General features: G+C 39.6%; 8 protein-coding genes and 1 pseudogene across 10 annotated transcripts in view; 6 read left to right on the top strand and 3 right to left on the bottom strand.

Annotated features, from left to right (window-relative positions):
- Window positions 1-4,545, top strand: part of LOC130181751 (1-phosphatidylinositol 4,5-bisphosphate phosphodiesterase beta-1) — a 26,719-nt gene extending 22,174 nt beyond the window's left edge. Inside the window, exons 28-32 of the mRNA XM_056396155.1 lie at window positions 1-68; window positions 1,035-1,124; window positions 1,306-1,363; window positions 1,559-1,645; window positions 2,070-4,545. The exon at window positions 1-68 is cut by the window's left edge and continues 9 nt beyond it. Coding sequence (XP_056252130.1) covers window positions 1-68; window positions 1,035-1,124; window positions 1,306-1,363; window positions 1,559-1,645; window positions 2,070-2,222 — 456 coding nt within the window. The 3' untranslated portion in view covers window positions 2,223-4,545. The remainder of the gene's footprint in view (window positions 69-1,034; window positions 1,125-1,305; window positions 1,364-1,558; window positions 1,646-2,069) is intronic.
- A 1,230-nt stretch (window positions 4,546-5,775) lies between these two features.
- On the top strand, window positions 5,776-13,679 carry napba (N-ethylmaleimide-sensitive factor attachment protein, beta a). Of its 2 annotated transcripts, XM_056394541.1 has the most exons (10): window positions 5,776-6,025; window positions 8,268-8,347; window positions 8,821-8,937; window positions 10,587-10,633; window positions 10,738-10,815; window positions 10,964-11,019; window positions 11,278-11,362; window positions 11,713-11,817; window positions 11,925-11,993; window positions 12,513-13,679. In XM_056394541.1, the coding sequence occupies exons 1-10, from the start codon at window positions 5,928-5,930 to the stop codon at window positions 12,663-12,665; spliced, it is 888 nt and encodes a 295-aa protein (XP_056250516.1). In that variant the 5' UTR covers window positions 5,776-5,927; the 3' UTR covers window positions 12,666-13,679. The 2 variants fall into 2 exon arrangements, with proteins under 2 accessions (XP_056250516.1, XP_056250517.1); XM_056394542.1 differs by lacking the exons at window positions 5,776-6,025; window positions 8,268-8,347; window positions 10,587-10,633 and having other exon boundaries at window positions 8,830-8,937.
- A 1,569-nt stretch (window positions 13,680-15,248) lies between these two features.
- Window positions 15,249-23,178, top strand: cdc5l (CDC5 cell division cycle 5-like (S. pombe)). Its single transcript, XM_056395912.1, has 19 exons — window positions 15,249-15,463; window positions 16,643-16,746; window positions 17,021-17,182; window positions 17,301-17,428; window positions 17,617-17,716; window positions 17,879-18,005; window positions 18,145-18,236; window positions 18,534-18,678; window positions 18,814-19,005; window positions 19,258-19,406; window positions 19,511-19,682; window positions 19,978-20,142; window positions 20,263-20,343; window positions 20,550-20,801; window positions 20,913-21,020; window positions 21,604-21,693; window positions 21,789-21,920; window positions 22,202-22,282; window positions 22,775-23,178. Exons 1-19 carry the CDS (start codon window positions 15,419-15,421, stop codon window positions 22,886-22,888), a joined length of 2,439 nt encoding a protein of 812 aa, XP_056251887.1. The 5' UTR covers window positions 15,249-15,418; the 3' UTR covers window positions 22,889-23,178.
- A 52-nt stretch (window positions 23,179-23,230) lies between these two features.
- supt3h (SPT3 homolog, SAGA and STAGA complex component) lies at window positions 23,231-30,455 on the bottom strand. 2 transcript variants are annotated; one of them, XM_056395913.1, is made up of 12 exons: window positions 30,329-30,455; window positions 28,857-28,961; window positions 26,785-26,869; window positions 26,149-26,235; window positions 25,940-26,036; window positions 25,678-25,847; window positions 25,507-25,582; window positions 24,771-24,883; window positions 24,580-24,684; window positions 24,257-24,385; window positions 23,754-23,843; window positions 23,231-23,369 (listed from the first exon to the last, which is right to left on the bottom strand). In XM_056395913.1, exons 1-12 carry the CDS (start codon window positions 30,376-30,378, stop codon window positions 23,328-23,330), a joined length of 1,149 nt encoding a protein of 382 aa, XP_056251888.1. In that variant the 5' UTR covers window positions 30,379-30,455; the 3' UTR covers window positions 23,231-23,327. The 2 variants fall into 2 exon arrangements, with proteins under 2 accessions (XP_056251888.1, XP_056251890.1); XM_056395915.1 differs by lacking the exon at window positions 30,329-30,455 and adding an exon at window positions 29,899-29,966.
- On the top strand, window positions 30,440-32,766 carry LOC130181598 (runt-related transcription factor 3-like). Its single transcript, XM_056395916.1, has 5 exons — window positions 30,440-30,539; window positions 30,675-30,834; window positions 31,074-31,178; window positions 31,279-31,344; window positions 31,477-32,766. The coding sequence occupies exons 2-5, from the start codon at window positions 30,723-30,725 to the stop codon at window positions 31,830-31,832; spliced, it is 639 nt and encodes a 212-aa protein (XP_056251891.1). The 5' UTR covers window positions 30,440-30,539; window positions 30,675-30,722; the 3' UTR covers window positions 31,833-32,766.
- Window positions 32,767-35,581: 2,815 nt separating this feature from the next.
- LOC130180897 (gap junction alpha-5 protein-like) lies at window positions 35,582-43,149 on the top strand (annotated as a pseudogene).
- An 8,621-nt stretch (window positions 43,150-51,770) lies between these two features.
- On the bottom strand, window positions 51,771-55,949 carry LOC130181752 (cytochrome c). Its single transcript, XM_056396156.1, has 3 exons — window positions 55,795-55,949; window positions 53,986-54,160; window positions 51,771-53,181 (listed from the first exon to the last, which is right to left on the bottom strand). The coding sequence occupies exons 2-3, from the start codon at window positions 54,152-54,154 to the stop codon at window positions 53,036-53,038; spliced, it is 315 nt and encodes a 104-aa protein (XP_056252131.1). The 5' UTR covers window positions 54,155-54,160; window positions 55,795-55,949; the 3' UTR covers window positions 51,771-53,035.
- A 2,720-nt stretch (window positions 55,950-58,669) lies between these two features.
- rbm45 (RNA binding motif protein 45) lies at window positions 58,670-66,249 on the top strand. Its single transcript, XM_056395421.1, has 11 exons — window positions 58,670-58,996; window positions 59,702-59,824; window positions 59,986-60,112; window positions 60,317-60,442; window positions 61,495-61,665; window positions 62,069-62,198; window positions 62,980-63,073; window positions 63,719-63,876; window positions 64,204-64,279; window positions 64,558-64,682; window positions 65,583-66,249. Exons 1-10 carry the CDS (start codon window positions 58,721-58,723, stop codon window positions 64,672-64,674), a joined length of 1,398 nt encoding a protein of 465 aa, XP_056251396.1. The 5' UTR covers window positions 58,670-58,720; the 3' UTR covers window positions 64,675-64,682; window positions 65,583-66,249.
- Window positions 66,250-67,448: 1,199 nt separating this feature from the next.
- zc3h15 (zinc finger CCCH-type containing 15) overlaps window positions 67,449-69,104 on the bottom strand; it is an 8,878-nt gene continuing 7,222 nt past the window's right edge. Inside the window, exons 10-11 of the mRNA XM_056395422.1 lie at window positions 69,089-69,104; window positions 67,449-68,587 (exon numbers count right to left, since the gene is read on the bottom strand). The exon at window positions 69,089-69,104 is cut by the window's right edge and continues 132 nt beyond it. Of these exons, the coding sequence (XP_056251397.1) occupies window positions 68,382-68,587; window positions 69,089-69,104 (222 nt within the window). The 3' untranslated portion in view covers window positions 67,449-68,381. The remainder of the gene's footprint in view (window positions 68,588-69,088) is intronic.

Below are 69,104 nucleotides of genomic sequence, written 5' to 3' on the forward strand. Positions count from 1 at the left end.
CGACTCAGCAGTCTGGCGGAGGAGAGTCACAACAGCCAGATGAAGAAGCTCAAAGACATCTGTGACAAGTAAGATAAAGATCTGTCTCCTGAGTGCGCACATTTTGCTTCAGCTTGTTTGATTTCTGTGAGGAATCACACAAGGAGTTGAGCTCCTTTCATAACTGCCAGAAGAAGAGCAGCTGTTCCAGCTGTTCCCGGCTGCAGCAGGTTGGTTTCTTGACATCAAACGTGAGAAGTAACATTTACTCAACTTCTGAACTGAAGTATAACTTTGAGGTATTTGTACTTTACTTGAGTATTTCCAGTTTAAGCTACTTTATACTTCTAATACAATGCAGATGGAAATACCACACTCCCATTAAAAAACATCATCTCAAGACCCCTCGGATTTATCTGCCCCCCGGACGAAGAACCACTAGACTGAACTTGTTGTAATACTTCTGTACTTTTACTTTTCATGTAGGACTTATATTAGGACTTAGTACTATATACTTTTACTTAAGTATCTCTTCCATCACTGCTCGCCATGCTTATAGTATGTCCAAGATGAAATTCATGCCATGAAACTTACACTTCAGATTTATAGAGCAGTTACCAAAAAAAATAAAGTTAAAAAGCTGCTTTTTAGTGGCTTAAGATTAAAAGAAGAGACAATAAAACATGTCGTCTTCCCTCAGATGATGTCAGGGAGATAAATCGGATAAATCCTGGAGTTGGATGATTTATCTGTTCACATCAAATTGTTGCAGAGGCTCCTTTATGGAGCTTGATGACGGTTTCTTCTAAAAAACCACCTGCTGTGACAGCAGCTATCTTCAGGTTTTAGCAATGTCACTTGAGGATTTCTAGTTGATGGTTGAATGTAAAGACTCCCTGGACCTGAACTCTTTGGGGGATATTTCTATTTCAGTGTGAGCCGAGACTTTTACCTGGTGCACTTCCAACGACTTTGTAATTTAGGAGAACTTAATACCAGGTTGTTCCTTCCTCCCCCCACTGTTAGCTCTAATGTTTTTCCTGCTGCTGCTGCAGGGAGAAAAAAGAGCTGAAGAGACAGATGGATCGAAGGAGGACAGAGAAGATCAACCAAGCGAAGACCAAAGAGAAGCATCTGGCTGAGGAGTACGATCCATAAACACACACACACACACACATACACACACGCCGATATTTATCCACTACCCCTCACCCTAGATACCCGCTGCAGCTCCTTCATCTCCTTCATGCACAGATTCCTCCAGCAAGTTTTGTCAGATTTAGTCAAACTCAACCGAGCTCAACCCATCTGTCTGTGTGTTCCCAGGGAGAAGATTGAGATCAATAAGTCCTACGTCAATGAAGTCGTCCAGAACATAAAACGGGTGAGCGGAGGATGATGAATCTGGGTTAGAGGAATTTTTCACGGGCTTTTCTATAGACTGAATCCTGCAGAGACGGTGATGAAAATTTTATGGCTTGAGCGCTGTCTCTCTGTGTAGCTGTTAGCTGTGTCTGTCTGCAGTCATGAAACGCTTCAAAAGTCTCTTTGACTGTCTGTCTGTCTTTTCTGTCTCCAGCTCGAGGAGACTCAGACAAAGCGCCACGATCAGCTGGTGGAGCAGCACAACGGGCTCCTGCAGGAGATTCAAGACCAGAAACCAAAGGTACAACACGAGTGGAAATCCTCTCTCCAGCTTCCCACCGTGGCCTGATTTATGAAGTTAATTTATTCGTTGTCCTGCCCTCGTGAAATGCACCACCTACCACTTTGAATATTTCACACTTGAATGTGCTACACAGCAAGAAATGTCTTATACACGAGGCTCCAACCTGCTGCTGCTGCTGCTCCACACCCACACAGTTTAGGATCAGTACTGACGTCAACACGGGCCGTTTGAGTGATGCAGTGCGCCCTCTGGCAGCCATATTGGAGCCGTTCAAACGTTTGGCAGTAATGGCTGACAACAGCTGGTTGAATTTCTCAACACAAGGCAAATAAACAAGCAAATTTCTGTGTTGTTTCTGACCGGGGAACTGAGTCATCACAGATATGTCTCACTGATTCACCGTTCTCTTGTCTCACTGCAGCTGCAGGGCACCATCGAGGCAGAGTTTCAGGAGAAGTTCCAGTGTTTGCCCGGAGAGATTCAAGACTTCCTGCAGGACAGGAAGACAGAGGTCAGAGGTCACAGCAAGTCCCGGCCATCAACCCCTCACGAAACTCTGTCAGAGGAGGACTGAAGAAGCATGAAGAGGAAGGATCGATGAAAATCAAGAAAGTGCAGGAAGAAAGAGGAAGGAAGAAAAAGGCAGTGAGGGAGTAAAGAAAAGAAGAGATATTAAGATTATAAAGACTGTTACTTTTCTTTTTAATGGACGAATGCTTTAACAGTTTTTTAAATTCCATTCTAGCATGCACTTTGCTGTTCTTCAGCATTTAATCAGAACACATTTAGTCTTAATTTCTGCTATTTTGACAGACAACTGAAACCCAACGGTTTGTACTGCATGACAACCCTATCTATCTATCTATCTATCTATCTATCTATCTATCTATCTATCTATCTATCTATCTATCTGACAGTTTGTGCAATGTATTTCTCTTGAACATACATCAGACTCGAGGCCCATCTCTATTTCATATACACACACGGAGACGTCAAACAGTCGCTACAAATCCAAACCACACGTTTATTTATCTTCTTATTAGCCCACTAGCTCAACGTGGTTGCCACAGCAACCTGGTCGACAGTGGTCAGAATCAAACACACGGCGATGCTAATACGCTTAGAAAGGAAACAGTATTACAATCTTATTGTTTTAAACTTTCGTATTGTTCTTTTTTTCTTTCACGCTCACACAGTTGCGCACATTCCCACTTGGAAGCTGCCCAGTACGACCACAGCCTGACGTGATCTGGCCTCTGAGCAGTTTAACTGGAGCAGATGGAGGTTAATGGTTTTAGCTCACAGGCTCCTCAGCTGTGGTGATGACGGGGGGGGGGGGCACATGCTGCTCTCCACCCACATTTATCCACCACATCTTCCTGCTGGTCTAAAACTGAGAAAATACGGTACAATGACATATATTATTGCACACTATCATAATATAACACATATACTATGTCATATGAATACTTATACTTTATTATGAATATTGTATACTTTTAATGATACTGGAAAACACACACACACACACACACACAATTCATTTTCAATAGGAGCTGAATTTTGTGATATTTATTTATCTATTTATTTTATTTTATTTTAGGCTCATGGTTTCATGCAATAAATCAATGCATCTAATGTCATGTAATATTTCAAGAGTATGTTACCGGCCCTTTCTTTTTTTTGTGTGTGTGTGTGTGTATTGTACCTTAGGGTGGTTGTTCATGTAGAAGCTTAACAATCATCCATATAACCGGTAAGACCTTCACGGGGGTGAAGGCCTCATTCAGAATATTTATGAGTGTGTTAACACACTTGTTGTAGAGCGATCATCGGCATGAGTTTAATGTGATGAGGGAGGATAAAGGGAGCAGACTCAGAAACGACCTGTCTGCACTTTGTGTTTTACAAGATTTATGCCAGAATACCCCTGGATCATTTATTTATTTATTTATTTATTTATTTATTTATTTATTCATTCATGAGGTTTGTGGGAAAATGTGTCAAGGGCAGATTCAGCTAAGAAACAGAAATTAATACAATAATATTATAGCATGACAGTTAACTTAAGACTTTTGTGGATTTATGGATCATCAGACTTTTACTCACATAATGTTTAAGGAAAGGGAGAGGATTGGCACAGAAAGATTAAAGGACTAAGAACATGTTTTATTTTGGGGGGGTGTTGGCGAATGAACCCATTTTTGATTTGTTTTCTGAAGTTTTCTGACCAGTAGCAGCAACATCCCCAGAGTTTTCTCGGACTGCTGCACAAACGGTCGGACAGCTGTCAGATGTGGAGCCAAAGACTCTGCTGCCGCTGCATGATTTATTTGTTTCGATGTGAAAGTTGTTTTAACATAGTTATCACCCTGATGAATGTTTCTTTATTTACAGTATTTATTGTTGATAATTCAGTAACAAGAGCGTCATTTATAAAACTGTTTCAGACTTCTTTTTGTAAAAAAAATGTAAAATGAATGGAGCTTGTGACTCTTTGTACAGTGATCCTCCAGAAGATTATTGGTTGGAACATTTTCCATGTTTTGTTTTTCCTCTAGACTTAAACAACTAAGGCTTAAGCTGCGTTCAACAACCTTTTCTCAGAGAATCTTGGCTTTAAATTGAAGCCACTGTTGAACGATCTTGTACCTGACCTACACTGCAATTGATTCAGATTCAGCTGCAAAATTAAAGTTCATAACTAAATTATCTGTTAAAACATGTTCATGTCCAGGTTCTCCAGCAAAACGCCTTGTTGAACGCACCCCAGCTTTAGTGATTAAACTGAGCATGCTTTACTGTCTTAGATTTCTCCACCTGTTTAATCGTTTCCTGGTTTTACTGAATGCTATTTTAAGACCGATTGAAAGACCATTAAAACATTTGATCTAAAATGATTTGTAATCAATTAATATTCCCGTGTCACAGTCCTAGAACGATGCTGTATTTGCTTTTCAGCGCTCAGTGTGTTGTGGGAAGATGCTTCATATGAAGTGTATGAAAGGAGGAAGTTTGGTTCCATCAGACCCAGAGTATAATAGGTTTAATTACTGTTGTCACCCACATCATGACGAATCCACCATGTCCGTGTTTCTTCACAAAACGTTGCTGTTGTAGTGACTTTGTGTACGAGCAGGATAATGTGGGTTTTCACAGAGAGGCGGTGAACTGTAGTTGTCATGGAGGAGGAAGATGGAGGAGGCTTTTCAAGCTGGGAGGCGGTCTGTCGTGTTTTCTTATTACAATGAAACACACTGGATTTATTGGAAGAACTTTCTGCCTGTAGATATAACAGTGTAGTATTTAGTAAACTAAGCAACATGACATAAGAATGTTTATGTTGAGGTCTTAATTTACCTGTCCGTACAATTTCATCTCTCTTCCACAATGTGTTTCTTGTGTGTTGTTTTGTTGTGTTATTACCTCACTGGCTAATACATTTGTTCTTTGTCAAGATTCGACAGTTTCCAAACCAAATATCTGAATTTCATTTCCAGAAAAATTTTCTTTTCTTTCTTTTTTTTATCTAATGCAACAGTGATCTTTGAGATTACAGCTGCATGAATCCATATTTATCCAACATTAATGGATCAACTGTTAGATTATTCACTCGTTAATAATTTGAGTCCCATCAGATAAAGGTTAAAACCCAAATAGAATAAACTGAAGATACTGAACTGTTAAAGTCATGAAAAACAAAATGCTAATTCTCAAACAGATGGCTCGGTCCTGCGCAGTCACAGCTCAATAATATCATTAAACGTTCTGCCTGACAACTCACAAATTTATTTTTTATAATAATATAATTTTATAAATGTATTAAATTTATTATTTGGAAGGAGACGCTGCTGAAAATTGTCAACGCCACAAATAAAATCCAACTCATCACATCTCTATTGTTGGTGTCAGAAATATGAGAGATGGATATCAAGGCACATAAAGTGAAAATGATCTGTAATTAGAAAATATGTTGAACCTACCCTTTATTTATTTATTTATTTATTTATTTATTTGTTTATTTGTTTATTTGTTGATTGATCGCACCGGTCAGTAGTCATTCCTATTCTTTCCAGCAGATGGCGGTAAGGAGCCGCGAATGATCTTTCTCTCTCGCCGTAGAAGAAGAGCCGCAGCCTCTCAGCATCAGCACCAGCAGAGACATCCCCCTCCTCTCCTCTCCTCTCTCCTCTCTGCTCTCCTCTGCTCCTCTCCGTCCACTGCGGAACATCGGCCTGTTTTCTTCCCATCCCTCCGCCAGCGGCAGACCCAGCTCGCCATGGACAACTCCGGCAAAGAGAAGGAGGCCATGCAGCTGATGGCTGAAGCCGACAAAAAGGTCAAAGCGTCCGGATCCTTCCTGGGAGGGATGTTCGGGTAAAAGGATGCTTTCATTCTCTTCCTTGTCTCTGTTTACCTCTCTCTCTCTCTCTCTCTCTCCCTCTCTCTCTCTCCCTCTCTCTCTCTTTGGTATGGGGGAGGGATTCGTGCACGCAGGGCCCATTAAACCTGTCATGTGTTTCTGCTTTTCTTCGCCACAATAATATTCCTAAAAAAATGTCCCCATAGCGTGTCTGTAATGCCCAGTACTGAGCTTCAGAGGCCTGATCAGATGCATTGATCAATTTTGTGATTTATCGTCTTAATATTCGTGTGATCTGTTCTTTACATTCCTGTAACTTTCACTGTGACATTGCGTCCTTCTGAAAGATTTATCCAAGGGTTCATATGGCGCCTTCAGCTCTGGGGTAAAAATCTGAGCAGTCATCGCAGATAATGTGGCCTGCGTGTCGTGGCCTGACACGCAAGAGAAATGTAAATGTGGTTCTACATCTGCTGCTGCTGCTGCTGCTGCTGCTGCTGCGGCTGCGGCGGCGGCGGCGGGAAGGATGTGAGCGTGAGGCCGTGCCAGGGATGCAGGGAGGCGGGGAGAGCAGCGCAGTCAGGACGGTGTGCGAAGAAAACAGTCGGTGGTGGTGGTGGTGGTGGTGATGCGGGGGCTGTGTGTGTGTGTGTGTGTGTGTGTGTGTGTGTGTGTGTGTGTGTGTGCGTGCGTGTGTGTGCGTGCGTGCGTGTGCGTGTGTGTCTGCGCAACCGGATGGATGGGAGTGGGCTGGTGGCCTTCATGTGTTTGGGAGGGGTTGATGTTTACAAGTAAAATGCAAACACATAGACAGATAGATACAAGAAACATAACATTTAATAAAATTAAACTCATGCAACATAAAAATGTATTTCACAAACATAAAAGAACAATGCAGTGACAATAAAGTAAAAACCACTCTTCCCAAGTCTTTCTCAACAATTTATATCTTTATCATATACAGTTCAGTTCTATAGATAAATAACATGATTGTATTTCCCTTAATCAGACAAAATCTATCCCAAAATCTGAGAAGTGAAATGGGTCACATCTGTTTCCCCCACATGGGCAACAGCATGATTCTTGTTTTTTGTTTTTAATGAGCCTCAGCCCCAAGATAAGAGATGAGCCAAATTCAGTTGGGGGTCATTTAGTGATGTCACCATTGTATTTCAGTAATAATAATAATTGTGTATGAATTCATTTGTAGAAACTATAGACTTTTCATACTGTCACTGTGAAGCCTGGTGCAGATACAGGCGTTCTTCCTGGACATTAGGCTGTTTGGAAATGCCCGCAGTCTCTGCAGTTTATTTCTGCACACTCATGCTGTAGAATGGGGCATTTTTTTTGTAGCTGGAAAAAGCCACTTAATGTCAATTAATGAAGAAAATATCGAGTCATCATTCTATTATATTGTATTTACGTATGGAAAGAATCTTTTCTTCTTCATTTTTGTGCAAACAGGTTGTTAATATCTTTGTTTCCACTCTAAGACGCTGACTGTCACATTTTCACCTGAAGTGAAAACAACTAAATGGAGGAAATCATCTTCAGTGTCTATGAATGCACAGACACATTCATCTATAACTAATGGCTAGTAATTGTTAGACTAGATATAATAGAGAAAGGCCTATTATGGTGGATAAAATGCACACACACACTTATTTATTTGTAAAGATCAGATCATGAGACGTTGCTTCAGTGTCCAGACACACAGCTGCAAAGTGGATGTTCTGTTCAATGGAGAATGATGCAAACACTGTGTGAACTAGTTCATGTTGCAGTCACATGGTCTCAGATCTAACATGTACAGTAGCAGGCTGGATGAGAATCGAATGCTCAAATTAACAATTTCAATTAGGAAAGAAAAGATTGCATTTGAGTTTTACAGGATCTTTGTTCATGCTGCAGAAAAATAGAAATAAAAAAACACATCAAATTATCCTCATGTGAGCAGATTATGAGAGAGCTTCAGCTGCAGGGCGTCTGTATCCTCACAATGATGTCCTTCAGCTGGACACGGCTGCATGCTAATTTAAAACACGCTTTCATTTCAAAGTCCGACTCGTTTCAACATTAAAGTGAATGCTTCGAAAAATGAAGCATTTTTTTTTATATTTGGAATGCGTCACAAATTCAAGAGGTCAAGAAGCTGGAAATGATTCATTTTTTCTCTCTCTCTCTGTCTGTCTGTGTGTGTGTGTGTGTGTGTGTGTGTGTGTGTGTGTGTGTGTGTGTGTGTGTGTGTCATAGGGGGAACCATAAGGTGGAAGATGCCTGTGAAATGTACGCCAGAGCAGCCAACATGTTTAAGATGGCAAAGAACTGGAGTGGTAGGTGTCACACACACACACACACACACACACACACACACACACTCACACACACAGACACATTTACAGTACACGTCACAGTCATACTGCATACTCAACAGAAAAAAAACACAAATCTGTGCACAAATAAACAAAGTCCCACACGAACACGAACACACACACACACACACACACACACACACACACACGTATATTAAATGCTTTCTTCCATCCACATTTTAACAGGATATAAATGATTGAACAGCCTGCAGGGAATATTATATTACCAGCTTTGAACGTACACATACAGTGGATTTATTTATGAACATTAATGACAAACATTCAGAGCTGCAGAGAAGCAGCGTGCGCTGTAGTGATGGCAGGTGTGCCAATAATAGCTCACGCTGAGCAGAATTTAGCTGTTTAGATGTGTGTTCTGATGATTCTGCTGTGTGTGTGTGTGTGTGTGTGTGTGTGTGTGTGTGTGTGTGAAGCTGCGGGGAATGCTTTCTGTCAGGCCGCCCGGCTCCACATGCAGCTTCAGAACAAACTGGACTCTGCCACCAGTTTCGTCGATGCCGGCAACGCCTACAAGAAGGCCGACCCACAGGGTGAGTGAGCACTTCTGTCCTCCACACACACACACACACACACACACACACACACACACACTTCCAGATCCATCATCTGATCGACTGCAGCTCGATTCCCCCCGACAAACATCATTACATGTGACTCTGACGTCACGGCTTACCTGACCACGATGGACTGAGAAAGATCCCGTCTGCAGGAGATACTGGGAGATAAACAACATAGTGTGTGTGTGTGTGTGTGTGTGTGTGTGTGTGTGTGTGTGTGTGTGTGGAAGGAATAATGATCAGCGAGAGAAACAGTAATATAAATCAAAGTGACCACAAGTTCACCGACCTCCAGCTCCTTCAGCATCGTCTCCAGCATTTCCCTTCAATTGCTTATTGATTAACGTCCATATCTGTTTATTGGTTCGGGCACAGCTGTGATCGTGCTCCACTCGTCTTTCATTGTTTTTGGTGGAAATCAGTCTCTGCGTGTTTGAATTTATCTAATGTACTTCATCATTGTCTGTTCCAGCCTCCCAATGTATCCTGTTTTCATAGTTATCATTCTGAGGGAATGTGAGAGGTTTGAAGTTTCTGCAGAAAAATGTGGAGTGAGTTTGGGGCCTGTACGCCAGAATCTATTAGAGATGCTGGAGGTGGTCGCCACTGCTGCTTCTTTATTTTTCACTTTATCTAACACTGCAGCAAATGTACTGAGACAGGGAGAGAGAGAGAGACAGACAGAGAGAGAGAGAGGCTGACGGTATGATGTAGAACTGCAGAGGTGGAAGGTGAGCTGCGGTTTATTGACAGTACTCAGCAGAAACAGTTGTGTTTGAGCGTCATTAAAAGCCACGTTATATGTCGCTCTGTGTGTCTTAAAGCAGAGTTCGCAGGCAGATCCAGGTGTGTTGCATGGAAACACGAGGTCGGATTAAGTCGCTTAGATCACTGCACAAGTCATTTATAAGAGGCCACTACAGATCAATGAAGCTGCTGCCGTTTCCTTTTTATTGTTTTATCCTGAAGAGCAGAACCTGAGTAAATGTACTTTGCTATTTTTCACCTCTGAACACAGAATAAACGGTGGAAGAAAATCTCTGACATTTGGTAAATTTAGTCGATATTGTCTCATCGACCCACTGATATATGGAAAGTATTGTTTTGCTAATCAACTTAAGTGCCTGCCTGTCGCCGTGGTGATTGCTGCTTCGTCATCCCTCCTCATCTGTGGGAGGTTTATCCATCAGGTTATTGATTTTTTGATCTGTTTTTATTTTGAGCCTCTGAGACGTCAACAAATCAATGCAGCCAATAAACATACAGTCAGTGAAACCACAAATGCTACGTCCGTGTCGTCCTTCACGATACGAGACTCTGGCGTGAGTCACGTGGTGAAAGGGGGGAAGCCTCGACAGAGCCAGGACCCAGAGGTGGCTTTGTTGGAAGATTAAAATGGGTCGTTCGGTTGCTCTAGGAAAATTGATATCTAGGTTATGTTGCAACAGCCCTCCTGCTTCGCTGTGGGGAGCTTAATAAAACACTGTGGGTTAGCGGGTTAGTACTCGCAGGGGGACGAAAAGTGGAAGTGAAGATTTTTAATTTGACTCGGAGGCTTTTTTATCTTCAGTTCCTTGTAATTGTAACATCCCTCCTTTACCTTCTTATCTGTCTGTTTCCAGAGGCCATCAACTGTCTAAATCAGGCCATTGACATCTACACTGACATGGTAAGCTCCGCCTCGGCCACCGACCTGACGGCCTCTGACTGTCACTCTTATCTTTGAGTAAAACCCTGTGTGTGTGTGTGTGTGTGTTTGTGTGTCGATCCCAGGGTCGTTTCACCATCGCAGCCAAACATCACATCACTATAGCAGAGATTTATGAAGCTGAGCTGGTCGATATTGAGAAGGTAAAGTGAGAGATTTATGTCATTTTATTTTTTTTTGCACTTAAAATTTGATTTTTGAAACGTTTATAGTTGGCATATACTTCATTACACTCTTCTGTGTGTGTGTGTGTGTGTGTGTGTGTGTGTGTGTGTGTGTGTGTGTTTTCAGGCCATTGCCCACTACGAGCAGGCAGCAGATTACTACAAGGGAGAAGAATCTAACAGGTAAATAAACTGAATATTTAACTGAGGCTAAACTAACACAATGTAAAACACACACATTCATAAATAGAGCTGGAACAATTAGTAGATAAATTAATCAGTTTATCGACATTAATCAGAAACTGTTTTGATTCGAAAAATGTCAAATACTTGATGGTTTCAGCTTCTCAAGTGTGTGAATTTTTCACGGCGGCGGTGAAGACAGAGATGGAAACAGTAGCTCTGCAAACATCAGCCTTTCTTTGTTTGTGTGTGTTTCAGCTCTGCCAACAAATGTCTCCTGAAGGTCGGACACTACAGCGCTCAGCTGGAGCAGTACCAGAAAGCTATCGAGATCTATGAACAGGTAACAGCTGAGCACATGCGACCAGCACAGTGCCCCCCCCCCCAGTAAACGTTTCTTTTGTCAATATAATATTCAGTTATTGTCGCAGCTGCTGATGTTGATGCAACTGTCTGGTCATTTTGGAGATTGTAGTTTGTGATGTGGATGCATTTGGTTCCAGTGTGTGAAGTTTATATTTATATATATATATATATAACAGCTAAAGGCACATGTGAAACAAACAGCTAAAACATGTACACGCACAATACTGTAATAAACCTCACGTGTAATTCATCACATATCACGTTTAAACCACTCATAGTGATCACATGAGGTTTACAGGTGTAATCAAGTGTGTGTGTGTGTTTCAGGTTGCTATGAACACCATGGACAACCCTTTGTTGAAGTACAATGCTAAAGAGTATTTCTTCAAGGCCTCACTGTGTCACTTCATAGTGGACGAACTGAACGCCAAGGTAACATACATGCATACTGACGCACACACATACATCCGTATACATCAGCGAGTGTGTGGAGTTTAGCTGTGACTGAATACTAACACTTGTACGCTCGTGTGTTTCAGTTGGCCATTGAGAAGTATGAGGAGATGTTTCCAGCCTTCTCAGACTCAAGAGAGCTCAAACTGTTAAAGGTAAATGTATTTTTAACCAGGCTCCAGGGATTTAGCTTTTAGCTCACAGCACTGCTACAGCCTCACAGAGCTGTTAGCGTGGCTGTGGACTTCATTTTTTCCCTAATATTTTGTAAAGATAAACACATTCAGATTTGCACCTCAGTGAATTCAGACAGGATTTAGATTTGCAAAAATATTTACAAAGCATTTTATCATGTCACAAAAAGATGATTCCATCTTTCTTTCTTTTTTTTTGCATAACTTCAGAGTGTGCATGAATATTGTGTGAAATATTGATTGCTGCAGTTTTAGAAATGTTTGTGTATATAAAACTAGAGGTTACAAAGTGATTTACAAGTGAAAAAGTATTCATAGTAAATGAAATTAAATGGGTCCTTAATGGGTTCTGAATAAGGTTATAGAAGCAGCTTAGAATAAATATTTTCTAGGTCATTTGCCTCTTCTAAGAATTTTGTCTCACATATTCACTCTTCTTCTCTTGGTAGTAAAGTCGTCTTTACGCTTTGTTTGCAACAGAAACTCCTAGAAGCCCACGAGGAGCAGAACAGTGAGGCGTTCACGGAGGCGGTGAAGGAGTTCGACTCAGTGTCCCGTCTGGACCAGTGGTTGACCACGATGCTGCTCCGCATCAAAAAGACCATCCAGGGAGACGCTGGGGACCTGAAATAGACACATTTGGATAGAGGGGAGAAAAGGGAGGGAGACAGGGGGATAGTGGGAAAAGAGGGTGGTAAAGAGAGATGAAAGATCAGGGTACAGGGGGGGTTTAATTAAATCGAAAGGAAAGAAGAATGATGGGGAGGGAAACGTGTTTTAGTGGGAAAGGAGAGTTTAAGACAAAGAGGCAGAAAAATAAAAGGGGGGGGTTTAAGGGAGGGAGGGTTGGACAGAGGCAGTTTACAGTTGTAGATATCAGTCTGCATGTGACCCCCAACAAGCTAAGCATCACCTTCAAACCACCTTTAGATGACCCCCGTGTCCCCCGTCCTACAGTATTGCTCTCGTAACACTGGACAGAAACGTACTGAAGAGTGGGAAGGAACAAAGAGTGTGTGTGTGTGTGTGTGTGTGTGTGTGTGTGTGTGTGTTGTGTGTGTGTGTGTGCGTGTGCGTGTGTGCGCGCACTGCAGTAAGGTGAATTATACAATTTGATGGGAGAGTGTGCAACTTATATGAGATTTAAGGATATATGTTATTGTAAAGGGATAATAATGTTATTTATGAGATTCTTGGTATTTATTGTCAATACTGAAAATATTATTTATTGTTTATTATGGTGCTCAGTGTTACGATTTGTCTTAATATCTTAGGTATTAGCCCCTCTGCTCTCCTCTTTTTTTCCCCCTTTACTTCTTCTCTTCATCTGTTCTTCCTCCTTCTCCTCTTCCTCTGTCTCCCCTCGTCCTCTCCCCACCCCCACGCCCCGTCAAGTCAGTGAAATCACCCATCGTGACTGGTTGGTTCTTTGTGTTCGGGGCCAGCGGCTGGTCGGTGCAGTTTGCCACCAGCGCTAACTTCCCCGTCACTGCCTTGTTTGTGCATGTCTGTTGTCATGTTGATGTAAGTGTTCTCCGTGTCGTGCTAATGTGTGAAGAACATACATGTAGCCTGGTATCATTTGTGTGGAATCAGTAAATATGTACCTCAGATACCGAGTTGAAATAAAAACACCATCGCTCCAGATATCTGACTGATCACTGGTGTTTTTGGGCGCAGAACGTGGATATACTCACGTTAAAAGGATGAAATCAGATAATAGGAGGCCATATTGTCATGCTTGCAGCAGTAAATGTGCATAAAATCAGTGTTTAGAAAAAAAATCAATCTAATTTAGCAGTACTGCCTTTCAGTGTATAATGTATATTTCATCATTTGCTAATTTAAAGAAGGCTCAGACGTCTGTTTAAAATATATATTTAAATATCCCCTAATGTAGCCCTACACATCAATATAAATTTAGAGTGTCTTAATTTCATACTTTAATTTTATTCACTTTAAAAGCTGAGGGTACAAGCTACTTAAATACAACTTAAATAAATTGATTAAACTCTCTTGATTAATCTTTTTTTTTGCAATGAAAGGCTAACGAGTGTAAACAACATTTAAAGCTATAGTCTTTTTTCTCAGAGGATCCCGCTCAGTTGTTTTATCCCTTTAAATGAATTAATCATGCACATTTAATATGCTGTCTGATGGTCTTTGGGTAATGTAAGTGGGGGCTGAGGGAGTCCTCTACTCTAGGGCCTGGTGGTGAACTTTTAACCTTGCTGCAGAGCAGAGCACAGCAACAACTACAGTGTAAAATCGTGGTTAAATAAAAACTGTGATTGCTCAGGTATGTTGTGCTCCTGAGCTCGTGACAGCACGTGAAGAGCTAACGTCCTGATGTGTTAGCTCTTCAAGTCATATAGCAGATTTATTAGCAAGTGCAAGTATATTCCACAACCACAAGAGGGTGCACTTTCATTAACAATGAGGTTGAACAATAGGTCCTGATGAGTGAATATTACATAATGCTGTAATTAAACAAACAGCACGAATAATGACCTTAGGCTATATATATATATATATATATATGTATATATATATATATATATATATAAATGATATGTATTCTGTATATTATTCCCAGTATACTAACATACGCATCAGACTATCAGTGGCAAGTGGCAATTAAATAACTTTATAATAAATTAAGTGATATGGCACCTGGTTGTAAAGGCTTGTCTTACAATCCCTAGCATATTACATTACTACACTATTACTTACTAATGTTGCATTATTTGTTTTGATTTTTATCTTCATTTGTGAATTGAATTTATTTGATTTTATTGATCTAGTCACTTCAAAATTGGGTGAATACCAAGCGACAGAGAATGTTGGAATATGTATCTTGTTTGGTAAATTTACAGTTGTAGCTTTCTGTATTTGTATTTTTTTTTTTTTAAACTGGAAAACAAAGCACTTATTAGGATTTTAATATGTGCTGGTGTTACGCAGAAGTTTGTTTACCCTTCAGATAATGTCTCTAGTACCGCTTCCTCCTGCGGTTGTGGTTACGACTTACATCAGGTTATGGTTAGACGTCGGAGCTAAATGGTTGTGTCAAGTTTAAAAACGACTGGTTGGAGACAGGGATGGGCTAAACTTAGTAATGAAAAACACTAATCGCACTGGGCGCATATTTCGTTGTAACACCTGTAACATAATACCCACAATACATTTCGGCAGCTCCGTCGTATTCTGCGACACAAGTTTCCGGCGTAGTGCACGTTCGTTACTCCGTCGCAGTGTCTGGCTGTCGTTGTCTCTTAGTTTTTGTTTGTATTGGGGAAACTATTTAACGCCACTTGTCTTCACAGGAGGTTGAGAATCAGTTATAACATTTCTACTGCAGGAAGAGAGCGCAACCAGCCGCCAAAATGCCGCGTATTATGATAAAAGGAGGCGTCTGGCGCAACACTGAGGTACGTGTTTACATGGCTAGCTGCGTTAGTTCGATGCTAACCAGCTATAGTAAACCTATGGGTCGTAGTTAGCATCAAGCTAGCTGCTAACTTAGCTCGCTTAGCAAGTTTGGTTCATTGGCTGTGCTGCAAACTGTGTCAAAACAGTTTGCTTACTGTTTCTGTGAAGTTGTGTACACCGTACCGGATACAGACACGGGGCTGATCCAGAAGTATCTGTAGTTAATCAGCTGTGTTTACAATGTTTGAGCCGAAGCTTGATTGCCAACCTGGCGAAGCGGGTAAATGCCCAGGGCCCCCAGATACCACAGGGTTACTGCACTGGGTCAATAGAATTTGATTGACTGCAAATGTATCGGAAATCGGAGCCTCTGAAATTCAATTTCAACTGTCGCATCCTTAAATGGACTCTGTCTCTGAATCTAATTTTAATATGGCAGCCGTTTTATATTTATATTGATTTAGATCATTTGTTGTAATTTCAAAATCGAAGCCTTTGATGTCATATGTAGAAATAAACAAGTTGTCAGTGCAATGCAATTCTTAGTTTACTGTCTCCACATCCTGATGCCATCACATCCACAAAAACACACACTCACACACAGGCATACATTCTGAGAAAAAGTTTGTGCAATATGTCAAAAAGAATATCTGTTGTGGGCATTGAGCAAGGAAAGTTGAGGTGTTGTTAACACAGAAAAAGTAAGGCGAGTTTGTATTGTTTCATCATATGAGAACTGTAAGGCTACAACCAATACTTATTTTCATTGTCAAAAGTGGATAAAATGTCAGAAAATAGTGAAAAATTTCCATCATTATTCCCTGAAGCCCCAGTTAACATATTCTAACTGCTTTTATTGGCTGGCCTGCTGTCAACAATATATAGATGTTGAGTTTGCTATCATAGAAAACTGGAAAACTAGCAAATATTAACATTTTAGAAGCTTGCAACAGTACATTTTTGGCACTTTTTCCTATAAACACCAATTAATTTTCTGTCACTCAACTAATCGGTGAACTAATAATTTGAGCTCTGGTGGATTTCTGGGTCCTGCAGAAATAATAAAAGTGACATGTATAGTGGGGGTAAGTCTGGACTTGGAAACAAATTTTGCTTGTAAAGATTATACTCATGGATTTTTTTTGTCTCTCTCTTTTCTAATCTGTCCATTTATCCAGGATGAGATCCTCAAGGCAGCGGTGATGAAATATGGGAAAAACCAGTGGTCTCGTATCGCCTCCCTGCTGCACCGCAAGTCTGCCAAACAGTGTAAAGCCAGATGGTGAGTCTGATACAGAAACATGAGATGGCAGTCACAGTAATTGTACCACAGACGTTTTCTAAACCCTACTTGTATTCAGTTTTCATGGTAGTAGAAGTCGTCTTTAGTAACAGTCCTACACTTGTGAACAGCAATTTTAATTCTGATGTCTGTGATTGTTCCTGATGTTGTTCATCTTCTCTCCGTATATAGTTCTGCTGCTGTGCGAAAGAGATCAATCAGATTATCTGGTTAATAAGGGGGGGATATACTTTGGATTTGTGTCTGCCCGCAGGTACGAGTGGTTGGACCCCAGCATCAAGAAGACAGAATGGTCCAGAGAAGAGGAGGAGAAGCTGCTTCACTTGGCCAAGCTGATGCCCACTCAGTGGAGGACCATCGCTCCTATCATAGGACGCACTGCTGCCCAGTGTCTGGAGCACTACGAATACCTGCTGTATGGCACTATATGACCTGACGCACATTTATACAGCAGCACTTTATAGTGTTCTGTTAAAACTGTTTGGAATTGTTATTGATTCACAATTAATATATGTTTGTGTGTGTGTGTTCAGAGACAAGGCAGCACAAAGAGACAATGAGGAGGAAGTGGGTGACGACCCCAGGAAGTTAAAACCAGGAGAGATCGACCCTAATCCTGAAACTAAACCTGCCAGACCCGACCCTGTGGATATGGACGAAGGTGCAGTAACATACCCAATACTGACAATGATGTAATGATGAGGTTGTCCAGAAACTTTTATTTGAATGTTCTGATTCAAGTGACAGAATTTTCTCCCCGATCCTTAGAATATTTACTTGTTAGTACTTATATTTACATTTATTCACTTATCGCCTTTTCTCCACTTCTGTCCATCACACTCTCTGTAGATGAGTTGGAGATGCTGTCAGAGGCCAGGGCTCGACTGGCCAACACCCAGGGCAAGAAAGCCAAGAGGAAGGCCAGAGAGAAACAGCTGGAGGAAGCCAGGTTAGACTGAGTTCATACGCACACAAACACACACTTTGACAGGATTTCTTTTTGTTTGTTTGTTCTAAGATACTTTCTGAGGTTTTTTTCTTGCTTATACAGCCGCTAACATTCTGTAAAAGTAGTTATAATTGACTGTCTGTAATTCACATCCCGCTGCAGACGGTTGGCTGCTCTGCAGAAGCGCAGGGAGCTGAGAGCAGCAGGAATCGATGTTCAGAAGAAGAGGAAGAAGAAGAGAGGAGTGGATTACAACGCTGAAATCCCCTTTGAGAAGAAACCTGCACAGGTAACTAGAGCTGGGAAATGGTTCAATATTATCGAATATTACTCATTGTGTTTGTTGTTTAATTGAACAGAATCCACAACATCAGCATCGACGTGACTGTTTTCAGCTACAGTATTAATTGTTGCCTTTTAATTGTAAGGGTTTCTATGACACCAGCATGGAGCAGTACAACGCTCTGGAGCCAAACTTCAAACGACTCAGACAGCAGCACCTGGACGGAGAGCTGCGCAAGTCAGTAACATTACTCACTGCGTCTTATACACACACACACACACACACATACACACACACACACACACACACACACACACACACACACACAGTTTGTTTGACATGGGAACACACACAGAAAGGCTTCATACAAAAGAACAGTAAATACACAGATACAACAGCCTCTACTCTGCAACTTCATATACACAAATATAATATTAAACATGAAACACAAACACTTATGGAACATGATTGACGCACAGTGTACGCTGTATAAATGTATGTTCCTCTTTCATAAACCGTGTTGTTCGTGTGTAGTGAGCGTGAGGAGAGGGACAGAAAGAAAGATAAACAGAAGATAAAGAAGAAGAAAGAGAGCGATCTGCCGTCTGCCATCCTCCAAACCAGCGGAGTGGCCGAGTTCACCAAGAAACGCTCCAAACTGGTTTTGCCTGCGCCACAGGTAACTGTGTATACTTTAATTTTAATGTTTGATAAATCTCTCAGACCGACGTAGATGGTTCAAACCTGTCCTGTTTTAATGCACTCAGTATTCTCTCTTACCAGATGCTGTATTTTTATTTCCGTTTTTTCACAGATCAGTGACGCTGAGTTGGAGGAAGTCGTCAAGTTGGGTGTCGCCAGTGAGGTCGCCCGTCAAGCCGCTGAGGAGAGCGAAAGCGGCAACTCGGCCTCGTCCACCCTCCTGTCAGAGTACAGCGTCACCAACACCATGACAACAGGACTACGTACCCCCCGCACCCCTGCTGCCCAGGACAGGATACTACAGGTAACAACACCTGGACACCATAAACACACACACACTCTGAATAAGGGATGCCCCGATCAGCAGATCTACATTAAAAATATGTGATCAGTAGAACAGAATTAATTCTAGTCACCAATCACCTTAAAACTGATCACCTGTGGTTAATACTCTGAGCACTTTCTGTTCATCATGCACCGTCGTCATCCACATCTCTGGATGGTATTCGCCTTTCTCTGTCACACGTTCACAATTCGTGTGTGTCTGTATTTTCAGGAAGCCCAGAACCTGATGGCTCTGACCAACATCGACACTCCCCTGAAGGGAGGCCTCAACACTCCGCTGCACGAGAGCGACTTCAGTGGAGTGACGCCTCAGCGCCAGCAGATACAGACACCCAACACTGTTCTCAGCACACCATTCAGGTCAACGACGCTTTCACCTGCTCTCATATAACACCATGCGTTTAAATGACAAACCCGGCCGTACTGAAAATGCTAACATTCATGGTCACGTCGTCTGTCAACAGAACTCCCGGACCAGGTCAGGGGTCAGAGAGCATGACCCCTCAAGCCGGAGGAGTGATGACACCGCGTGGGGCCGCGACCCCAGGTTTGACCCCTGGCCGTACACCCCTGAGAGACAAACTGAATATTAACAGTGAGGAGCAACTGACTGACCCTGCGTACGCCAAACACATGGTAAACACACACTCATCATACACATGTGAGACTGTCAATACAAAACATCAATATAAGTTTTCTGATGCCAGATAGTCAGAAGTAAATGTAACCAGCCAAAACCATGAAATCATATATTTAAACAAAAAATTAAATATTACAAAAGAAGGCACTGTCTAATACGGGTTTTGTGGTTTGTAATTATAGTTTATTCACTTTGAAATGTGCAAAATTAAGAGTAATTAATAAGGTAAGTAATGAACAGGTCTGTGAATTAACTGCAAACTTACTGTTGTCTTTTCTTCTCCACGCACAGCAAAGGGAAAGCCTGCAGCAGCTGAGGCAGGGACTGATGTCACTTCCTGTTCCTAAGAACGATTTTGAGATTGTTCTCCCAGAAAACGCAGAGAAAGAACTCGAGGAAACAGAAACGGACACCGGGTTCGTGGAGGACTCGGCCGACATAGAGGCGCGCAAGCAGGTGTGTACACAGATACGCAGATATATATATATACACAGAACACGTCGTATCACTTCAGAGTTTTGAAGACAAATTTACGCTCTTGTTTCGCTCTTGTTTTGTTGTCTTGTCTTGTGTCAGGCTGTACGGGAGGCAGAAAGAGAGAAGGAGCTGAAGCTGCGACACACTGCTGTTCAGAGGAGTCTCCCCAGACCTACTGAGGTAACACATTTTGTGACATTGTGAAGTTTATATTTCCCAGTGGAGCACATCCACTTGGTCTAATTAACTTTTGTTGTATAATTGTTTTTGTGTTGGAACAACGTGACTCTTTTCCTCCAGGTGGATGATGTATATATTCATGTTATTGCACATTAGAGCTTTCATTTGTTTCAGCAAATCAGTTTGTCGACATCCGTCCTCTGCAGGTAAACGAGTCCGTCCTCCGTCCCGCCTCCATAGAGCCGCTCCCTGACCTCCAGCTGGCCGAGGAGCTGATCAAACAGGAGATGATCACCATGCTGCACCACGACTGCCTGCACCACCCGTCGGCCAACGCCGCCAACCAGCTGCAGCGCGGCAAAAGCAGAGGCCCCACCTCCACATCTAACAACGCGTCGCACATATCTTACCTGGAAACACACCCCTACAAGCCGATCAGCACAGAGGAGATGGAGCAGGTAACGCACATACGAATCGACTGATGTTTTGCATGTGTGGCACTGTGACAGTGGAAGGTTTTTGATATCAGTATAACCAGTCGTGTACCTCTGCGGCTCGTTAATAAACAGGCTAAAGCAATGCTGGCAGCGGAAATGGAGGTGGTGAAGACAGGAATGGGCCACGGTGACCTCAGCATGGAGGCCTACAGCCAGGTGTGGGAGGAATGCTACGGACAGGTAAGCATCCCTCTGTCCCTCAGTAAAATGTCAAAGGCTGAATCCAAACGGTCAGATTTTATGGGCTCGTTCCAGGGAAGTGTGTGACTGCTCAGGTCTGTTCAAATCCGCAGTTTGAAGACATTTGTTTTTTGTTTTTCATTTATTGATGTCGTAAAGTTTCTTCTTGCACTTACAGAAAATGAACATGCTGAATGAGCTGGCTTTGTAATAATCTGTAGGTTGACATTATATTGTGTTTGGCAGCTCACGTAAAAGGATAATTTTACTGCACATTCCAGATCTGCTGTGAGAAGCAGCTGACCTGCACATGTTGCCAATATCAGTGCCATTAAGAACCATTCAGAAAAATACTTTTCCCTAGAGGGTCAGTGGTCCCTCGCAGACTTGACGGGATGATGTCACTGTACACACGACAGTCTGCACGTCCTGAAGGTGGACACTTGGATTCCGCCAGGGAGAATCTTTAACTCTTTAAAGATGGACTGCCTTTAACCACTTTCCTCTTCACATGAAACCAACCGTTGGTCCATAGCTGTTTATTCATCAGTCTCTCTCTCTCTCTCTCTCTCTCTTTCTGCAGGTGTTATATCTACCTGGTCAGAACAGATACACCCGAGCTAACCTGGCATCAAAGAAAGATCGTATCGAAAGCCTGGAGAAAAAACTAGACGTGAGAACCCACAGAGATGCGAAAACAGCTGTTCAAACTCATCCTGAAATCAATCACTGAACAGCTCTGAGGTCTGTGTACGTGTCTCCCTGCAGGTGAACCGTGGTCACATGACAGCGGAGGCCAGGAGAGCGGCCAAGCTGGAGAAGAAGCTCAAAATCCTGCTGGGAGGGTTTCAGTCCAGAGCGCTGGGGCTCCTGAAGCAGCACAATGAACTCTGGGAACAGGTGCTGAACACTGCAGGGACTCGCTTCCTTATTCATTCTTCAGTCTCAGTTTAAATTTAGTTCATATCCATATTTTTCTGTCAGAAGATGGTGAAGTTTGTCTCAGTTTCTTATTCCTGAAGAATTTGCTGAAAGATGCAGCAGTTTAATGTGGAAAAACCGATGATGGATGATCAGTGTTTGACTAGTTTGTAGCCAGTTCCCCTGCAGGCTGTGAATTATTGTGGCGACTGTTGCACTGTAACAACAACACTGATGTTATGTTTTGTGTTGTCCACCAGGTGGAGCAGGCAGCCACAGAGCTCCAGACCTTCACTCAGCTGAAGAAACAGGAAGATACGGCCATTCCCAGGAGACAAGAGGTAACACATTCAAGATACTCACACGTTACTGAACGAGCGAATCGTCACTTGGTGTCATTCCCAGCATCCTTCACTCTGATCACATTAATGTATTGACCAGGAAAGGTTTACAGTATTCTAGTGCTGAAGTCAGTTAATGATTAATCATTACACCTGTTGGTTCTAACTTTTCAAATGTGATATCTGCAGGTCTTAAAGTCTTAAATGTAATTTACAAAGGTGTTAAGTGTTTTCTCCAGCCTCTTATTGGTACTAATGTTTTTTTTTAATTATTATTATTAATAAACTGGCTGGAAAATCTCCAGTTACATTTCACATGTACTTTTTAAAGTTTCATTTTTAACAGGTTAATCCAGTCATCTATTTTCTGCTGCTATTGATCTGTAGCTTGGTAGAGTTACATGTGTGGAAGATCAAATATCGTTCAAACCGTCAGAAGATTAACACGTGTCTGATCTCATACACAATCTAATTATCGCCATCTCTGCTCAGGGTCTGCGGGAGGACGTGGAGAGGCAGATGGAGAGAGAGCGAGAGCTCCAGCAGAGATACGGAGAGTTGCTGATGGAGAGGGAGTCGCTGATCAACAGCGCTCAGAAATACTGAGCAACACACACGCTAATCACACACACACACACGCTACACACACTCAAATCCTCCTCATGGAGACACGGATATCAAGCGAACAGCAGCTCTGAGGAACACAAAGGTTTCCGAGTCGACGTACTAAACCCTTCTATCATTTTTCAATTATTCAATTATTGCGGCATTTCCAGAGATAAGCCCCGCCTCCATGTGCTCATGTTGCTATGATGTCACACGCTGAGTTTTGAGCATGCTCAGTAGTCCCTTGTGTTTCTGTATTAGTGACCAATAAAGTTTCTTTTCAACAATGACCTTGCAGTAAGTATTTCCGTGGAGTAAATGTTACACAAGTGCAATCTGGTATCCTTTAGCAAAGCTATGTATAAACTCTTTATTGCAGCAACAAAAAAAAATACATTTACAGATGTGTGAAAGAATGTGTTTGATAATGTCATAACGCTCAGCAGGCGAGGAAGGCCATCCCACTCCTCCGGTACGCACTCTGAGAGAAAGAGAGAAGGAATTCACACCGTCACATACGTCGTTTCATAAGAGTTTAGGTTCTTTTCTTCAGGTCTACAGTGTGTTATTGGAACATTTACTGTCCCTATACTGTACTGACAAAATCCACAGTCCAAGGTCTGTAAATACTTTGGAAGATACCATGTTCATATTCAGCTAAACTTTGGACAGAGTGAGGACTGTTATGTGACTCCCTCAGGATCACGTCACAGTCAGCATGGAGAGGAGGAATAATTACAGTAACACTTAGCAAACATATGGCATCTGAGTGTTGTATTTAGAGACTATACGTTAAGAAAAAGATATAATATGCTATATAGGTGCTATCCTGATCAGTGTACTGTTAAAGGCTGTGTGTACGTACCGTGTGTCTGTAGTTGTATCTTCTAATAGCCTCTCTGATGTGACAGGGCTGGATGGCTCCGCTGGGAGGTTCCACTGCAGCCGGACAGCTCTGAAACACACGACACTGTATTCATTCACATGAGACGGGACGTCGCCGTCGCCGCCTTTGCATCTGTGCACAAGTGGAGAAGTCGTCCGCTTTTTTTAAAGAAGTTTAATGCAAACGACACATGGTGGGGATTTACTATCTCTCAAGCAGAAATATATTCCTGGTTGTGTGAAGGAGGCGTTTCGATCATCATGCAGGGGCAGAACATTGGGTGTCCCATCGTCTTCACATTAGAATGAAAATATTGTAAATGACCGAATGTAAAACGTGTCATAATCTGGGGCTATAACGACGGCGGAGCTTTTTACAGGAGTCATTTCAAAGTAATCTTAATCTCTTATGTTTTCATCTGGGAAGATTGGTCACTATTATAATTGTCTAAAAACAAGAAGTATTGCACAGAGCGCACACACCTTTTTGCGCTTCCTCTGTCTCGCTCGGCCGTCTAGACTGCCGTTACCCTGTGGGAGGGGCTTTGATGAGTGGGAAGAGCCCGGTGTGGAGGGGGGCGTGGCCTCAGGTGAGTCTGGATCTTTCTTTACCTGACGGAGAGAGAAAGACGGAGGACGGATGTTACTGGAGACGTAACCACAGGCTCCAGAACCCTGGTATAAGTGATTGAAAATTACATGGTACAGGTGTGTGTGTGTGTGTGTGTGTGTGTGTGTGTGTGTGTGTACCTCAGTGTGTGTACCTCAGTGTGTGTGTGTGTGTGTGTGTGTGTGTGTGTGTGTACCTCAGTGTGTGTGTTGTAGTGGATGTAACTGGCAGAGATCACATGACTGATGGGATTGGTCTTGGCCATCATTTCCTGCTTTACCAACAGAGACAAATCCACAATCTGGAGAAGGAAAAGGAGACATCAAAGAGTTTGACACGAGAGAGAATTGACGCGATAACGTAAGACGCCATGAGTGAACATGTTACCTGGGCAACAGTCTCATAGGCCAGGTATGACAGGATCTCCATGGCGATGCTGTTGGGTTTCAGCTCCAAACTGCTGCAGTCCAGCCAGTCCCGAAACTTTGAGGCTTTCTTAGCTGGAACCGCGTTTACACACAGACACAACATTCTGCATTTATGTAGAACTTTTCTAGTCGAAGCGCTTTACACACATTACACATTCATAGCTCCGTGTAGTTTTGGTAGTATTTATAAAATGCTACCCTAAGGACTGGGTCATGGGACTTCAGAGGGTCTTAGATGTTTCAAGTGAAATAAAGAATCATAAATGTCCAGCAGAGCCATAAAGTACAATATTATTCTGTGTACTTTCATCTTTTAATGTGACATTTTACGCCACATAAAGTTCACTGGGTTTAGTGCTGAAGCAAATAGTGGATTAATCAATTAGTCTTGCTCCTATTTATTTATTACTGGAAACTGACTGTTTCAGACTGATTTGGGAAACTGTGACGGGTATTTCCCACGATTTTCTGACATTTTATAAACTAAACAATCAATTAATTAATAATCAACAGATTAAATCAATGATAAAATTCTGCTCGAAAGAGGTTCAACATTTAGTATAAAGTATATAGGAATTACAGGGTTTGGAACGACACACATCAGTCCTTCAGGAACCATACAAACTTAATGTCTTTGGTTTTACCAGCTTCATTAAAACGGTTTATTAGACTAAATAATTTGATTCAAATCTTACCGAAGCTGAGCTGTCGACTCTCACAGAACTCGGAGTACTGAGCCTGGTCCATATTTCGAGTCTGACGCTCTAAACGCTGAAGATACAAAGACAAAAGGACACACACACTAAATAATCAACACTTTCTGTAAAAATAAATAAATAAATTCTACAGTCAAATCAGCGTCTGACCTCCAACCTCTCCTGTTTGACGGGATCTACTTCTTGTCGCTCGGCTAATGACAGGAGTTCTCCAGTCTGATCCATCCACGCCAGGAAGTCGTGAGCCAATCGCTGCCTTCGATGGTTACCGCCGGCGACGCCACCCGCGGTACCCGGAGCACCTTGAGCACCCCACCTGTCTGCAAACGCACAGGATGAATAAAACCGACCCAACTGTTTCTCCAAGTAACAGTGATCACGGGTCGTACAGAACGTGTGAGAGCGGTTGTACCCGTTTCTTGTGGCGTCTCTTCGTCCTCTAGAGTTTTGAGTAGCTTCGATTTATAATCTCTAAACTGGAGATACTTCAATAACCTCGCCACCTTCCTCTGAAATGGACATGGAGGGAGACAGAAAGAGAGAGGGGGATTTCATTCATTTTTAAAGCTACAACTTTAATAACTCAATTTAATACATTTTTCAACACATTTTTTTGCGCACCTTGTCCCTCCTCATCAGGAACAGGATGTCCTCGGCAGAAATGACCCTTGAACCACGAAGAGCGGCGCCCTCGCAGGCCTGATGCAGCTGATAAATGAACCAATCACATGAGACGAATTAGCATCACGGAGCGTTAGTTACATTAATGTGTGTGTCATTCCAAGGTTCAGGAATAAGAGGATAATGTGGCTGCTCGGAGACACACAGATGTTTAACTGCTTTCATGCTTCTGACTCAAGATTTTGAAATCAACTTTATCTGACAACTTTAACTTTTAATGACAAGAAACAAGAAAATCCTGTTAAAGGTCTGGACTTTCTTTTTTCAGTCGATACGACATTGAAGCGATGAGACGAGGCAGACGAAGTTATCCATCTACTGTGTCATGTAAATACAATATATATCTTACATATCTAGTTCTAATTTTGCCATAAAAATAATCACAAAAATCTTTCAAAGTGTGTCGGTAATTCACAAACAGAACTATGGAGGACCAGAGACTTCAGAGGAGAAGTATTAAAGCATTTCCTTAATTTCATATTTTAATAGAAATTGAAAATAGGAATTGTAAAAAGAATTTATACATTCCCGGACCGCTCATCATCACCATTACGTCTGTGTACAAGAGTATGTTACCATAGTAATGAGCTGTGTGTGTACGATGTCCTCCACCAGAGCCGCCGTCTCGTGCAGAGGCCTGCGAGCGTCTCCCAGAGCGAACCTGGAAAAAACACAGAGACACGAAACAATAATGTACTGAGAGTAAAGTAGAAACAAGCTGATTTTCAAGTGAATCATCTGAAACCGTGAACCACAGCCAAACTGCTGCGAGAGATAATGAGCTGCTTACTGTTGTAAGTCGTAGCTCAACGAGTGTTATTCGCGGTTTTTGTCAGCATCAGTGGCGCTAACTGCTCACAACTTTATATTCTATTATATGGCTGCTCGTCTAGGTATCATATAAGATTTGGTTTATTTTACATCTGTAGCGCTCAGGTTGAATTCATGAACATAAAGTCTGTCTCACCAATAATCTGCATCTCTAACACTTTATCACGTCGCATCTCAAGTAAGAAAACTCATGAGGCAAAACATTAAACGAATAAAAAACAGAGCTCCCAAATGTGTGTCTCTGTCCGTCTCATACACACACACTGAGGTCGACAGTCCACACACACTTTGACCACAATTTGGTCAAACCTCAATTTGCATCCAGACAAGCCACTTCCACGACGGCAGCAGAACCTAAAGCCACATCCTGAAGCTCTTTCCTTTTCTCATTTCTTCTCCTCCCCTCTGTCTCTCCATCTATTCTCTCTATCCGACACATACAAACACCTGACAGTCCCCCCCCCCCCGCTTTGTCGTTTTGTCATGCCCCCCCCCTTATTGGGAGCAGCTGATTGGCTGTCTGCAGCTGTCAGTCACACAGGTGAGCCTGGCTTTGGTTTGGGATTGTGGGCAGGTTGGTCTCAGGCTGAGCATTGGTTTTAGGTTTTGGGGTTTAGTTGGGTTTCAGCCTCTCTGACCAACATCATCTCTCTGCAGCCCACACACAGCACGAGGTGAGTACCACAAAACACACACACACACACACACACACACACACACACACACTGATGGGAAGTCGCGTCTTTAGAAATTTACTTTTACATTTCACTCACAATACAATACTTACAATGTCTTTGTCCTTTTTCTACTGTTCTCATTGTCTCTTCAAAGTCGCAGGAGATTCATTTTTAATCAGTTTTTCTTTTGATAAAAATGTTTCAAGAAGAACAGATTTCAGGAAATGTATTTTATTCTTGTATTAAACTATATGATATTATTCATTTTTGTTCTGCTACAAAGTAGGGCTGCGTTATTATTTAGATTATCAAATAATCTGCCAATTATGTCCCGACTGAACTGACTTATCATTCGGTTTAGAAAACATGAGACAGTGGTGAAAACTGTTACCGAAAACCCAAAGATATTCAGTTACTGGAACAAGGTCTTATTAGCTCAACTTTTCCTAAAAAGGTCATAAATGATGCAGATTAATTTTCTGTCTAATGACTCATTGATTAATCGATAAATTGTTTTAGCTCTATAAAAAATGTGCCCCTTAATTTCAACTTGACTTTGTGATAAAAGACCTTCTGCCGGCTGATGAAGTATTTTTAGGAACATGAATGAGGTTTTTTTTTTTTTTTTTGTCCAGCTCTATTTATTAATCACTTATCAATTGGTCCCCAATTTCTGGAGCCAAACATGTTGCATTATTACTTAGTGATGATGCTACTGTAATATTTCTTTCACACACTTCAGATTCTGCTATTTCTATTTCATCCCAGCAGTGCAATGTTTTCACTTTTATTATGTTTCACATTAAAACGAAAACATCATCCGTACTTAAGCTTATATTTTGCCAAATAAACAAACCTTTTTACATTTATTTTTAATATGATTTTAGTGTATTACAGAATGTATTAAGATGTTTTATGTCCTGGTGGCAGTTTGGTGTTTGCAAAGTATAATTAGCCAAAATACTTCCCAGTCTGGTTATTGTGTCATTTGTTAAACAGGTTTCTATGGCTTCAAACAGTCTGTTCAGCAGCAGCAGCAGCAGCAGCGGCCCCACGCTGTACTGGGGTGAGTTTCGTGTATGTGTGTGTGTGTGTGTGTGTGTGTGTGTGTGTGTGTGTGTGTGTGTGTGTGTGTCTTACATCATGCTCTGTAGTTCTGGGATGAAGCTGGTCCTGGAAGCCGGACGGTCTTTAGAGCTGGAGGCGGTGGAGCCGGCCATGGGACTGCTCATAACCACTCCCAACCTGATGGCATGAACAAAACAAAGACACAGAGCTGCATTAAACCAGGAATAAAAAAAAAAAACCTAAAGTTATTTTCCCTCACCATCACACCACATGTGTATAATCTGCATTACCACACAGCATGTGTTGTATGTCGGTTAGATCAATATTTGATCTCTATAGACACTTTTCTTGCAGCAACACACCTGATAATAAAAAGGCTGCACTACAAACTAACCTGTCAACAAAGGTGCGGTATCATTAAGAAAAAATATTGGGCTGCATTATTATCATCATTATTGATCAATCTGTTAAGTATTTCCTGTAAAGTGATTCATCATTTGATTTAGAAAATGTCAGAAAAAATTTTTCCAACCGTCAGAGCAAAACCGAAAGATATTCAGTTCTAATGCTCATAACTGAGAAGCAAAGTAAAATAAAATAAAATAAAATGAAGAATGAAACTTTCAAAGTATTAATATGTGAAATCAAAACAAAAACAATTTCATGTGCGCACTGATGGTGGTCAGTGTCAACAAAAGATATTTAGAGAAACTAAGATAATGAGCTGAGCGTGAAATAACAAGATAGCAGAACAGATTTGAGAGGCGTGCGCGCGCGCGCACGCACACACACACACACACACACACACACACACACACACACACACACACACACACACACACACACACACACACACACACACACACACAGGTGTAGTGACCGCAGTAACTTCCGCTCCGGTAGTAAAATGTGAATGATAATACAGAGCAGTTCCCTCCTATTCAAAGACTGCGGTGAATAAAACACAATGCAGAAAACAGAAGAGAGAAAGGAGGAGCAGGAGGAGGTGCAGGAGGAGCAGGTGGCGGAGGAGGAGGTGAATTTGAAGGTGGAGGAGGAAGAGGAGTAGAGTCAAAGACACGGATAAAGCGTTAAAATTAGTCAAAACTCTCACCAAAGTCGTTCAGAAAGACGCTGCCACTGATACTGATACTTTTTCGTTTTGTTCGATTTTCGGCGCGATTTGATGACGTATGTGTATCTCGGACGCACGGCCGTCTGTGGTACTTGTAGTTTTCTATCGTTTGTGGTCCAAAAAAAGCGCGTCACCCGTTGTAGTTAAAATATTTCACGTTTAATTCTGCGGAAAAATGTCGAGTAAAAGAGGAATAAAGGCAGAATAACGGTAGACAGCATCTTCCGTATAAGTAATCACTTTAATACATCTGTTTTACTCGTTTAGAATTGTTTAGCTGCCAGATCAGTGCTAGATTAATTAGCTAACTAGCTTGATTTCATATTTTAGATTTTTGTTTTGTTAGCTTAATAAAGGTCTACATAAATGCATGTATATATGTATATTTATGTATATTTACGATCTTTACCCATGTTTTTTCCCTGTCAGATCCTGTAGTGAAGCGTCGGCCAACACCATCGCCCACGAACCTCCAACTGGAAGACCAGGAGGTGCGGGGCCTCCACCAGTGCAGCACAGCGCCCCCCAGAGGCCTGGTACAGACTGACAGCCCAAACTTCCTCTGCAGCAGCCTGCCCCAGCACTGGAGGTGTAACAAGACCCTGCCGAGAACCTTCACTGTAATCAATCAATCACTATATCTATCTACTATCTATCAAAAATAAAAAATTTGGGACATTTCACCCTGACTTTATCCTTCCATGCTCTGCACAATACATGCTAGGGACTTACACTAAAGTTTCTCCATCCTTCAGGTGGTTGCCCTGGGTGACGACGTGCCAGATGGTGTGGTTGTCACAGTGATGGCTGGCAACGACGACAACAGCAGCGCTGAGCTGCGCAACGCCACAGCAACCATGAAGCAAGGTTGCGCCCAATTCAACGACCTCCGCTTCATAGGCCGCAGCGGGAGAGGTGAGATACTAAACTGATATGATGTAAAGAAAGGACAGTAACACCTTCTCCTCCTCTATTTTTTTTTATTATTACAGTTTGGTTGATACATGGTTTTGCCTTGTACCTCAGACAACCATCTTAAAGTTAGAAGGATAAATTAAAAGAAGACAGGAATACTTGTCAGTCTATCAATCATCTAAATTGCCTTTAAAGCCTCTATAATTTTACTGTACATGTACTTGTGTTTTTTATTTCAGGCAAGAGTTTCACCATCTCTATCAATGTGCTGACCTCGCCCCCTCAGATCGCCACCTTACACAGAGCCATCAAGATCACTGTGGATGGGCCGCGACTGCCTCGACGTTAGTGCACAGCAGTGGTGATGATGTAATGGTTTATTCCAGGCTTTCAGTCAGACTCATTTTCTTCTTCTTCTTCACTCTCTCTCTCTCTCTCTCTCAGGACAAAGGCAGAAGGAGGTGAAGTCAGGAGTGTTCAGGCCGTCCAGCAGAAGCGCCACATCATTAGGTGTGTTAGTTAAAATATTTATCTTTCAAATCAGAAAGAGAAAACATGTGAGAAAGTCTCTTCCTCCTGAGGAAGAACATGATGACATACGGTCGAAAGCTCCTGACGCAGAAATCATTTCTTCCCCTCCAGACTCTAGATCCTTCGCCTCCTCTCTGTGGAGCAATGAGCCATCGTACTTGGGCCACGTGACCTCTCTGACCTCCTCCTTCACTCCAACTCCCAGAATGCACCACCTGCCCGCCCTCCCTTACACCACCCAGGCTTCTCCTTACAGCTCCTACCTGTCTTCTCCTCCTCCTCTTCCTCCTCCTCCCCCTCCGCTGAGCCACAGTGGTCCGTTCCAGCCTGCCAGCTTCTATTATGGACCCAACCAACCGCTCCAAACCGCAGGGGAGGACAGAAACGTTGTCACGGCACTGACCAATTATACTGAAGGGGCGTGTCTTTCTATAAGAGGTGAGGAGCCTGTCTGGAGACCTTACTGATGATTAGATGTGTCGTGTTAAACATCATCCTCAAATTATTTAATAATTTAGCAAGTTTTATGCTCCCATCCACCTGTTCAAATACATCTTTAAACTTCTGACTTCTGCTTGTCAACATCTGTAACTTCTGTGTACTGCAGTGATTATTCTTTTCTTATTAATTGAATGGTTATGAAAACATTTATTTATTGTTTTTGATTATTATTTTATAATTCTGTATATAAATAAATAAGCTCATGAAATGGAAGTAAATTCGTTGACAGGTAAAAATAAAAGACCAAAAGTCTTGGTCAAACGTCATGATTAACTTCACAAGCAACAAAATGCAATTGAGTTAAACTTTTATATTCTCACTCTGCGGGTCTGGTTTTATGTGAGACTGATTCCCTGAAGCTGAGACTGTCTTTTAGTTACTTGTGAACTGTGACATTTTAATAATCTATAAACTGAGATAACATCCTATAAACTTGTTTTAAAAAATTACATTTATCTCCGATAACTTGAGGCTTTTTTTTTTATCTGTGTTGAGGAGCAGCTTCTGTGAAAATGAATCACTGCAGCTGAAATTTAACTAAAAACCAACATTATTATTTTATACTATACCATGAAGTTTAGATTCATTAGGAAGATAAATACATTTTTACCTTCTAATGAATTGTTTTATTAATTTTACCAGCATAATCTCTTTGTTTTATGTGTTTTCTTACCTTCAATTCAATATTATTTGTATAGTGCCAAGTCACAACATACATTATCTCAAGGCCCTTCGCAGGATAAGCTTAAAAACTCACAATATTATAAAGAGGAACCCAACAGTTCAGTTCCCACAATCAGCAAGTGCTGAGAAAACAGTGGAGAGGAAATTCTCTCCTTTTTTTTTTCCTGGTTTCTCTTCCCGTACGTCAAGAAGAATTCGGCTCAATGATACGTCACGAATCAGAATCAAATCAGAAAACAGAATTAATTTTCTAAACAATACGGAAGACTCGCTCAAGCTCTTGTTTTAGCTTCTCAAGTATCTCAGGTTTGAGTTTTAAGTGTGACAAATGTTCAGCTGGCTCAGTGTGTGACAAGTAACGAGTAAATCAAAGTCAACCAAACACACACACACACACACACACACACACACACACACACACACACACATACAAAGTTCACTGTGATGGTCGTGAGTTTGGCTCTAATCACCTGAAGCGGTTCGGAACAAGACAAAGCCTTGTTTATCAATCCTGTAGTGTCACGCAGAGTGAGAAGCCTAAATTGCAGTTTGAAGGCTCAGCTTTGATTAAAAAGAGTCATGTGTTTGAAATGGAAAGGCTTTTATCAAATCAACAAAAAGAAGTTATTTGTCCCCTCTTTAACCCAGAGGAGGCTCATTATATTCAGATCAATTAAATGTGTGAAATTACGTGGTACGAGGCACGGGTCCTGAATTTTACTACATGGCATCACCGTGTTAATTCAGAGTTAGAGACACTTGTTTCAATCAGGTCGCAAACTGAAGATTGTCTTATATTTGGCAGAAACTAAAGAGCTTCTGTTTCGGTCGTGCTGTTCGCCACCATGCTTTTAAGCATCACATGGCGCGACCACTGTCCCAGATGAATGGAGGGGAACTCCTGCACACTGGTAATGGCCTGCAGGAAACCAGTGTGCACTTGACACCATCACAAGGTCTCTGGAAGAAAAGACACAGCCTCTATAAATTTTCCAGCCTGAATAAAGACGTCTCGATTATAATTCTGTCAAAAAATACTTAACCCCTCTGTCATCCTGCAGTCATGAACTTTTGATACTAAAGGGCTTTGAATCGTGTTACACCCTGTTACTCTGGCGATTCTGTGTCATTACTTTTAGGCAAAAACATGCCACTTAATTGATCTTAAATTTAAAATTAATTGAGTTCAACTGATTCTGATTAAAGTTGGAATGACTTGCACTGAACTTAAAGTCTGAAAAAACAAAAGGAAAATGGAAAGAGAGACATATAAAAACAGTAGGAGAAACAGAAGTTGCTATAAATACAATATATATCCACATTTGAGTCGTAGGTTTAGCAGCTACGCAGGGACAGCCTCATCCGGCTAACGTGAACACTTCAATGTCCACTTCCGCAGTAGGACAACTGAACTCCCACAACCGTCGTCGCACACAGCCTCACTGCCTTACATCACATCACTCCGCCAACCTTAACCATCACACAGAGAGGATGATGCAGTCTCAAATCTAAATTAAGGAAGAGAATACAATACCCATACACAAATGTAATACATGTACATATATTGAATTTCCATATATGAAATATACATTTTTATTTTATATGTACATATATCTAGAACAACATATATGAAACCTATTAGAAATTGGAAAAATTTCATATATTGACATAAATATCCAGCTTGTACAAATATATACATTTATGTATGTATGCTTATGTTGTAGACATATATTACATAAATATATTTCCATCCCAACACTTGTCAGTATATGTTGATACTATAAACAGTAGGGTCCAAAAGTCTGAGACCACTTTCCCAGAATGTGAAGTTAAACATGTTTAAAATTAATGAGAAATTAATAAGTAAAACATATATAAACATATAGATCATTTAACATGTAAGTTGTCTTAATAAACTTTCATAAATAGATCAAATATATAATGTTAACACATAGTTTTTACATAGAAAACATTTGTGTTCACCAGATATTTTTAATATATCTACATATACAAATTTTACTATGGGTATTTCATATATGTTATAAACTTATATCTTCATATATTCAGAGGAATATAGATGACATATATGGAAACATCACCGTTGATATAGGGACATATATGTCATATATTACATTTCCTTTATGGTTATATAAACCTAAAAACCAAAAATTAGGTCATCTACAAAAATAAATCTTTACAAAATTAAATCTCACCTTACACTATCGCAGCAACAAGGACATGATCCCTCACTGGCTTCCCACCCACCAACACTTACAACTGTGTTTGTTGGAACAGTTGGAAACACTTTAACATGTGATGATGCTGGACCTGCTCCTTCTTCTTGGTTTTATATCGGGTAGTTAACACTGCAGCATCACACACACACACACACTGACACTTACTGTGTGTGAACATAAGACTAATTTAAATGAGCAAATATGTTGCCAGATCAGACTTTTTTCATCTTCAACAAGCAAGAATGAAAGCTTCAATTTACTAAGAGTTAATGTGCCTTTTTGAGTTTTTGTGCTTTTGAGAATTTTCCCATCAAACACTAGTTAAAGAAAAGAGTATTTTATAATTTTGTCCTCAGAATTGTTTGGAAATTTGCTTGAATTTAGGTTGAATTTGATGGAGGCGAGCGGCTGTTTTCTGTCACATGGTGGGTTCAAGCTGCTCAGTGAATATGGAAGGTGTAAACAGATGTTTATTGGTTTATATTCTAAGTTTGTTCTCAGTCTCAGGAGTTAAGCCACTGAATACAGAAGCAAGTGACACAAAGAGAGTCATGTCGAGAAGAATGGACATGAAGGAATGTGGGATTGGGACCTGCAGCCATTGTGTCCTAATACAATATCTGACTTCCTTCAGATGCCAGACACCACAAACACACACACACACACATGCACATACATAAGAGTTGAATAGCAGGCAGCAAGGCACCAGGCCCATTTCCTCTGGAGATGTAGATGATGGAGAGAGAGAGAGAGAGGGAGAGAGAGAGAGAGAGAGAAGGAGGTTCATACAAACCACAGTTTCTCAGACGTTTCTCTTCAGACTGTCTCTCTGTCAGTTCTGCCTGAATGAACCCACCTTCTCATCTGTCTGACTCTCTGCTGAGAACCTGAAGCTGTCTCAACCTCAGATCAGTTGGACATCAACACACAAACCGGCGACTCTAGAAGAAAACATTAACACAGCCTCAACAGCTGGAAGACATCTGGACCTTTGCAACACACTTCCAACATCTGCCGCTGCTAACTGCTGAGGAGGGGAGAGGAGGAAGCGCCTTGCTCAGCGGCACTTCAACAAAAACAGCTGCCCAGGAATACGACAGCAGCCACTTTAAACGACTTTGTCGAGATTTTCTCAGGGCCTCACTCCAGCTGTGCAAACATCTGCATCTCTGTATCCTAAAACAGGTAAAGTGTGTGCACGCATCCATCAGGTGTCTCTGGAGTCTACTGACGTCTTCAGACTTCTATGCTTTAACGTTGAGATATTTACCTGCGTGCATCACAAATTTCAAGCATTTCCCCCATTCTGTGTTTCCTCATTAATTTTATCCTTGTCATGGCAGAAAAGGATGTTTTTGTTTATGGCTCTGAATGATAAACAGCGTTAGGTCTAGAAAATTCCAATTTTTTTTATCCCCAAAAATGAAAAAATAATAATACGAAGAAAAGCATTGCAGGTTTAACAGCCCAAGTGCGCCTCCAATATCTGATATTTCACTAAAAACCAGATTCATTTCTTTCAGGATGGTGATGGACAAGTAGACAGATGGATTTACACAAGATCTAAAAAGTTTCCTAAAGGCTCATCTCCAACAAATGAAAAGGTCTTCAAACTTATGTCGAGGTTTTTTCCCAAAATGCATCATGACCTTGAGTTTCCACAGTCACCCCGTGGTGAATGTTTCAGGATTTAGTGTAAGAAAAACAAGCGAATGTTTGTGTTTATGAAAGTGTTTTAAGAGCAGAAAGTAAATCACTAGTAAATCATGAAATTAAACAAAACATTTTAATTGGAATTTGGTATTGACCTGTTTTAGTCTTGATTTATCTGTTGGTTTTGTTTCTAAAGTAACTCCCATGTCTCAAAGTTTTATCATGTCGACCCATTAATACTCTGAATTGCAAAATATTAATAGTGCAAGTTATAAATAAAGTTTATTATCGGATTTAAAACATCCTCATGTCCGAGTGATGTCAGCGATTCATCATTTATTATTTTAAACCAACAGAGGGAAGAGAGAGGGGTTCTTTTGTGTGTGTGTGTGTGTGTGTGTGTGTGTGTGTGTGTGTGTGTGTGTGTGTGTGTGTGTGTGTGTGTGTGTGGGTGTGCGTGTGTGCGTGCGTGCATGTGTGTGCCCATTCACCAGCACCCAGTATTGTTCTGCATCCTGTCTTGATAAGACACACACACACAAATACACACACGCGCACACACACACACACACACAAATGCACACAGAGGTCAAGAGAAAGTCTATACAAGGAAGTAATATTGTTATTAATGATGCTGGGAGCACTTGTGAAAGACATAAATACACATAGACATATTCGCTCACACAAACTCACACACGGTTTGTTCAAAGCCTTTGTGTTTCACAAAAACAGGATGGGAGGGGCATTTAAGGGGCATTTAAAAAAAAAAAAATCTGGGATCTGACTTTAAACTCTTAATCTCTCTGAAACTTTGGTTTTATGGCTTTTTTTCCTGCAGGCAGATTTTAAATTCATCTTTGTGCTTCATCTGACCGTAGGACGGTTTGTACAACATCTGAAACGGACTCTAAAATCTGAAGCCAGTTAAAATGTCAAAAATACAAGTTGAGCTTCTCTATAAATAGAATACATATGGAAAAGACATCGAATTAATATGTTGAATCAAATGACTGGAGTGTGAATAATTCTGCTGAAAAGTGCTCACCCTCCACTGAAATTATAGTGTTTTTGTCTGTCCAACGAGGATCTTTAGGTTTAGTTCAAAGTCGTTCAATCAATTTGGAAGCAAAATGAAGGATGTAAAGTAAAAAAGTCCAAAGTTACAAACAATAACTAACTAAGTTTGAGATTTGTCCTTAGCGATCGTACCTGCTTTCTTATCTTTAGCTTCCAGTCACATAGCATGAATTCCAAGCTCTCTGATTGGATGTTTCTTGTCAAAATGCACAATGGGAGTGGTGGTTAACATCATAAGTGCACAGGCTTTTAGATTTATCTAAGAACCAGATCTCTTTTTCTTTCTTTTTTTTTTTTTTTTTGCACTAATGGTTGAACCAGGAAAGACTCCAGCTGATCAAAGCCGTAGGAGTTCTCCCACTGTGAGTCACCTAACACAGTTTATGGGAACAACTGAGTGCTACTCCTAAAATATCCCTTCTAACTTCATAACTCCACGGTTTAAACGAATCCCTTTACCTTATAAACACTTGATGACACAGGCCAATATTACATTTTGCATGATGAAGTTTCCCTGAAGCAACAAATAAGCAAAACTGTTCAAAACGCTCCCTGCAAGTGCAACCTGGACCAAAAGAATAAAAACTGGAACTATTTGATCTAAGAAGAGAAAAATAGTAACTTTATTGTTTTTTCTAAGTAGGAATGCTAGCCCAGTGTGTGTGTGTGTGTGTGTGTGTGTGTGTGTGTGTGTGTGTGTGTGTGTGTGAGTGTAGTAGGTGGTAGCAGTGTTTACAGTAAACGTCTAGTTTTTCCTTCCCCAGAGACGGACAGAGGAGGAGTGTGGGAACTGAGACTGAAACTAAACTAAGACATGGGCACAGACATTTTTATTAATGGGGTCAAAGCCGGGGAGGAGAGAGGGTCACTGATAATAGACGAACACACACACACACACACATAGACACACAGACACACACTAACCCACATCACACACAAAGCAGTCAGGTTACAGCAACAACCAAAATTAATTTCCAGAAAAATGTTTCCATCCACTACAGTTCTGCAGATATGAGGAGTTGGGGGCAGATATGAGGAGTTGGGGGCAGATATGACTCCTGTCTGGCGGCAAATTACATAAACCGCCGCAGAGAAAGATGGCACAACAGGAAGACAGTTATGAAGCTTTCAGGAAACACCCTTATAAATCATGCTGCATATACTTCATGATTTATTCAAGTCTGTTTCCATTGCACTTCACTTTTCCAGTCAAGTGTAAAAAGTTTAGATATTGCGCCTTTTCTTTTTCTACTTTTCCAGCATTTATGCACAGGTTTTTTTCATACACAAATAGAAAATCCAGTGGATATATTAAGACATTTTAAAGGGCGCTGTCTGTGTCTTTTGAGGAATCTGAAACCTGTGTGCTCTCTCTGCTCCTCAGGTGAATCTTGTACCTGCAGAGTGACTGCTGACAGTTCATCGGCTGGCGAGCTGAAAAGTCTGTGCTGAGTCATGGCAGACTGGAGCCTGTTGGGAAACTTCCTGGAGGAAGTGCAGGAGCATTCTACCTCTGTTGGCAAGGTAACACACACACACACACACACACACACACACACCACACACACACACACACGATGAGGTAAACAGACATATAAACAGTCACTATAAATTAAACATTCATATATTTCCAAATCATCCTGTTTATTTTGGGTAAACCAGCTGCTGCTGTCTGGGTCCTGTTATAATAATATGATATAAACTTTACATTAGCGCTGAGAATTTTTATTATTTGTCTTCAGACTAAACTAAAATAATGACCAAAATCAACTGTATATGTCTTCCAAGAAACATGGATCTGAATATAAAACAAAGGAGAGACATACGGTTTTACACCGGCACACACAAACTGAAGTCCTATTCAAAACTTCCTGCATTAAGTTGATAATTTGACTTCTTTCCATCCCACAGTCTTTGATCTGAGGGGTAGATTTAGGTTCCTGTGGTTTCTGCTCCACAGGTGTGGCTGACCATCCTGTTTATCTTCCGGATCCTGGTACTCGGGACGGCGGCCGAGTCGTCCTGGGGAGACGAACAGGAAGATTTTAACTGTGACACTGAACAGCCCGGCTGCGAGAACGTCTGTTATGACCGAGCATTCCCTATAGCGCATATACGATACTGGGTAATACACCATACAGCCGAATGACTGAAGACACTGTGCTGAAATGATCTGACTTAAAACTTTAATGGCAGTTTATCAAAATTAAAAGAGTAGCTCTACCATTCTTCATTCACCAGTGTTGTCATGGATGTCATCAGAGTAGAAAGAGTTGTTGTAGAAGAGTTGTGCAACATGTTTAATTTTGATGGACATCAATAACAACTTTAAAGATTAATTTACTACCCTCCTTGCAGCCATTGATTTCCATTCATTTCAGGACAGTGTGAACCTGCAGAGACTTTAATTTGCAGCTAAGAAGTCCTCGGTATTAACCCTTCTATTGTGTTAGGGTTTAAACATGTGAAATATACCTTTAATTTTTTCTGATCAAAACAAGACTTTATGATATCCTCAACAATGACCCACTAACAGCGATGTTGGCATGTCCTTGAATGCACCATTCGAAACACAATTTTCCTAATTCTTGCAAGCACCTTCACCGTGATGGATTAGGAATATTTTTAACTATAAACCTGATGGATACCGGGGGGAAAATGGATAATGTGAACTATATGAGGATTGTTGTTAATATCCTACATCATGCAAGACCGTTGGGTTGTTCCCTCGTCTCCTCCCAGGTGCTCCAGATCGTGTTTGTGTCCACTCCCAGCCTGATCTACATGGGCCATGCCATGCACACCGTTCGCAGGGAGGAGAAGAGGAGGGGCAGAGAGGAAGAGGGGGGAGATGGAGGTGGGAGAGAGGAGGATCCAGGAGGAGGCGAAGGAGGAGGAGGAGGAGGAGGTGGAGGAGGAGAGAAACAAGGAGAGAAGGAGGAAGAAAAGGACAAAAGCGAGGGGGCATCAGCAGGTCGAGTTCGTCTGAAGGGAGCGCTGCTGCAGACATACGTGCTGAGTATACTGTTACGAACCATCATGGAGGTAAATACTACTTTTACACCTCTGACGAAATACAGAGATAAAAATGGAGTGAATATTGGACTTCAATTCATTAGGTGACAAAAAACACACGTCCAAATGAATAATAATGTCAGCTTGTTATGAAAGTCTTCTGCCCCCACATAGTCCAAAAAGATCATCAATGCAGCTTTAAATGTGCGTTCAGGGTTATTCATTGTCTTCCTCTTTGCTCCACTGTGTAGTATAATTAGAAATGACAATAGAGCATACTGCATGAAAGCAGCTGACTGTGATTGTCCCTCTATACAGGTGGTGTTTCTGTGTCTCCAGTACTTCCTGTATGGAATCTTCCTCCATCCGCTGTATGTCTGCAAGGTAAAAAAACACAAATCTGAATGATTCTGAGTTAATCTTATAAAACATATTCAAGCCTACAGTCATTCTCTCTCTCTCTCTCTCTCTCTCTCTCTCTCTCTCTCTCTCAGGCCTGGCCATGTCCACATCCGGTGAACTGCTACGTCTCCAGACCGACGGAGAAGAATGTGTTCATAGTGTTCATGTTGGCTGTGTCGGCCGTCTCTCTGGTCCTCAGTGTGATTGAGCTGTATCACCTGGCCTGGAAACACTGCTGCAGGTAGGAGCTCTGTGTATTCTTACACACATTTTGTGGGACAGGTTTGGGTTTAAAAGACTATAATCTTGTGGTGTTGTGGGTTTGAGTTATTAAGGTATTCATATGGATTGAAAAATGGGGATTTGTGTGATTGGATGTCAACAAAGATCTTACATCATCTAAAGTACATTTCCCACAATCCTCTGCAGAAAATTCCTCCTCAGAAAGAAGGCCGTCACTCCTGCTAAAGCCTCTTTGGGCCGACAGCTGTCTCTGTCTCCTCCACCGCCATCAACCCCACCTCCAGACTTCACCCAGTGTATGATCGGCTCCTCGCACTTCCTGCCCCTGCCCTACCCGACCCATCAACTGGCTAACCAACAAAACTCAGAGAACATGTTCACTGAGAAGAACAAAATAGCCGCCGCAGTAGAGGAGGAGACCCTCCTCCAGATGAGCTGCTACTCACATGGGTGGCAGAGGGCGAGTAAAAATCAGATCCAAGAAGGTGGATATATGAGGACCGATACTAACTGCTACAGCCCTGGGAGCAGGGACATCAGCTGCCCCCCTCGGACTGAAAATGATGGACCAGACAGGCTGCTGCTTTGCCAGAACGGTGGGCTCTGTCAGAAGGACAAACGAAGATTCAGCAAAACCAGCGGAACGAGCAGCCGAACGAGAGCAGACGACCTCTCCATTTAGACGGAAAACAGACAGATTCAACTACTCACACACCAGCACCTGCACACATCCACATACATACACTATACTGTACATACAATACACATAAACCTTGAGACTGATTAGAATCTACAAAGACTTGACGAACCACACATGAAGATTGTTTCCACCAACTTGCACAGAGTTTTTAGTCTTTGAACTTACAATAAAGATATGCACAATGCATTTATGACGATAGTCAAAAAAGCTCATTCAAGATACTCTATCTCTTACGTTTTGATTTGTATGAATTAAGCACTGAGTTGTACGGAGAATCTAATTAGAGATATCTACAATTAGAAATTTGTCTATCTAAAATTTGAAGTCAAAAGTCTTCAATGCAGTGTTGACTTGTCATAGTTTCGATTAGAGAAGATAGAGAGAATGATATCTATCTATATGACTTGTCAAAACAACATTAGAGATATCTTGAATTTGAGTAAATTCAAGTGAAACCTATTGAATGTTAAAAGTATTTACTGTTCACAGGCTGACGATGTTAAGCAAACTGTTATCTGACTGATCTGAATGATTTAGAGCCCCCTTGGATCTAGGAAAATAGTGATGAAGCTTTACATCTGTGGAAGTCACGACACTGGGTGTGTTGGGAACTTTTTGACCCCTCAAACAACCAAAGTTTTACCTGTGGAGTGAGCCAAACACATTAGTTTACTGGCTATTGTTGAAGGTGGACTGTCGCTGGACAGCAGTGACTTTCGTTAACATATTCCAGTGAAGTAACAGAAACCAAAGTGATGTCATTTTGTTAAGCTGTGATTGTTATTGCGTTATTTTTACTGTGTATCCAAGAGTCTAATCTGTTTTAGGCTTGTTTGAGTTTAAACTACACAAGTACCTTTGGATCAGTGGACATGAATATGAAGCAAATGCCGATTGCATCTTCACTCCAATATGTTTTTGTTTTTTTGTGTTTTTTTTCTTTTTCACTCTTTATAAGATATGTTCAAATTTCTTTCTACTTTCTACTGCATTGTATTATGGTAATGTCTTTACTAAGAATAGATCTGGACTGAAGCACAGTGGACTCTCATCTCTACAGTCCGAAATATATGTGTTTTGTTTTGTTTAAATGTAATGGTTAGACAACAGCACAACAAATTACACATTTCCAAATAAGGTGATTACTGCTATCAATGACAATTTTAAATTGTTGGCTATTTCCTATATTGTAGTCTAATATTTATTATTCCACGTGAATAATGTGAACGCTGTGTATGGTTATAATGCTTTGCAAATAAAACCATACAAAACTTTTTATTGTGTCTCTACAATGCTGTAACATAAGAGCAGCTTATTAAAGAGGAAATGTTAATATGATAGACATAACGTGTCCATCCTTCCGATACTTCCGAGGCATAAAAAGTCATAGTATGGTAAGGCATAAAAATATCATAGTATAAAAGGCATAAAAATCTCATAGTATAGTAAGGCATAAAAAGTCATGTTATAGTAAGGCATAAAAAAGTCATAGTATAGTCAATCATAAAAAAATTCATAGTATAGTAAGTTGCAAAAACATCATAGTGTAGTAAGGCCTAAAAACTCATAGTATAGTAAGGCATAAAAAGTCATTGTATAGTAAGGCATAAAAAACTCATAATATAGTAAGGCATAAAAAAGTCACAGTATAGTAAGGCATAAAAAGTCATAGTATAGTAAGACATAAAAAAGTCACAGTATAGTAAGGCATAAAAAGTCATAGTATAGTAAGGCATAAAAAAGTCATAGTATAGTAAGGCATAAAAATGTCATAGTATAGTCAGTCATAAAAAAAGTCATAGTATAGTTAGGCATAAAAAAGTCATAGTATAGTTAGGCATAAAAAGTCATAGTATAGTAAGGCATAAAAACTCATAGTATAGCAAGGCATAAAAAAGTCATAGTATAGTAAGGCATAAAAAAGTCATAGTATAGTAAGGCATAAAAATATCATAGTATAGTAAGGCATAAAAAGTCATAGTATGGTAAGGCATAAAAATATCATAGTATAGTAAGGCATTAAAATGTCATAGTATAGTAAGGCATAAAAAGTCATGTTATAGTAAGGCATAAAAAAGTCATAGTATAGTAAGGCATAAAAATTAATAGTATAGTCAATCATAAAAAAATTCATAGTATAGTAAGTTGCAAAAACATCATAGTATAGTAAAGCCTAAAAAGTCATAGTATAGTAAGGCATAAAAATGTCATAGTATAGTAAGGCATAAAAAAGTCACAGTATAGTAAGGCATAAAAAGTCATAGTATAGTAAGGCATAAAAAAGTCATAGTATAGTAAGTCATAAAAAAGTCATAGTATAGTCAGTCATAAAAAAAGTCATAGTATAGTAAGTTGCAAAAACGTCATAGTATAGTAAGGCATAAAAAAAGTCATAGTATAGTAAGGCATAAAAAATCATAGTATAGTAAGGCATAAAAACTCATAGTATAGCAAGGCATAAAAATTAATAGTATAGTCAGTCAGAAAAAAAGTCATAATATAGTAAGTTGCAAAAACGTCATAGTATAGTAAGGCATAAAAAGTCATAGTATAGTAAGGCATAAAAATGTCATAGTATAGTAAGGCATAAAAAAGTCACAGTATAGTAAGGCATAAAAAGTCATAGTATAGTAAGACATAAAAAAGTCACAGTATAGTAAGGCATAAAAAGTCATAGTATAGTAAGGCATAAAAAAGTCATAGTATAGTAAGTCATAAAAAAGTCATAGTATAGTCAGTCATAAAAAAAGTCATAGTATAGTAAGTTGCAAAAACGTCATAGTATAGTAAGGCATAAAAAAAGTCATAGTATAGTAAGGCATAAAAAGTCATAGTATAGTAAGGCATAAAAACTCATAGTATAGCAAGGCATAAAAAAGTCATAGTATAGTAAGGCATAAAAAGTCATAGTATAGTAAGTTGCAAAAACATCATAGTATAGTAAGGCATAAAAAAGTCACAGTATAGTAAGGCATAAAAATGTCATAGTATAGTAAGGCATAAAAATGTCATAGTATAGTAAAGCATAAAAAAGTCATAATATATTAAGGCATAAAAAAGTCATAGTATAGTAAGGCATAAAAAGTCATGTTATAGTAAGGCATAAAAACCTCATAGTATAGTAAGGCATAAAAAGTTGTGGTATAGTAAAGCATAAAAAGTCATAGAATAGTAAGGCATAAAAAGTCAGTATAGTAAGGCATAAAAATATCATAGTACAGTAAGGCATAACAATGTCATAGTATAATAAGTCATTAAAAACTTCATAGTATAGTAAGGCATAGAAAAGTCATAGTATAGTAAGGCATAAAAAAGTCATAGGATAGTAAGGCATAAAAAAGTCATAGTATAGTAAGGCATAAAAAGTCATAGGATAGTAAGGCATAAAAAAGTCATAGTATAGTAAGGCATAAAAGTCATAGTATAGTAAGGCATAAAAAGTCATAGTATAGTAAGGCATAAAAAAGTCATAGTATAGTAAGGCATAAAAAGTCATAGTATAGTAAGGCATAAAAATGTCATAGTATAGTAAGTCATTAAAACTTCATAGTATAGTAAGGCATAAAAAGTCATAGTATAGTAAGGCATAAAAAAGTCATAGTATAGTAAGGCATAAAAAGTCATAGTATAGTAAGGAATAAAAAGTAATAGTATAGTAAGGCATAAAAATGTCATAGTATAGTAATTCATTAAAACTTCATAGTATAGTAAGGCATAAAAAAAGTCATAGTATAGTAAGGCATAAAAAGTCATAGTATAGTGAGGCATAAAAATGTCATAGTATAGTAAGGCATAAAAAATTGTGGTATAGTAAGGCATAAAAATATCATAGTATAGTAAGGCATAAAAAAGTCATAGTATAGTAAGGCATAAAAAAGCCATAGTATAGTAAGGCATAAAAAGTTGTGGTATAGTAAGGCATAACAATGTCATAGTATAGTAAGGCATAAAAAAGTCACAGTATAGTAAGGCATAAAAAGTCATAGTATAGTAAGGCATAAAAAAGTCATAGTATAGTAAGTCATAAAAAAGTCATAGTATAGTCAGTCATAAAAAAAGTCATAGTATAGTAAGTTGCAAAAACGTCATAGTATAGTAAGGCATAAAAAAAGTCATAGTATAGTAAGGCATAAAAAATCATAGTATAGTAAGGCATAAAAACTCATAGTATAGCAAGGCATAAAAATTAATAGTATAGTCAGTCAGAAAAAAAGTCATAATATAGTAAGTTGCAAAAACGTCATAGTATAGTAAGGCATAAAAAGTCATAGTATAGTAAGGCATAAAAATGTCATAGTATAGTAAGGCATAAAAAAGTCACAGTATAGTAAGTTGCAAAAACGTCATAGTATAGTAAGGCATAAAAAAGTCATAGTATAGTAAGGCATAAAAAGTCATAGTATAGTAAGGCATAAAAAAGTCATAGTATAGTAAGTCATAAAAAAGTCATAGTATAGTCAGTCATAAAAAAAGTCATAGTATAGTAAGTTGCAAAAACATCATAGTATAGTAAGGCATAAAAAAGTCACAGTATAGTAAGGCATAAAAAGTAATAGTATAGTAAGGCATAAAAATGTCATAGTATAGTAAAGCATAAAAAAGTCATAATATATTAAGGCATAAAAAAGTCATAGTATAGTAAGGCATAAAAAGTCATGTTATAGTAAGGCATAAAAACCTCATAGTATAGTAAGGCATAAAAAGTTGTGGTATAGTAAAGCATAAAAAGTCATAGAATAGTAAGGCATAAAAAGTCAGTATAGTAAGGCATAAAAATATCATAGTATAGTAAGGCATAACAATGTCATAGTATAGTAAGTCATTAAAACTTCATAGTATAGTAAGGCACAAAAAAGGCATAGTATAGTAAGGCATAAAAAAGTCATAGTATAGTAAGGCATAAAAAGTCATGTTATAGTAAGGCATAAAAAAGTCATAGTATAGTAAGGCATAAAAAGTCATGTTATAGTAAGGCATAGAAAAGTCATAGTATAGTAAGGCATAAAAAAGTCATAGGATAGTAAGGCATAAAAAAGTCATAGTATAGTAAGGCATAAAAAGTCATAGGATAGTAAGGCATAAAAAAGTCATAGTATAGTAAGGCATAAAAAGTAATAGTATAGTAAGGCATAAAAATGTCATAGTATAGTAAGTCATTAAAACTTCATAGTATAGTAAGGCATAAAATGTGATAGTATAGTAAGGCATAAAAAGTCATAGTATAGTGAGGCATAAAAATGTCATAGTATAGTAAGGCATAAAAAATTGTTGTATAGTAAGGCATAAAAATATCATAGTATAGTAAGGCATAACAATGTCATAGTATAGTAAGTCATTAAAACTTCATAGTATAGTAAGGCACAAAAAAGGCATAGTATAGTAAGGCATAAAAAAGTCATAGTATAGTAAGGCATAAAAAGTCATGTTATAGTAAGGCATAAAAAAGTCATAGTATAGTAAGGCATAAAAATTAATAGTATAGTCAGTCAGAAAAAAAGTCATAATATAGTAAGTTGCAAAAACGTCATAGTATAGTCAGTCATAAAAAAACTCATAGTATAGAAAGGCATAAAAAAGTCATAGTATAGTAAGTGGCAAAAACGTCATAGTATAGTGAGGCCTAAATCGGTTGTCTTGGAGACATAGCCTCTTGGAAGGCACATTGGAATGACTAATAATATGACTTCTTTGCAAACATAGTGTGAACAAGTTCTCTCTATTTCTAGTAGGGACAATTTTGTACCCCCAAAATATTGGTAGGGACATGTCCCTACTGTCCATATGCAAACCTATGCCGTTGGTATCACCTCATATTTTCACTTCTGACAAATTGTTTCTTTCAAGCGAGGACTTCAGAGAGGGACAGACAGACATCAGCACAGTTAAACAGATGGCTGCTGACAAATGCTAAACAGTTTAACAGAGGGGCATTCTGGGATTAAAAAAAAAAACTTGCTGGGTTCCCATGGCAAATGGCCAGCTTGGAAGAGAGGCTGATGGAAGAATTCCCAGTAAGGTCATCTGAATATATCAGGAATGTTTGGGAACTGCAACACTGGAGGTTTTCTGTTTTCTTTCCCTCTTTTCCATCTACTGCTCAGCCATGTTTAGACCATCTTCCTGTTGCATGGCTGAAAAGATTCCATATTTAAATGTGAAACAGAAAAAAAAGAAACAAAAAATTTTAATTGGATATTGAACAACAAATGGATATTAGAATAAAATGTTAAATGTGGCATGGAATGTGGTGAATTTTAAATTTAAAATGGCAGTAGAAATAGACATGGAAAAGGAAAACACAACTGAAATGTAAAATTTCGGGGAGAGCCGACTTGGAAAAGCCTGAAACAGCCGGTCCCTCTTGTGGCCAAATATATAACTGCACTAAAGTGACCACACGACAAAACACCATAAGGCATGATGTGTTTAATAATAACACATAATGCAGAACTTAATGCTGCTTTCTTTGATGTGAGGAGGAACTTCATTCATTATAGAATTATGGATGAAAAGTGGATTAAAGTGCTGTTCTGCTGCTGGGTGAATGTTCACCAATGCTGAAGTGTTAGAGAACTATACTAATTAAATACATGTGAAATATAAGTTTTTCAAGTGTAGCCCATGTTGCCATTTAAGTTCACACATTCATGTTTAAAATCTGGAGTAATATTTATGATGTATGGAATGAAGTTACTTTTGCCTTGCCAGAAGTAATGTAGTCAAGAGTAAACCTGTGTATTGACAACATGGGGGTGTGTTGTATTGCTGTGTTTTTGAGGACCAATTTCAGTTGTAAACCATCATAGTGAAAACATTTCTGCATTGTGAGGACATTTTGCCTGGTTCTCACTAGTTCAAAGGACATGTGAAGGCAAGGTAAGTTTATTTGTATATCAATTCAACAACAAAGTAATTCAAAGTGCTGTAAATATATCAGAAAAGGCATTAAGACTAGATAAAAATGAACTAAAATAGAATCAGAACATATTGAAAATCCCTTTTCGCATATTAAAACATCTTTTTACTAATATTATAATTTGTTTTACTTCGGTTTCATATGTGTTATCTTTACTAAATCATTATTTCACTACTTTTTATCTCAATTTTATTATTCATTTATTGACTTATAGTGGCCTGATTTCTGGATTTTCTTATGTTAGACACCTTGTAACTGTTTTTGAAAGGTGCTTTTTAAATAAAGTTTATTATTATTATGATAACCATTGTTATTATTATTATTATTATTATTATTATTATTAAGCCCTGATTTAAGGTTTACAGGCCAGGACTTGGTTCTAAGGACTGGTTCTTGGTGTTAGGGGAAGCGTTGGTTTTAAGCACTTAGTTGTGATGGTGGTTATGGTTAAAGGCAAGGCAATGGATTGTCATTTAGCGTCCTCACAAGTATAGAAAGACAAGTGTGTATACCCCCCACCACCACCCTGAACACACACACCTGTTTGTCATTCATAATCCTGTTTTTGGGTCACATGTCTACTATATTTATATCTCAAAAGGGAGACCCTCATTTACAGCTGACTCTGTGTGTGCGTGTGTGTGTGCGTGTGTGTGTGTGCGTGTGTGTGTGTGTATGTGTGTATCTTGTTATGCTCTATAAATGTCACCACAAATTCCATATGACGTCAGTGTTTGCCATTTCAAATCTGGGCCACACAAACTTCCATACAAGTTTTTATTAGATTAGATTAGATTAGATTAACTTTATTTATCCCACAACTGGGAAATTCATTTATATTCATTATATCGGTTGATTTTCCAGTTAATACACATGTGAGCATGTGATATAAAAAGTTGTAGTGAAACTCAAATGAGTCACTCTCTCAACATGAACAAGTCTTATTGCATATGCAATTTTACTTTTATTGTTTTAGTTTTGTAATCAGTGCACTTACAGCATCATATAATCTGTGCTTTTGTCCTTCCCCACAAGAGTGACAAGTACCTGCAGAGGTATTTGGTCTACTAACTTTATAACTTCTCTACTCTCCTTCATCTTAATCATCCACATAAAAGTCGGTGTCCTTGGATAACCCTCCTGTTCTCCAGGTTGTGTACATCCTCAGAAGAGCATTGCTGCCATTACTTCCTTTACTACCTGCTGCCTGTTTCCGCCTGTTAACCATTGCCTTTGTGTTTCTACCTGTGCACTTGCCTCTGGATCTTATTTCCTGTTATGAGAACTGTGGTTTGTTGACTTTCATTACAAAAATGTTAGTGTTACAAAACTCATCTTCTGTGTAACATTGGCCACTAGGTGTCACTAAACCCCCATATTTCTGTCCATTCTTTCATGCACTAATTCATACACCAGGTTGTGGTCAGACCTGCCCAGTAGAGAGAGGGTTGTGAGTTGTATGCCCCCTTGACATTAGCATACAGCAAGGTCATTCTGGTTTGACATTTGACATATTGATATGTGATAATGATATGTGTAGAGTGAAATTTGACACTGTAAGGAACAGCTTCTCCCCACCCTGTGTGATGTCACTCCCTCTGTGTGATGTCACTCACTCTAGCTGTGAACATTCCAACCACATACACACTAATGTAAAGGAAAGGTCCAGAAACGCTCATGCAACTTCTGCTGACACTGTGTAAAAACTATGACTGGGATTTCAAAGTTCAACATGAATGGAGTTTCTACCTGAAAGTGTGAATGAGTATAAGAGGTTGAAAAATGCATGAAAAGTTGTGGAAAACTAGAGATTTTTAGCATTCCATCCATTTATCATAATGGGAGAAAATCTCAGAAAATATTTTGAAAAGAATGAAATATATCAAAAAACTAAACAAATCCAGCAATGTCCTACAATAAAGAATTTTTGAGAAGAACATATAATCAGATTATATTTGCTGCAATCCCACCTAATAAACTACATTTATATTTGTCTCCTAATGAGAAAACCATGTACAGTAACTCTAGGCATATGAAAGTAGAATTAGGCAGAACTGAATAACCCTCAACAGCTGTTTATCTTAATTATTGTTTTCCGCAAACTAAATCCTAATATAATTTCATGCGTTTACAGCCTAACAAAACAAATAATTAAATTAACTCTGCCTTGCGTAGCCAGGGAGGTTGTTTGAAGACAGATCCAGACATGTCTCTGCTGTCAGCTGAGCTTTGACCGAGGGGAAACGTGACAACATGAAGGGCCTGAGTTGCCCGCAGCTGCCTCAGTTCCTAGAAAGACAGAACATGGAGCAGTGGAGGATTATATAACATAGTGAATGTATGACCAGGTGTGGCTCTCAAGAGTTTGACCTAAGTCCAACTCACTCAGGAGTGATGAAATCAACTCTGTATTTACACAGGACCAATGGGCAGAAAATCTCACTTTTATGGGCGTTAGTTCAGATCTAATCAACTGAAGGCTTTTTAAACAAGAAAACAATGAAGACTTCAAAGTGTTTTGTCCTGTTTAAACAGTCATTAGAGGTTCAAATGCCAAAATCAGGAGAAGCCAGTCTGAAGTTGGTTTGATCAAGAGAAGACAATGAGGGACAAATGGTCCGCTTGTCACTTTACAATGGACTTAAATTAGTGGTTTTGCTAAAGATTTGTTAAGATTATTCAACGTTTTTTCCTCCCTCAACGAATCTGTTGTAAATCTGCACAGCTGCAGAGATTTTTGTAGAATTGGCTTTTTTAACATTTTATTGAAATAAAATGTTAATTATTCTTCATATTTTTACTTATTCTTCACCAACACAATGAACATCCAAACATTAAAATGAAACTAAATGTGTTATTGATATTCTTTTCAGCTTATGCTTCATGAGGTTAAAGCTCAAAATAAATAAATAAACACAAGTACTTATGTCAGATTATGAATTTTACTGAAAAAAAATAAATGAGACAACTAGTCATGTTTACATTTCTGGACGTTTTCTTTTAATTGATCCTCCAACCATCCTGTCCACAGCCACACAAAATAGCTACCACATTGTAATATTGTTTAAGTGCATACAGGATATTGCTGTGTATACACTGACAGCAAGCAACCCCATCAAAATACTTTACAGATTCAGTCAGATTACAGTAAAATAAGTTAAAACGTTAAAATATTCCTTCAGGCCTGTGAAACCAGGTAAATAACAAAATCTTCCTTCAATCCAGATGTTACCCTTCATAGTAATTTCTAAATCATACAGTAGCTCCACAACATTGTTCGGCACGGTGATTGTATGCCAGCTGATTTCACACTGTAGGGATCTCAGCATGTTGGTAGTGGTTTTGAAGGCATTAATATATAATTACACCCCACAATTCTTAGCTGTAACGAGGCAAATTCAGTGTGTTCACCCTTTGCACTGTTTTTGTTCTTTTTTTAAAAACATGCCAAGGCTGATGGCAGGCAGGGAGTAAAAACAGGAGCTCAGAGGGGTTGCTTCAGTAACCTAGAGAATCAGGCTCTGTCAGGAGTCCTAGAACACAACAAGAGGTATTAAAATGTTCAGTCTGTATAATCTAGAGAGCATTCATGGCAAGTAGTAGTTTCTAATGGGCAATATTTAAGGATAGACAAGAGAGAATGCAGAAAATGCTCAGTGTCACTCCTTATAAAAAGGTCAGAAACTCCACTTAGCATGAAAACTGGGAGTAGATTGAGTGTCAGCACCAAATAACCACCATAACATCCTAAGATTTTCCACCCCGTACCACTCTAACTGATAATAGATGACTTTTGAGTTATAGTTTTAACAATGAGGTCGATGGCCGATGGCTCTGCTAGCAGGAAGTACCAAACACGTGTTGTCATGGAGAACAGAATGAGTTACAGGTCAGACAACCTATCATGGCCAGCAATTTTAAATTATGTGATTAGTTTTTTTTTTTTCCTCATTAGAGTTAAAATACAGATTCACAAAAAAAAAAAAGAACAAAAAACAGACTAGTTTTACGTTTGGCCACTTGAACAATTGATCGCACCCTGTCCTTTAAGTGGAAGTAACACTTGCTGTGAACTCACTGGCTCACAGGAAGTGCCACTTTACTAACCCTAGACAACATAGATTAACCTTCTGTACAAATGACTAAACATAAAGCCATATGTAGCATGTGCAAGCCTAAAATTTAACAAAAAAAAAAAACATGATAAAATTACATTAAATATTCTGATTTTAAATCACTAGCTCATGATGTTGCAGATTTGAGGTATGCAATGAGGTCCTGGCGCTCTCCCTTCTTCTTGATGCCAGCAAAGATCATTTTGGTTCCAGGAATGTACTTCTTGGGGTTCTCCAGGTACTCCATCAAGGTGTCGTCACCCCACACGATGCCTGAGGAAAGACAGATGATCAGTGATGAAAGCTCGATAGATGGATTATTAAAAGACAACTAAGAGGGGTCTGACCTCCACACTAGAAGGATAAGTGACCAGATATCAGTGGCCAAAGTTCAACCAACAGACAATCTTGTTAGGTATGTATGTAACTTAACTGTTAATTTAAATAGTGCTGAAACAATTAGTCAATCAATCTAAGAACAAAAAGTTAAACAACAATGTTGAGAATTAATTAATTATTAAGGTCATAAATCAATGGTAAACATCTGCTGGGTTCAGCTTCTCAAATGTGAGGATTTGCTGCTTTTCTATCTTTTTATAATCAATATAAATGGATAATCTTTGAGTTTTTGAACTGCTGATTCAGGGAAAAAAACTATTTGAAGATCTCACCTTGACTTTTTTTTTTTTTTTTTTTTTTTTTAAAATTGAGAAATATTAGAATTTCATAAAAAAGGCAAACAGATTAATTGATAGTCTCAGTAATCAGCTATAATAAGTGAGTAAGTAAGTAATACTCATCATTTCATTTACTGGCAACATCAATGAATGACTGCACAAAAGTTCTGTAGCACATTTGACATTTTGCCTTGAAGCCTAAAACGATCATTCAATTATCGAAATATTTACCGATCGATTGCTTCAGTCTAGCAGCAATGTTCCACAGTTTGTAGTTAAGCATCATTACTACACTGAAAAATCTTGACGTCAGTTTCAAGCAATGATGCCCTCCTCTTGACTTGATCTATATTCAGGGCAGAGGTTATTATAAGTTCTGTTTAACCACCAGTGAACTAACCTTTACTCTTGTTGGCATCTGTGTAAGAGTAGCCCGCTGCCTGCCCAGTCTTGCGTCCAAACAGACCCCAGAGGTTGGGGCCCACCTTGTGCTTGCCCCCCTCCTCTACTGTGTGGCACTGAGCACACTTCTGGACGAAAACCTTCTTTCCTTTGCCAACGTCTCCCATAGTCAACTGGAAAAAACACAGGGAGGGCAAACAGGACAAATGGAAAGAAAAAGGAAAAAGACAGAAATTCAGTTATTAAATGGGAAATGCCTTCAAAAAGGTCAAAAGGATAAACATACATCTGTTAATTTACATCTATAAATACACATCTTCATTTCATAGAACTTCTTCTATTCATAGACCTTGGATGTGGCAAGAAGCTCATTCATCTACTGTGACAGGCGCCATATTGTGAAGGTCGTTAAAGGTGACAACTTTATCTGTACCTGTAGCACCGCTTTCTTTGCTTAGCCTTTAAACAGGTCATGACATTCCCCCGTGCGCTGGCAGCCTGCCGAGGTCGTTTCAAGGAAATTAGCCAAGGAAAAAAAGAAACGGATGACCCTTAAAGCACGTTAGCCTAGCCTCCATTTAGCCCCCGTTGTATTACTCTTATTAGCATCTCCTTCTTTCGATCACGGTCACCCTTAGCTCGGGTTAATGCACTAGAAAAGCTGCCAGGTTTGTCGAATAAATGATAGTTTCAATAGACGGATAAGCTCTAAAGTGTCGATCCTGCCAATAAGAGTTAAAACGAGCCAGCTAAAGGTATGTTAGTGATACGTGATACAACACCGGTGTTACGGCATAATGCATCTCCTTGCTTCTTATATCCTCAAATAACTAACTATAACTGAATAGATAGCTAATTAACTTCTGCTAAATTAGCTTGTCTTCCGTCTATCTATTATAAACGCTGTTAAGCAGTTACTTCGTATGTTTTGTGTCTTAAAATAGGGTTTAAATGTCGCTAGGGAAACAATTTAAAGGGGTACAAATTTTGACGCAACACCACTGGTTTGGACGTCCAGATATGACTTCAGTGTGCACCGACCGCAGCAACACCAAGAGTTTCAGGTGTGACACTTATTGCTCGGTCCTGCATCTTGCATCCAAAATCCACTTACAACAGTCATTTATAAAATACAGAAAGTACCTACAAAACGATGTTTAATTTATTTAAAATTTAAGTAGCTAGCAGCCATCTAACATGATGAAAAAGACTGCAGAAGATAGCTAACGTCCTAGACACCACAGCCCAGGCAGCCTCTGTCTAACATGGCCACCTTCTAGTGGAGCATCAAGGACACTCAGCACTCTCCACCACAAACTGAAAGCTGCTTTCATGTACATACAGCTACTAAACGTGGTATTCACAAACGGAGTTTCTATTTGTCTGGGATCACTGACTAAGAACTAGTTAGGCCTGACAAGCCTGCTGTGTGTGTGATGTGTCACCCACTGAGGCTGTCAAGGATGCTTCAATGTCGGGATCTGAATATCGCACTCAACGCTGCTGTATTAACTTCACCGCACCCGTGAGGACTCTGGGGACGTCTGGCAAGCTTAAATAAGAGTCTTAACGGAAATGATTCAACATAGAAGCACTGCATTGCTCTTGACTAACAGATCAGGTTCATTAAACCTTTCTCAACGCAGAGAGAGAAACCGAGCTATTCACAAACATGGGCGCTAACGTTAGCGACCGTTATCGGTCATCCTTTTTAGCACTGTTGTATTTCAGCATCATTTAGGATACTAACATCGCGAAACCAGTCTCTCTTTGCAACAACACCTCATTAGGAAGATTTAAATTTTACCTTTTGATTAAAATGTGTCGGGTTAAAATCCCTCCGGTGAAGGTATAAGCTGCTCCTCTTGGCCGGTGAGCGGTTTATGGCGGTCGTAAAGAAGGTCACTTAGCTTTAGCGGCACCGGCTTTTGACGTCATCATCCAATCACGTGCCTGGCGATTTCTTCCGAATCCTGACGTAGTCCCTTCAATCCGCCCGAGTCCCTTTTCGACAAAGAGACGTTTCCTCACCCGATTTTATCTTTTCAATTCTATGAGGATATCGATTAGCTTTTGGGAATATAAGCCTGAGGTACACACTGATAGTTTGGCAACAAACAATCATATTCAAAATACTAAACATAATGTTCGTTACTAGTCCCGTAGGAGAGGAGTCAAGGGTCCAGAGAAGGAAGCGAAAAGTGTCTTGGTACTGGTTCTACATCTTGTCGCATTCCATAGCTTCCATTGTGGAAGCCAAAGGCAAATGCACCTGCTGATGTGGCCTTATAAGGAAATACGTAAATACATAAATTTATTAGTGTATATTTGGTGTATTTTTGATGTATATTTCTATAGATGTTTATTCTATAGATGTTTATTTTTCTGCTGTGGTAAATGAATTTCCCAGTTGTGGGATTAATAAAGTTAATCTAATCTAATCTAATCTAAAAATGTACATTTCGTAACTGTTATTATGGACCAACTGAAATATTTATAATTTCTATACACAACATTTAGTTTGTCAATTATATTTCAGGTCATAGAACTGGGGAATATGGAGAAACTCAAAATATCCCCATATTTTGGGCTCTTTGTAGTTGTAGGTACAAATAAATGTTGGTGTTTTCAAGCCGTGGTCATTATAGTTTTGAGGTACTTGAGGTATTATTTTCATTTTAGGTTACTTCACACTTTACACAGAGGGAAGTAATGCACTTTTCATTCCACTACATTTATCACACTGATTACAGTTGAACTTTTCAGACTGAAAATTGTTCAAGATTAAACCAGTTTGAGGTCCAAAGATATAAAAATTGTTGTTTTTTTTTTTTGTTTTGTTTTTTTATTTTTTTAAGAAAAAAAAAGCAAGAATTAGAGACAAGCTTGCAAAATTAGTATTGTTGCCAAACAATGTGTTTCTTCTTTTTTACTCCATTAATACCATCTCAGTCACCTCAGTTTTTTTTATGACCGATTGAAGGGAACCAATCATAAGGTTGGAAGCCACTCTACTAAACCACCTAGCTCTATATAGAGTAGTTAAAACCAGCTGCTGTATTTACAATCTAATGATGTCATCAGTTATAGGGAAAATCTTATTGCGGAATGAGTATTAACTTTGATATATATGTACATTTTGCTGATAATAGTTGGATTTTGATTCCAAAACTCTTACTTGTGGGGTTTTTTTTTTACATTGTTATATGATTTTACTTAATTAAAGGATATGAAACAAACAAGCAGGAGTTGAGCTGTTTTTTTTTAAAGGTGACTATGGTGTCCTAAAGGAAGACAGTTCATGTTTAAGAGTCACAACCACAAAGGTGACCTGGTAGGACTTGTCTTCAGGACTCCATATCTGTGTCTAATAAAATTTACATGGATGAAAATAAGTTTATTTAAAGTTCTCAAAGAAGTAATAACTATGCCACAAAGGCGATATAGACTTTTTTATTATAATCTGAACGTTTGTCCTCAAGAGGGTCATTCAATGCCTGTTTGACACACAAGCACACACACACACACACACACACACACACACACACACACACACACACACACACACACAGACATAGACACCCACACACACACAGTTGTACTTCTATCTTCGTGAGTACACTCGTTGACATTATAAATTTCCTAGCCCCTCACACCTAACTGTAACCTGAACTCTCAAATAAAGTCTTAACTTTAAACAGCCCTTTGACAGTGTGTCCAAAAGTGAGGCTTTAAATCAAACTGGTCCTCAGAAAGATAGTAGTACACACTAACACACACACACATACAGATCATTCCCGACACCCTCACAACAAACAAGTCACGAGCCTCTGACACCATATCATCAGCTGATAGTTTCATGTATGTGTTACGTGGGTCAGTGACTGAATAAACTTCATCCAATTAATACAATTATTTTATTGATTCATGATATATATTATTGTTGACACAGACAGATATGATTGTTATTTTCTCGTAACCTACTGTAAAATAGCATTCAATAGGCCTGGGAAACCCACTATTCAGACACTGACTTGAAATATTTTAATTTCATAACATGAGTTACAAAAGCTCTCTGCAGCATCCTTTTGTAACCTACAACAGAGGAGTGCCGAGAGTTCTCCCATACAGTAGATGGCAGTAAACGTTCACTGTCAGCTCTACTGATACCTTCATAACTGTGGGAAATGATTTACACCGTTCACTTAATACTATTTACTATAAGATAACAGGGTTTCCTTTTTTTCATTCTAGGGAATAGGCTACAAAAGTTAAAACAGGTATGTGAAGAACATGACATTAATTCGTTACAATGCAAATGAGAACATGACTGCCACTAACACTGATAAAATCAAATAAATGCAAGTTTAGGGGGTATTGCCTAATCTCATTGTCCTATTTGTGCTAAGTGTAAATGTATGTTGACGTCTGTGTAAACGCTGCTGAATTGTGTTCATTTTTTAGACAGTTTGTTTATTTTGAAGAAAAACTGTCTTCAAAATAAAGAAGTAAAATAAACAGTAAATTCCCCCTCAAAAGTTTGTGAAATTTTTTGCATCGAAGCGAACCTCTTCCACATCATGTAAATTATGTGTGTAAATATCAAAACTTAGGTATGACTGTTTTTGATTTGCTGATTGCCAACGCACCAAGTTGAATCAGGAAGTTCCCGAGGAGAACGTGAAGGCAGCACCAACGGCTAATGGTAGCATTCTATCCAGCGGGAAGCAAAAATGGAGGAGTATCCCAATAAACAAGCGACCGAAAACCTCGACGACCCTCCCAATAGCCGGCTTTTCGTGGTCACAAGTCGGTCCATAACTGAAGATGAGCTTCGGGAAGGTTTCTCCGCGTTTGGGGATATTCAGGGGGTTTGGGTTGTTAAAGACAAACAGACAAAAGAGTCCAAAGGGATCTGCTACGTGAAGTTCGCTAAGTCTTCGCAGGCCTGCCTAGCTATGGAGGAGATGCACGGCAAAGTGCTGATGGAAGGGACAAAACCTTGCAAGGTAACGGTTACTTACACCGGGCAGTTGGGGTGGTTGATAGTATCGGTTCAGTATGTTGTTAATTTAATAATGCTGTGAACTTTCAGTCGAAACAGTTGAATCATAACATACGTGCGGCCTGCTAGCATGCTACACAGCAGGTTCTCACGTTAGCAACGCAGGAAAGAGGGACCTGTATTAAAGGGGTCAGTTCACCCGTATTACAAAATCCATATTTTCTGACTACTTCCTTCTAATAGCGTCTAGACATGCAGATAGTTCAAGTGCGATTTGCTGAGGTTTTTAAATATAAGTGTATGACACCTCCGCTATCACTTCAGTGCATTTAAGGCGAGGGGATTTGTGATTGTGGAGCCCACATCAGAGAAAACTGCCACGAAACACCTCATCTTTCTAGAAACAGTGTCCCAGTTATTCAGGATAATTCACTGACCTAAAAAAAAAAAAAAAAGTCCCTGAGAAAACAATAGCAAGGAATGTGGAATATCTTGACGAACCATTAACCTCCATTGTATTGTGATTGCAGCACACACGTCAAAACCATAACACATGAACTCAAAACAAGTTCCCCTTCTCCTAGATAATTTAAATGCAAAAGTACTTGAAAATCTATCATTTATGGATGTCTCTAAAATTTTAAATGTCTTGTTAGGCTTAGTAATGACCAATTATTTGTAACTATTTTACCTTCTGCTTGGTTGGCAGGTGTTTATTGCCCAGTCACGGTCTTCAACGAGGCACAGAGATGTTGAAGATGAAGAGCTGACCAGGATCTTCGTCATGATCCCCAAAACCTTCTCAGAGGAGGATCTCAAAGACACATTCAAAGTAACTACACCTACTTCTCAGCTTGTGCACATACTTTTTCTGTGATATGTAAATAGATCTGTAAATTTGGTTATAACCTCTGTTTCTTGTTATCTTTTTATGAGACGTCAAATTACCCGTTTTTTTAAAATCCCTGTCTATTGCCTCTGTCTGTCTTTCAGGAATATGGTGACATTGAGTATTGTGTGATCATCAAGAATAAATTCACTGGGGAAAGTAAAGGTTTGGGCTACGTGAGATACTACAAACCCTCGCAAGCTGCCATCGCTATAGAAAACTGTGACAAAAGTAAGACTGTCATATTCTCTAATGGGTTTATTATTTGCTATAGAAGTAGCAGCTGGAAAACATACTGGGAGATGCATATTTTTAGTGTTTCGACGTGACTGTTCCTCACATTTGTTAACACTTTGTGAAGGACTGTGGACACTTTGTTACTTGGCACTGTAACATTGATGATGATGATGATGATGATGATGTTTGTGTTGCTAGCCTACAGGGCAATCCTGGCTGAACCTCGCACCAAGGCTACAGTGACAGAAGATTACAGCGCAGGAGCCCCAAGAGGTGATTACATGGGTGGTGGTGACTCCATGAACCAGTACGCCTTCCCAATGGGTAAGCAGTTTTTAAACATCCTAATTGAGTATTTTTCTTCTGCTATATTTGCATTTAAATTTCCTCTTTTTGAAATTATTGACCAGCATTTAAGTCCGTCGCACCTGAGACACACCACTGATTCCTGTGTTATGGGATGCAGTCAGATGGCAATTGGGAAGAAATTTTTTTTGTTACATTACTACTTGTTGGACTTCTGATGTGCTTGCAGTTGTTCCTTTTGTATTTGAAATTCCTCTTTCAAATCAGTGTTACAGTTATGGCTGCAGTTGTAGGTATTTGTGTTGTGTGTTAATAAAGTAAACATTAATCTGTAAATGGTGAACAGAAAATAGTTCAATTGGAGATGTGAATGAAGGGAATCAAAGTCTTACCAGGGGAATTAGTATTTTTCAGTTTCATTCATTCTCTCCTAGCAGGCCACTGATACGAATACATCTGAGAAGCCCTTACTTTCAGTGGTCTCTGTCCTATTATTGACCCTGGTGTAGGGTTGTCACCAGTACCGATACTTACCACGTGGCAAAAAACGGGACAGTACCCGTTTTTTCATGATATCGAAGGTACCGAAAAGTACCAACACGTGACGAGATTGATAGTCACCCTCTTAGGAAGTAACATAAGGTTGACATCCTATTGAGGGAAGTAGTTGCATGAGTGCTCGTCACGCCTCCAGGATAGTATTGTTTACTTTAATACTTGAAGGCTACCTGCCACTGTTCTTTTTTGCTATGTCAGTAGTTGTTTCATTTTAATATATCTATTATTTCCACATTTTTTTGTCTCAGGGCATTATAGCTGAAAAGCTTTGCAATAAAAAGTAGATGGTTTATATTTTAGCACAGTATTGTTTATTTTAAATTCTTGAAGTCTACATGCCACTTTTCTTTGTTTTTTGTTTTTTTTTAATTCGTATTCGAGTGAAAGAGAAAGTACATGGAATTTATTGTTTTTTGTTTTTTTTTTACCGTGGAATCGAAATAAGTATCGAGAATCGTGGAATTTCACTGATATTGGTCATCCCTACCCTGGTGTCCCTCTTCCCTCTACAGCTGACCCTGGGAACTACCAGGTCATGGACTACCGCTCCAATGACTTCACGCGGTGCCTCATGATGTCAACACGGGCTGCTCTTACCCAGGAGCAGATTTTTGCTCTGTTTGACATCATTCCTGGTATGGAGTACTGCGAGCTTCAGAGAGATGCTTATGGAATGAGCAAAGGTTAGTGAATAAACTCCAAGTATGGGCTTCATTCATCTGGACACTATATTACAGTTTAAGAAATGAGAAGTATGTGTCCAAAGTTTTGAGCTAAGTTGTTCAGTTCCCTAAATAATACTGTGGGAAACAGGCAATATTCTATCACAGATAGTTGTTCCCAGGGTGAAATAACCCCTACTATATATTTTTCTGACTGGTCAAACACTTTTTGAACAAAAAACAGTATTTAAAAAGTTATTTTCTTGGTTTTATATAAGCTCAAGTCATAAATCTAAAATTGGGTTTACTATAGTTTGTAATTCATGTAACCTGTGAATGTTGATGTGCTCCCTCTGTTCATTCTGATGACTCTAAACCAAAAGTGTTGGCTGTTTTTTATTTCCTGTGTGTCATGTGCCCTCAGGTCATGCGCTGATTCGTTACAGTAACCTGGGATCAGCAGTTTATGCCAAGGAGAAGCTTAATGGCTTCGAATATCCACCTGGCAACAGACTGGTAGTAAATTTTGTTGACGATGGAGATGACCGCAGCAGGTACACACACATGCATTTATACTGAATATAAGTGACAGCATACACTTACAGCATTTCTGCATAAGGGACAGACATTAATAGAGGCGTGAAGCAGAATTGCTCTTTAATTAATTAAATCCATCAATTGAAAAATTAGGACCAAAATGCCACTGATAATTAACAGTGACATTAGTTGCACTTCTTCATGGTCACGTTCTGTTTGTTGTCAAATATTCATGGGTGAATGTGACTTGTCCCCTGTGGGCTGCAGTGACTGGGGAGTCATTTCTGAGAAACTGGTGAAGAGGAAAAGGAGCAAGAGCTCTTTATGTACTAAACAGAAGCAGTAAAAGTTGTTGGCACCACACAGTTAAAATGCAGAGGAAAACCCTATGTTAACAAACAATCAAACAACCCGTGTTGTTTAAAAAGCAGTCCGGGGAACAAGCAGGTCTGGATGGAGGTTAGAGTCAAATATCAGTGACCAGTCGTATGTGCAGCCTTAGTGGCACAAATTGTTCTTGTTTGTTAGTATACAATATAAACGTTCAGTAAAAGCATCACAAAAGGTTGAAAATGACCATTAAAGAATTTTATGGAGACAAAGTGAGGACACGCAGTATCTATCCAGTACTGTATTTTCTTTCTAACATGTCTGGTCAACGTTCTTACAGTACTATACACGGCTAACCTGTATTTGATAGTAGAAATAATATCTGTCTCTCCATCTGGTCACTGTGATTGGTATGAACCAATGAAAACCAGCTTGAAACAGCCTGTGTGTGTGTGTTTATGTGTGTAGTCCTGTAGGTCGCATGGCTATGCAGTTTGTTGCAACCCAGATGATGTCTGCAGTGTGGAACGGACCCTCCACCAGCCAAGTGATGAAACCTCCGGTGAGTGCATTAAATCACCGCCTGATTTAAAAACTGCTGTCAGATCAACCTGCTTGTCATCTTGAGTTATCTTCCCATGTTTTTCAATGGTCACATGGTCTGTTTGCATGACATGAACACTCACAATGTCCTTTAAAGACCTTTTATTGAAGAACAGGACATTTTGGCACACTGCTCTCGTATTTTAGACCTTTATTGAACCTGTACCGTAGGAATCAAAAATATGGTTTTAGATTCCTACAACACAGGTTGTACAGATATGAATAGTTTTTTCCTTTTTAAAAATACTTATTTACACACATGCTGTATATTAATAACTGGAAGTGAAGTTATTCTATATTTTCATTGTTTTTCTTGTCGTCACTTTAGAGACAAAATCTAAGTTTTAGAAAACAACTCACCCGGTAAATAACATCTCAAAGTTAATAACTGTTCTGGGTAATTATTCCTCCAGGCCTCCTCTGCCACTTCTGGCATTTTACAGATTAAATAATTAATGAAATAAAAGTTGGTAATTATACAAGTCTTAACATGCGTAACCTTGGAGCTGATATGTTTTACACAGTTATGTGTAAAAAAAAAAAAATGAAAATACTGTATTAAAGTTCTATCATGAAGCCTGACTATTTTGTTTGTATCCTCCAGGGTTTCTCTCCCATCTCTCCAATGTCCCGGGTTCAGACAGACGTCAACCTGCCCCCGCTGAAGAAGCTCGCTCCACCTGACAGCAAAACCAAGGAGCGCTTGTTCGTCGTGTTCAGCCCCTCCCCGCTGCCTCCGGATGTGCTGGAGGACGTTTTCTGGTAAGTGAATGATGGACTGGCTCATAATTTTTACTTTATTATAGCATTTTTAAAATGTGCTGATGGGTTTTGTATATTTATGTCACAAAATGGCCAGATGGTAAAAATAATGGTCCATTAACCAGAAGGTGAAAGGTTCAATCGATCACAACTTAAGCTCAGTCACTTAAAATTGCCCCGGATGAGGGCATCAAGCTAAGTGCTCTTAAATAACAGTGTAATGTGCTATTAAAATGATGCTCCAGACAATAAGCATTAACCAACGTCCCTGCTTTACAATTAAATGTTTTTTCCTCCCACTGTGTCTCCCTCTGTCTCTCTCTGTAGTCGCTTTGGTTCACTTATCGAGGTGCATTTGGTTCCAGGGAGGAAAGTTGGATACATGAAGTATGCAGACAAACAGGTGAGACTCTGAAGTGATGGAGGTGAAGCTGAAAACAAACCAGAGAGAAGAATATGTAGCATTTAATGTATGATCAGCAGCTGGAGGTTAAATAGAACGGTTGGATGACTACAGTCTATAGGGAGGAGTAAATGGGCTGTGAAAGATGGAGGGATGAGTAGAGGTAGACAGAGGCAAAGCTGAGTGATATCCTGACAAACAGAAACAAAAAAAAAAAAACAAACCAAATCAAGAATTTCTCCCTAAATAAATCTTCTCTCCGCATGTTCACCTCTCAGTGCGCAGATGAGGCCATGGCAGCGCTCCATGGTCGGGTCGTCAATGGAGTGAAGATGAAGGTGATGCTGGCCGATCCTCCCAGAGAGGAATCTCACAAACGTCCTCGTACCTATTGAAACGAGCGGTAAGTGCCAGATTTTGTGCTGCTGGGACCACCAGTATGAATAACTGGACATTTGGTACCAAAGAGTTTTGTATTTTGGTAACAATGTATTTTATACATAGACTTCAAATGGATTCTGAGTAAGGTCTGTTACATGGTTTGTGCAAGCAGACACACACACACACACACACACACACACACATACACACAGAGCAGTTCATGTCAGCTGTGTGGTGATCGAAATGAAGAGTAAAGTACAAAATGGAGGGTCGGTCTAAGCCAGTTAAAGTTAAGGAAAAACTAACCTAATATTGAATTCCTTGTGCAACTAATTGAAGGATGCAGTTAATACATCTGTAACATACAACATACTACTGTGTATTTTCTGGTGATTTCATTGTATATTTAAAATATATAATGAAAGAAACGGTGAAAAACAGGTAGCTGTGAGCTGCGGAGGACCGGGTGTCTGCAGGTTTACCTTCCAATGAGAGACTTCACCTTCCCACATTACTTTAAAACCTCTTTCTCTTTGGTTGAACATGCAGACTCCTGGCTCCCTTTGGTTTTAAATTCTCCATTTCAGGGTCTGTTCAGGAACAAAGAAAGGTTGTTAGCATGTTAGCAGAGCTTTCCCCCAACAGTGAAACAGTGGTGCGAAATTATTATACTCATGTATAAAACCCGTATTCTGCTTCCTTTAAAGGGTGTTGGGATGTATTTCATGAAATATTTCTTTCCTTAGACATATTCTAAAATATATTGATCTCCCGGTGAAGATGCTTTATTTGCAAACTGTGTGTGAGCCCCTTCAGTCATGCCTTCCACACACATGTGGAAGTCACACCTGTCAACAAGTTACTGATGACAGTTGAGTTGTTTCTCTTCCTGTGAATAACACTGCAGCTTCTTGTTCCCTAGGCGACTGTTGTCATGACACAATGACACCTGACCTGACAGACCGACCGACATCAAGACCTTCTCCCGACCTCTGACACGACCTTTGACACCTGTCTGACCTTACTGCCGGTCAGTGACCTTGCTGTGACTCAGTGATACAACAAGTGCACAGTAGCATCCACTGCTAAAATGGGAGTCTTAATCAAACACAGTGTGTGAACAGCAGCAGCAGCAGCAGCATCATATACAGTGTGTGTAGTTTGTGTTCAGTGTGATGCTTTTATGTTTTTCTTTTTTTTAAGTACATAGTTTCAACCTTGACGCCGTTTTTGGCTTCTATCAGCTGGACTAACAATGTACAACCGCAGCAGTAGCACACCATAATTTATCAACAGACTGCTGAAGAAACACTTTATTTCAAGTTTAAACATCTCAGAGTTACATTGTAGTTCAGGCAACATTTTCTTGAAAAAAACTGAGGGCAGGAGGCTTCAATCTGTTAGTAAGATAAACATCAACAGGATTTGTAAAGCTGGATCTAGATAGTTTTGTAGTTCAGATCTAGTCCTTCCTTTTTTCTCTAATGGTGTGCCATGTGATTTCCTGTTAAGCAGTTCAACTGTGTTTATTAGACTAAATGTAATTTTTTTTTTGTCTCAGTCAAAATAAAAATCAGTTCACAACACCATTTGATCTCTCATCTCTTCTTTTGGAGCTGCCTGTCAAATGTGAAATGTCAAAACTACAGATATAATCTTCCATGTTGCACGTACGAGGTGCACTGTCCGGCCTGGACGTTCACTGATGATTAAAATCTTTTGATTTCATTTTCCTGTGGTATCTGAAAATCATTTTCCTGTTTTGATCTCTTGTCAAAGTTTTTGCCACGTACCTGTGCTAAATATAATTTATTTTTCAGAATAGTAGTAAAATATGTACAAAAAAAAAATCCAGTTTTATGTTGTAACACTGGAGTAAATCATGACAGTATTAAGATAAGGCTTCAATTACATGCACATCTGGGTGAGTTTAAGGATGTCAGTGTAGATTGATAAACAATTTAAACAATTCCAGCAATAGGCTGCATCATAACAAAATATAAAAAAAGTGAAGGGGTCTGAATACTTTCTGAACGCACTGTGTATGTATATGTGAATCACTGAGTATTAAAGGACATTTTCTTCAGATTTGTCTTACAATATAAATATCATTGTGTAAACATAATTGTGCCACCTGTTCGTATTGGCCATTAGGAAAATCGTTCCACTCTTTGCAGCCCGAAGTTCAGCTTAGGATATGATGACACGGCTTCAACAGTCTGACTTAGACAAATCGAGTACAGACTTTTTAGTATAAAATACCCTCTTTGTGTTCCCATCTTTACACCGCAGCTCAGCACAGAAACACAAGAGGGAATTTCATACAAAAAGACAGTAATTATAGATACATAATAGACATATAGATCTCCACTCGATTTGATTATTTCAAACTGTTTTAGAATATATTTTTGCACAGAAAGAGGATTGAACATTTCCCCATCTCAGATGGAAAAAAAAAAAAAAGAAGTAGTAGTGGCCAGTAAGAAATGAGGAATGATTACAGCAAGCAAACATGAGTATTTTTATTTTCTTTTTAAGACTGACCCGGGTAAATGTGAACTTGTCCTTTAAGCCCAATGTCATAATTAACAGCCTTAAAGAATTTTGATCTTGAGATTTAGAAATACCTGAATTTCAACATCACTGGCACCAAAGATGAACCAAGAAAAGTTCAGTGTGTCAGTTTCTTGTTAGTAATTTGATTACATAAAGATTTGTATTTATTGTACAATATCAACTGATATGAAATGATGTGGGGACTTGGCGTCATCCAAGAAGAGACACACACTGGATGTACAGTAATCTTTTATTTCTTCAGGAGGCAACTCATGAGAACATTATTTACAATACTGGGCTGGCAATGGGATCATTTGGTTTCCCTGCTGGGGCTGAATTACAGCACTAATCAGGTCTCAAACACCCCTGACATTTCAGAAGCTAGGTCTGGACTTTTCCTCCGACAGTTACACAAATTTTTTCAACAGTTTTAAGTTCACCTAAATGAAATAATGGATCTGTTGAGGGGAAAACAAATTACTGGAATAATGAAAGTGCTGACAACCTCAAATTACAGCTTTTATTTTGGTACGAGAGCAGGCGAAGCTCTGAACAGATTTCTTACCACAGAATCACTCCTGTTCATTTCCCACTTTGTATAAATTCAGTTTACAAAAGCTTTTTTTAAACATCCATCGATAATGTTATTAAGTTTACTGAAGCCGTTTCCAGCAGTGCTTTGATTTTTACGCCCTTGTAATGTCTCACTCAGCAAATCACCCTGTTCGATATTTAATAGTGATCAGGTAGAGAAGCACTCGAAGCCTAATTTTTTATCTAAAGTAATTTCAGTTTCAACGTAAGCCAGCGTTGAGCAACAAAAAGTGCACAACAGCAGCAGCCGAATTCTCTCGTATTAGAAATTGTGACAAGCGACATTCATGTGGAGTTGGCCCTGGTTGACCCTTATTGGCCCTGCTGTGGAAATTTGGACACCCGATGGACAGAACGTCTGGGATGCGGTGGGATGTGAGAGGGGCGATACAGAAAACAGAGGGGGCAGAGACAGGCAGTGATGTCATGATATAATCAGGCTTTATTACTGGAGTCTCTGAAATTTAAAATCATTCAAACATCCGGTCTCTTTGTTGTTAAGCTCCATGCATCCATCGGTCCATCCCTTTGTCACTTAGTCCGTCCTAACCTCCACCTCGCGCGCTCCCTCTCATTCTTCCAGCGTCAGTGTGTTGAGCTCCTCGTCCAGTTCCTCCAGATCTTCACCCGTGAACAGGTTCTCGTCCACCGGAACCTCTTCTTCCTCCACCTCCTCCTCCTCCTCTTCATCCTCCCCTCCTCCGTCCTCCCCTCCCCCCTCTGCTCCTGAAAGCCCATTGGCCTCAGCGCCGCCGCAAGCTCCGTTCAGCTGTTCATCTGTAGAGAGCAGGAGGGGGAGGGGGAGGAGGAGGAGGAGGAAGCAGGAAAGAAAAGATAGACAGATTTTTTACATTAGTTATGATTTGAACAAAATGTATTCAAGGGTTGTGTATAGTTGTAACCAGCATTGTCATGGCAACTAGACAGAAGTGACATTTTTATGCCTCCGCTCAGTCTGTCCGTCCCATTCTCGTGGACACGTTGTCTCAGTGACACCTTTACAGAACTTCTTCAAATTTGGCACAAATGTCCACTTGGACTCGAGGTTGAACTGATTAAATTTTGGTGGCTAAAGGTCAAGGCCATGGTGACCTCACAAAATACTTTCTAACCATTACTCAAGACTTCACACATCAATTATGAGAAAAGATTTCACTCAAATGTTTAATATTTTATATGATTCTGGATAAACAGGGATGTAACCTGAATCTAGTCTGAGTGGCGGAGGGATACAACCGCGAGGCGTTAATTCTAGTCCAATTAGTGGCTTTTTCTTACCGTTGTCTTCTTCTGT

The sequence above is a fragment of the Seriola aureovittata genome, chromosome 14 (genome assembly GCF_021018895.1).
Source record: "Seriola aureovittata isolate HTS-2021-v1 ecotype China chromosome 14, ASM2101889v1, whole genome shotgun sequence".
Lineage (NCBI taxonomy): Eukaryota > Metazoa > Chordata > Actinopteri > Carangiformes > Carangidae > Seriola > Seriola aureovittata.

Excerpts from the sequence above, each read along its gene's own strand:
- cdc5l (XM_056395912.1), top strand. The coding sequence starts at position 15,419 with ATGCCGCGTATTATGATAAAAGGAGGCGTCTGGCGCAACACTGAG. Across the intron at positions 17,183-17,300 it reads GAGCACTACGAATACCTGCT|AGACAAGGCAGCACAAAGAG; the intron begins GTATGGCACTAT and ends GTGTGTGTTCAG. Across the intron at positions 19,683-19,977 it reads CTGCGTACGCCAAACACATG|CAAAGGGAAAGCCTGCAGCA; the intron begins GTAAACACACAC and ends CTCCACGCACAG.
- LOC130181598 (XM_056395916.1), top strand. The coding sequence starts at position 30,723 with ATGGCTGGCAACGACGACAACAGCAGCGCTGAGCTGCGCAACGCCACA. Across the intron at positions 30,835-31,073 it reads CATAGGCCGCAGCGGGAGAG|GCAAGAGTTTCACCATCTCT; the intron begins GTGAGATACTAA and ends TTTTTATTTCAG. Across the intron at positions 31,179-31,278 it reads TGGGCCGCGACTGCCTCGAC|GACAAAGGCAGAAGGAGGTG; the intron begins GTTAGTGCACAG and ends TCTCTCTCTCAG.
- napba (XM_056394541.1), top strand. The coding sequence starts at position 5,928 with ATGGACAACTCCGGCAAAGAGAAGGAGGCCATGCAGCTGATGGCTGAA. Across the intron at positions 8,938-10,586 it reads CAAGAAGGCCGACCCACAGG|AGGCCATCAACTGTCTAAAT; the intron begins GTGAGTGAGCAC and ends GTCTGTTTCCAG. Across the intron at positions 11,994-12,512 it reads GAGAGCTCAAACTGTTAAAG|AAACTCCTAGAAGCCCACGA; the intron begins GTAAATGTATTT and ends TGTTTGCAACAG.
- rbm45 (XM_056395421.1), top strand. The coding sequence starts at position 58,721 with ATGGAGGAGTATCCCAATAAACAAGCGACCGAAAACCTCGACGACCCT. Across the intron at positions 61,666-62,068 it reads TGCTTATGGAATGAGCAAAG|GTCATGCGCTGATTCGTTAC; the intron begins GTTAGTGAATAA and ends ATGTGCCCTCAG. Across the intron at positions 64,280-64,557 it reads TGAAGTATGCAGACAAACAG|TGCGCAGATGAGGCCATGGC; the intron begins GTGAGACTCTGA and ends TTCACCTCTCAG.
- LOC130181752 (XM_056396156.1), bottom strand. The coding sequence starts at position 54,154 with ATGGGAGACGTTGGCAAAGGAAAGAAGGTTTTCGTCCAGAAGTGTGCT. Across the intron at positions 53,182-53,985 it reads AGATGCCAACAAGAGTAAAG|GCATCGTGTGGGGTGACGAC; the intron begins GTTAGTTCACTG and ends GTCTTTCCTCAG.
- supt3h (XM_056395913.1), bottom strand. The coding sequence starts at position 30,378 with ATGGTGTTGGCCGACGCTTCACTACAGGATCTGACAGGGAAAAAACAT. Across the intron at positions 28,962-30,328 it reads CTGACAGGGAAAAAACATGG|GTTGGGAGTGGTTATGAGCA; the intron begins GTAAAGATCGTA and ends TCATGCCATCAG. Across the intron at positions 23,370-23,753 it reads GATACAACTACAGACACACG|AGTGCGTACCGGAGGAGTGG; the intron begins GTACGTACACAC and ends TCTTTCTCTCAG.